Below are 72,089 nucleotides of genomic sequence, written 5' to 3' on the forward strand. Positions count from 1 at the left end.
AAAACTGTCTTTATATCCTAAAATAAAATAAAAACAGTCAGTACGTGCGTTGAATGAGGAATAATTGAGTCCTGGGAAAGGTGTATATCTTAACGCTGTTTTTAATGGTGGGAGTTGAGCATTACAAAGCAAGAGCAGACATCATCATTCAGTCATTCACAGATAAAATCCCTGATGAAACAATGCATTTTATGGCTTGGAACGGCATGCTACGTGAGCACAGGCTACTCAAAAACAAAGGTTCCCATCATTTGTTCATAGTTAAAGAAAATCAGTTCCTCTGCTGCAGACTGGGAATAAAATACAGGAAATGATACAAACGAATGGAACAAAACCAGTACGAGTGAAGAAAGAAAGTGCTTAAACTGCCATTCTAAATATCTTTTCAGTACAGTGTGTTCCCAGTACCGAGGTGGTGAAATGACTCCAGATCATGAACATGCAGCTCCAGTGTGCATCAAGCTTTCTTTAAGAAACATTCCAGGTGAAAATGCTGCTTATCCACAATAAAAAGGTTTTTAGCAAATCAGTGTTGGTTGAGTGGAGGATGTGTCGACGCTGACGAGCGTCCGTCTCCCAGAGTGATCACGATATTAAGACTCTGAGAATTCTGCAGGAATAATGCACTTAGTGTGAGAAACAGATGAAAGTCTGTTTGTTTTTACTGAACCCAGAGGTCAGATGGTCCTTGAGACCATTTTAAGAATAAAAACTGCAGCAGGCTTTATGTCGGTCTGCTTTCTCCTTGATTTCCAGGACTGAAATGATCAGAAACTACACCTGATTAAGTTCAGATCAATAGTTCTCATCGCTGCCGGAGCTGCTGGCACGATCGTAACGCTTCCTGTGAGTCTTTTTTCTTTCGAGTCAACGCAGTGTCTTCAAGTTTCAAACTTCACCTGGTTAAAAGTTCTGAGAACCAGGAAAAGGTTGAGGATGCATTAAAAAGCCGATTTGACTTTTGTGCTTCAGTGTGATTCCTTCAGTTTAAATGAAGGAATCCAATCAGTCTTTACTTTTAATGCAAACATTACCAACTGTGAAGCTTTCTGCTTTCAACATCGTGACGTCTCCATCTTGATGACGTGCTCGGTGCAAATCGTCAATGTGTTTGACGCTTAAAAGACTTTCAGGGAGAGTTGGCAGCACAGCAGAAAGATCACAGACAGCTGCTTGATCGCACCTTCAGCATCTGCTAATTCTCCTTTTTAACTCTACAGCCCAAACAGTTACACTGGGATCAAATGACGGTGAGAAAACGCAGGGCTTTCTGAGTTTTTGCAGATGTTCTGAGGATCCTGAGAAATCTTTGATCACAAAACAAGATCCTGCAAAAACTCCAGAATCTAAGAAAGTTTGTCAAATCTTATTTTGTTTTTTGTCCATTCAAATACAGTCCTTTCAAACTTTTTATGAATTTCTTCAAACTCCTGTACAACAGAAAATATAAATAAATTATGTATTTTTTGGCATTGGAATAATTTGTGGCAAATATTTTTGCATAAAACTTCCTAAAAGATCCAGAAAAACTCAAGATCACTTTGTAGTTTGTTAAGTCTTGAGGGATCCTCATAAACTTTGCAAGATTGCATAGTTTGTTTTTCAGTCTCGTCACTCTAGAAATAGAAAAAAAGTTTCTAAAAAGAAACTGCCGAGGTCTGTGAAATTTTATCATCCGTCACCTTTTGTTTATTTGGCTCTTGAATATGTGCAAAAACTGAACATTCTTAATCCTACATAATGAAACACTGATTGGTCCTAGGAGTTACATGCAAGAGAATAAAAGATGACGATGTGACCATGTGAGATGGAATAAAAGATGTCAGGATCCAGAGGAACTTCTGGAAAAACTCGCAGAGCTTTTCTCAGAAAACTTCTTTGTTTTACAGCGTTTCTTCAAAAAAAACCAAAACTTTGCTGATTCTTGTAAAATGTCTTGTCTCTGTGGCTTCATTTCAGGTCACTGGAGGAAAAATGTTTCACAGAATACTACAAACTTTGTTTGGATAATATTTCACGGTCAGATTACACATTATCTGGATTATTTCTTCAGTGTATGTTGGGGATCAATGTTCTCAGCTGACATTTCTGAATATAAAACACAAAAATAAGAACATTTATGAAGAAAACAGCTTGACAGCAACATCGTCATGCACTGGAAAGTTCAGGTGGAGAAAAATCGTATTAACACAGAAATGCGTGAAAAGCCAGCAAATGTATTGCCTTTTCCTTTGACTACGTCAGACTTGAGTGGAAAAACAACAAGAAACTGAATGTGTGAAAGACTGTAGCTCATCCAAACGGTTGTTTCATAAAAATCAGATAATGCGCATTCATCAGCATTCCACGTACTAAGTTTAAAAAACAGCTTCAGGCTTCAGTTTCATCAAATAATTTCTCACGCTAGTTTTTGGTTTTGTAAACAGTAACATTCAGGAAAAACTTCCGTCTGACGGCCCGGAGAATGTTAATGTAGAGAAGATGAGAGGAGACGAAAAGTTGAATGGAAGGCTTGTTTATGAATGGATGAAAGAGATGTGTGTGTGTGTGTGTGTGTGTGTGTGTGTGTGTGTATACACGTTTTTCCATCCTTGTGGGGATAGGAAATTCCGGCACGATGTGCCTCGTGGGGACATTTTTTGGGTCCCCATGAGGGGAAACAGCGTTTTCTTGACCATGTTGTTGTTACTGAAAAAAGTAAAAGTGCAAAAACATTTCTTTAGGGCTACGCTTTGTTTTGGTGTGGGTTAGGGTTAGGGTAAGGGTCAGGGTTAGGAGTTAGACATGAATGGGAGTCAATGGAAGGTCCCCACAAGGATAGAAAGACAAAAGTGTGTGTGTGTGTGTGTGTGTGTGTGTGTGTGTGTGTGTGTGTGTGTGTGTGTGTGTGTGTGTGTGTGTGTGTGTGTAAAAGGCCCACTACAGTCACACACTGCTACTCCTGTGTCTAAAGCTTTGCCTGTAAACATTTCAACATCCCTCCTTCCGCGACATTCGTCAGACACTCCGCAGTAACTTACTCATTAAATCAATCAATAAATAAACATAGGAAGTTATATAGAATACATTCAAGTACATCAGATCCTCCACAGCGGGATTCAAGCGGATTCTGCTCCTGCAGCTTTCGCCGTGCCCCGGTCTGTTTGTGGGCTGCAGGACGTGCGAAGCGTTGAGTCAGTTGCCACATGCACCTGGATGATCTGGGCTCCAGTCGGCTCGCAGTGCAAGCCGGAGCCAACGTGATCGATTCTGCCGCTTGAGCTCCTGCAGCCTCGGGCTCGCCGCTGACCGCCTGGATCCCCACACCGCGTTGGCGTCCGCTTCCTCAGTCATAGTGCAGTGAGGGTGCGGAACAGCTGGGTGAGGCAGAAGACGGACGCGGTGAGCGCCGTGCACTGCTTGGCCAGCAGCTTGGTGCTAAGGTCCTGGCAGCTGCGTTTGCTGCTCGCCCGCTCCGCCGCCAGGCAGAAGTCCCTAAATGAGCGGGCCACGTCGGCCAGGCCCGCCACGGCCTCCGCGTTCCTGCGGTCGCACCTATCGCACCCGGAGAACCAGAGACAGACGCCGGCCAGCTCCACCAGGGTCCGGAAGCTGTCGGCCAGCGAGCGCAGCATCTCCTGCGGGCTCTGCCCGACGCCCACCACCTTCTGGCAGCCCGACATCAGCCGCCGTGCCTCCAGCTGCAGGACTCTCTTGTTCTCTGTGAAGTGGGCGGGGCACGTGTCTCTGGGATGGCGTCCTCCGTAACCTGCCACCGACCGGTCCACACTGCTGCTTTCCAGAATGGAGAGGAGCTGGTCTACGTCCACACGCAACATCTGAAAGCCTGCGGGGGGTTCTGGGTAACGCTGCTGACCGAGCCGACCGATGGTGTCTCTGTGCGAGTCGGAGGAGTCGGACAGCGGGGAGAGGAGGGGGGACAGTTCAGAGGTAGAGCTGGAGAAGAGGATGGAGCGAGGGAAGGACGGAGAGTGGGTGGAGGAGGAGGTGGAGAGGAAGGAGGGAACCGGAGCCGAGCTCATGAGAGGAAGACCTGCGCCGGAGGGCTGGGTCACGCCGCTGCTCTGCGTGCGGCAGGAGAACTCGTACACCGTCAGCTCGTCGTCGAATCCGTCCCCCGAACTGAAGCAGTTGGCGTAAACCGGTGGGCAGCCACAGGCGTCCAGCGGCGCCTGGATCCCCTCCACCACTGACTCGCATCCGGACGCCAGCACAGAGCCGCAGCTGATTTCAGCCTTGAAAGGGGCGACGGAGACCACCTCGCCGGGGAGCTGGTTCTGGGACAGATCCTCACAGATGGTAAACACTCTGCAGCCCGAGGAAAGGGCTTTTGGTGAGTTTGAGTTCTGCTCTGGAGGCCTGCAGAGACCCATCAAGGGCCTGTCACTGCTGGTTCTTCTGGCTTTCTGGGGCTGACTGTGGAAAGGAAGTCCTGGACCGTTCAGGTTCTGTGTGGTCACCACGATGGGAGCAGGGACAGACGGACATCGACTGCTTGTTCTGTTCCCCAGAGCGTCTCCCACTACAACGTTTGGTTCTGGAGCTTCCTTAACGGGGCCAGGAGTGTCTGTCTTTAGCCCCGATGGTTCTGTCTGAAAGTGGCTCATGATGGAGGTGGGAGGAGCAGTTATCGGTCCTGGAGCGCTCTTGAGAAGTCCAGAGTACAAATTAGGTTGGTGACACTGGGCTTTGGGTTCAGTCTGGACAGGAACCTGAGGACTAGCTCCTGCCACTTCTGATGCTGAATGAAAACACTTAGCTGAGTTGACGTCCACAAAATAGTCCCCGTCCACCTCGGAGCCCGTGACCGTGGCGTCTGAATCGTCCGACTCCACAGACTCGGCGGCGGCGCCCTTCTCCAGGTCCACGGTCTGCGTCACATCGTGAACGTCGGTGACCTGGATGGTGATCTTTGAGTTCTCCTGGCTGCTGTCCTCGGACGGAGACTGTTCCACGTTCTCACCACCAGCTTGGTTGACAGTTTCCTGGGATCTGGACAGATAAAGAGGCAACTTCTGGATCTTCCCTCTGAGGGTTGAAGCAGACAATCGGCCCATGATGGTCGGGGAGCAGGTCTGGAAGAGGAAATGCGTTGGAGAAGGAGGCTCTTTGCAGAGATCCTGGACTGCAGATGTGTTCACCTTCGCTAAGCTTGGACTCGCCAAACTATCCTTCATTTCAGAGTTGGATGAGGTGGACTCTCTTTTGGGTATATCTTCATGTTGATTTGAAGCCTTTTGAAACTCAAACTCGCTTTTCAATCGAGCGCCTGAGTTAAAAGTTGGAGATGTGACGCTGGTCGCGGCTCCAAGCTTTGCCGTGATGGAATTTATAGTTTGAGAGTAATCAGAGTCGACGGAGCGAAGTCTCTGAGGTTCAGCGTTCAGCAGCAATTTGATACTCGTCTGCGAGTCACTTTTACTGACGCCGTGCTTTGCAGCTGTTTGCGTCCCGTCATTGTTTTCACTCAAACTGAAATCTAAGGAGTCAGTCACTTCATCGGCGTCATCATCGAACACATTGTCTGAATTGGTGCTGTCTGTAACGTCGTCACTGGGCGTCGCAGAAGAGCCGCTCGCCGTTTTCTCATCATTTTCACTGGTTTCCAGTGGTTGTGCTTTGTCAGTGTGATTACTCAGGTTTGTGCGATTGGCTTCACGACGTTCCTCGGAGTTTGAGGTTCTCGGGTTTCGGCCGGCTCCTTTGTCTTTCACCGAACTGCCACATTGAGATTGTGGAAGAACCGGTACCAGAGGTAGAGGAGACGAGGGTGGAGGAGGAGGTGGAGAGTACGACAACAGGCTGGATTTCTCAAGCTGGTCTTCAATTATAAATTCATCTCTATGGGTGTTTATTTCAGGGGAATTCAACCGGGACACCAAAACGCCGTTGCTCCCCTTCATATTGACTTCTGGGGTCTTTGTGCTGACGTCCGGTGATGGCGGTCTGTTCTTCTCTTCGTTCTCTTTACCTTTAGTATTCTCTGGTAAAAACATGTGAGTGGTGAACGGCCCATTCCCAGTAAGACTCACGGGTTCGTCCCTGTCTCCCTCCTCCATCTCCCCCTCTGTCACCCCTTCCTCCTTCCCATCAGCCCTCCGATCGGCGCTCTCCTTCCCGTCTGGATCCACGCGGCAGCGAACCACCGTGATGGCAGGAGACGCTGCTTTCAGCAGGTCGGTCACTGATTTGGACTCCATGGCGTCAGGCTCCATCTCCATGTCCTGCTTCTTGGTTCTGGGGGAGACCTGGGGGTCTTTGGGCTCGAGGGACCGTGGACGAGACAGCGGGTCGGGTCTGTACGAGGACAGTTTGGCCAGGATGGGTTTGGACTCCAGCTGAGTCGGTTCTCCTTCAGAGTGGGTGAGCGAGGACACGGTGGGACTGGGATTCTGTGTCTGCTTCGAAGGTTCCGGATCAGAACTGAACATCTGGCCGTCGCCGGCCTCAGCCAGGAGAGGCCGGGTCGACACGGAGCCATGCTGGGTCTTCGGGTCCGGGTCGGGATACGACACTCTGGAGGTGTAATCAGTCTCCATGTAAGACCGGCGCTTACGGGATCTTTTCCTCAGCTGCAGCAAGGTCTCGTCTTCCTCTTCTTGTGCTTTTCCGTCTTTGTTTGTGTCTGGAGCAGAGAGCTGGATGTCGCTGAGGCTCAGAGTGCTGAGGAAGTTCAGCTTCATCTCGGTGCAAACGTCTGCATGATCAAAGAAAAAAGACAAAAGAAATGAACTTCTGTCATATAGGAAACATTAAAGTCATGACAGTCAGAAAAGAGTCAATTTTGAGTGAACAGAAAAAGAAAGAAGACAAGCAGGATGTGATTTGAGTATGAAAACTTTAAACTTCTGATTTCAGTCATAATTGCAAAAAATGCAGGATAGACAAAATATGTTTTTATGATTTAAATTTTTATGAATTACATTCTCATAAACATGCCATGCATTCCAAAAATCTCTGACATCATATAAAAAGGAGGTCATGCATGAATCAAATCAGAGAAAGAAATTGGAGAATGTGGAAATAATTTTATAACCGGTCGTTGAATATAAATCGTTTTTGGAGCAATAATGCTCTTCTCAGGCTGTAAATTCCCAAGCAGAGAAACACATCAATGATAATGTAGCAGTTGATTCATACAGAGAGGAAATATCACAAATTAATGGGCTGAAAGATTTCACATTTCACTGTTATTCTAGCTTTTCTTTTTTTTTTTTTCAAATTTAGTAATCTGCAAAAACTTCCACCACCAGATGGCAGCAAATGCAGGACTTACAGTAAGCTTTAATATCCAGCAGAGTGTGTGTGTGTGTGTGTGTGTGTGTGTGTGTGTGTGTGTGTGTGTGTGTGTGTGTGTGTGTGTGTGTGAGAGTGTTCTCGTATTTCTATCCTTGTTGGGGCCAAATGTCCCCACAAGGATAGCAAAACGTGGAACGACGTGCCTTGTGGGGACCTTTTTCCGGTCCTAAGTAGGAGAAACAGTGTTTTCTTGACCATGTTGTTGTTACTGAAAAAAGTAAAAGTGCAAAAACATTTCTTTAGGGTTAGGCTTTGTTGTGGTGTGGGTTAGGGTTAGGGTAAGGGTCAGGGTTAGGGGCTAGACATGAATGGGAGTCAATGGACGGTCCCCACAAGGATAGAAATACGAGACTGTGTGTGTGTGTGTGTGTGTGTGTGTGTGTGTGTGTGTGTGTGTGTGTGTGTGTGTGTGTGTGTGTGTGTGTTGGTTATTACAGGTTTTAGATGTTATTATTGTTGATCCTCCGGAGCTGAAAAAACTGAGCAGTTTAACTAAATAAGAGGTTTTTGGTTTTCAGGTCTATTGTTCTTGTATTTCATCTTCTGATGCTGCTTTCACACCTACAGCATTTGGTCCACTTGCACTAGAGTCCCCAACTCCTGCAGGTTCGGTTCGTACGCGCTGGTGTGAAAGCGGACCAGTTGGTTTTGGTCTGGGACAGAGAACCGTACCGAGACCTCCTCGAGGAGGCGGTCTCGGTTCTGTCTCGGTTCTGTCTCGGTGCGGCTCGCTGCTGGTGTGAACGTTGACCGGCCTCGGTCCTGTCCGCTCTGTTGTGAAGAAGGCTTTTTGGTCGGCGGAGGCTTCCGTAGCAAGCCGCGTGGCGCATTACGTCACACATGCTGGCCAATCAGGGTTCACTCCCGTCACCCAAAACACAACATTGTGTGAACAGCGCCACCAAGGGGCTGGAGGATCATAGTGGATAGTTCATCTGCAAAAACAAGTGGTGTGAATGCGAACCGAACTAGTTGACAGCTGCGACATTTATGAATAATTTATGTCCGAACCGAACCACTCTAGCGGACTAGTAGGTGTGAAAGCACCCTGAGCCTGAGGGTTTACCAGGACCAGGAGCAGATTTTTTGAACAAGGAGATAGAGGCATTAATAAAAAGTTGCGTTTTCCCCTGTTTATACTGAGACGGAGCAGGAGCCAGACGCTATGTCGGCCTAAGATGCAGTGACCATCCTGGAAAGTGGCCCGGCTGTGTTTTGGGGTGTGTGTACTCCAGGCCAGGGTGTGTGTGAGTGACCTTGAGGCCCGGTTGTGTTTTAGGGTGTGTGTTTTTTTTTCCCCCAGGTCGGGGTGTGTGCGATTCACCTCGAGGCACGGCGCCCGACGTCGGGTCCTCCGGCGAGCCGAATCCGTCCCTGGCGTCAAAGAACTCCTCGTCAGAGCTGCTGTCCCCAAAGCCGGGCGGCGGCTGCAGGATGGGGACGGCCTGGTCCCCGGCCCCCTCCCCGGCCCCCTCCCCGGCCCCCTCCCCGCCCCCCTCCCCGGCCCCCTCCTCGGCCCCCCCGTCGGTGCCCTGCGGGGGGTGGGACAGGCTGCGGGCGCTGTCGGGCGTGATGTTGGAGCAGATGTTGTAGTAGCACCGAGCGTCGCTCTGGTCGAAGTTGAAGACAAATTCTAGATGGGAGCAGGGGGAGGACGGGGACGGGGACTCCTTCGACCCCGCCTCCACGCTCAGGCTTCCCGCTCTCCTTGCTGCCTGCTCCACCTCCTGCAGCATGTTCCTCCTCCTCCTCCTCCTCAGCTCGTCCTCTTCGTCCTCCTCCTCGCTGGCCTCCGGGGGACTCGGCAGGAAGTCCACCAGGCGGGACAGCTCGGCGAAGCACAGCGAGCTGTCGTCAGAACAGAGACCACTCGCACGGCTCTGGTGGGAGGAGTCTGGCGAGAGGAGGTGAGGATCTCCTCCATCCCCTGACTTCCTGCAGGAACCTCCTCCTCCTCCTCCTCCTCCTCCTCCTCCTCCTCCTCCTCCCCCCGTCAGGTGCAGCAGCGGGTGGGAGTGAGCCGGCGGCGGGGTGAGGAGGTGAGGCTGAGCGTGGCGCTCTGAGAAGGGGTGCAGCTGGAGGGACGAGTGGACGTTCAGGAGGACAGACGAGGAGGAGCAGGTCAGCAGGTCGTCTTCCTCCAAAGCATCCAGAGAGTCGCTGGACGGGCTGGTGAGGACACGGGAGTCCGTGTGACACGAGTCCGAGGCTTCTGAGGCAGACGGATTCTCCTCCACGACTCCAACATCTGATCCTCCTCCAGCCTGTCCTCCAGTCTGTCCCCCAACATGTCCTCCAACATTTCCTCCACTCTGTCCCCCTGATGCACTCTGTGTTGTCTCCCTCTGTCCCCCGTCCTGGACCTCTTCTATCCGTCCCTGGTCTTCATTTTTCCTCTCCTCCTCTGCTGCAGTTTTCTCCTTTTCGCTGCTTCCGTCTTTCTCTTCTTGGACTTTTTTCTCATCCCACGGTCTTCCGCTCATCTCTTTGCCGTCTCTCCTCCTCTGCCTGTCTTTTCTCTTCCTTCCGTCTGGGTCTGAGGACGACCGGACACGTGGACACGGCCTGTCGTCTCGGGACATCGGGCCCGACGGCGGCTCCGTGCCCGGGTCTGAGGAGTCCGAGTCGCTGCCGCAGCGCGACACATAGCCTGAGGAATCGAACCCACAACACACAAATTACCACGGGAAGAAAGAAAAGCATCAGTTATTACAGCTGATGTTTTTTAAAAAAACAATATATAATTTTTAAAGACAAAATAGAATGGTCGTACATATGTATATATATATATATGCATATACCATGCACAGATATCCATATAAATACATAATATATAACCACACATTCCATATAGTTATCCCTATAAATATGTACCATATAATAAAATAATTACAATATAACTACAGTATAACAACAATATATCAATTTACACTATATGTATAACACTCAACACCATTTTTTTTTATCACCCACAGTTACAGACTTCCTCTTCCATATACTTATTAAGAAATTGTTTTGTACCTTTTTTTAAACAGATTAATGTTGCTACTTTGTTTAATTTCTGTCTCCAGACTGTTCCACAGAGCCACCCCACAGCTTGACATGCACATACTTTTCAGTGTAGTTTGAACCTTTGGTTTTTTTATAGTTCAGGTCTCCTCTTAGACTATAACCACCCTCCCTTTCTGCAAACATCCCCTGTATATTTTTCGGCAGTAGATTATTTCTTGCTTTGTACATTACTTGTGCTGTTTTGAATTAGACCAGATCCATGAATTTCAACAAGTGTGATTTTATGAATAGTGGGTTTGTGTGGTCTCTGTATCCTGCATTGTTTATTATCCTTATTGCTCTTTTCTGTATAGTGCATATAGGCTGTAGAGTGGTTCTGTAGCTGTTTCCCCAGATCTCAACACAATAACACAGATATGGTAAAAATAAAAAGTGGGCAATATAAGGTGTGCAGTGACTTAATGTCCAGAATATGTTTAGTTTTCAACAGTATTGATGTGCATTTTGCCAGTTTTGCTCGTATGTAACTCACATGAGATTTCCAGCAGATTTTGTTGTCCAGAATCACGCCAAGAAATTTAATTTCACTTACTCTCTCTATTTTGTTATCATCTATTATGAGTTCTACATTACAATGCATTCTGTGTCTCCCAAACAGCATGATCTTTGTTTTACTTAGATTTAATGATAATTTATTTTTATCAAACCACAGTTTTAATTCATTCATTTCTGTTGTGATGGTCTCCAAAATCTGCTGCAAATTCTCACAAGAACAAAAGATATTTGTGTCATCCGCTAACAAAATAAATTTCAATAATTTTGTTACACTACATATGTCATTAATATATAGTATGAATAATTTTGGTCCTAATACTGACCCCTGCGGTACCCTACATGTAATATTAATCAGTTTTGATTTATTATTCCCTATCTGTACAAACTGTTGCCTGTTTCTTAAGTAACTTGATAGCCAACTCAACCCAACTCCCCTAATACCGTAGTTATCTAATGTCTTTATTAATATATTATGTTCAATGGTATCAAATGCTTTCTTTAAATTCACAAATAGTCCTATTGCTGCTTTTTTATTGTCCATACAGTCTGTGATTTCTTCTATTAATTTCATTAGTGCAAGAGATGTTGATCGGTCCGTTCTGAAACCATACTGACTGTCCGTAATAAGGTTGTGTTTTTCAATGAATTTATCCAGTCTTTCTGTAAATAGTTTTTCCAGTATTTTGGAGAATTGGGGGAGTAATGAAACAGGCCTGCAGTTTGTGAACTGATGTCGCTCTCTGGTTTTAAACAGTGGTATTACTTTAGCTATCTATTTTCATTTTGTCTGGGAATGTACCTGATTGAAAAGACAAGTTGCAGATGTAGGTGAGTGGTTTTGTAATTCCTTCAATAACTGACTTTACTGTGGACATGTCTATATCATTCCAGTCTTTAGAGGTTTTGTTTTTACAGTTTCCTACATTCTCTACAATTTATTTTTCATCAACTGCACCTAAAAACATTGTATTTGGATGTCTGTGCCCCATATCTTCTATATCTTCCCTTTCTGTCGTCACTGGGTTCTTTATTTTCGCTGCTAAATCTGGTCCCACATTTACAAAGAATCTGTTAAAACCATTCACCACATCCTCCATATTGTTAATGGTCTTGTTATTTTCAATATAGTACTCTGGGTAATTTATAATTTGGGAATTATTTCTCACAATGCAATAATAAAATCTATTTATTAATTGATAAACAGAACAGATTTATTTGATCTTTTATTGGTTAAAAATGTGATCCACTGTTAATGGTCACCACTACAGTGGATTAACGTTTTCACCACCATCGAGAGTGCTTTGGATTTTTATTAGAGCTGGGCAACGATTAAATTTTTTAATCGCGATTAATCGCACCCCAATCCTGGAGTTAATCGCGATTAATCACAATTAATCAAATATGATTTATAATAGCTTAAAATACCAAATCTTTACCAAGATTGCCCCCCAACACACACACACACACACACACACACACACACACACACACACACACACACACACACACACACACACACACCACCAATAACAGAGCAGATGAAAAATAGAAGTTTCTTATGAGCACTCACTTGCTCAAACTTCATCCTATCTCCAAGACAGCCTAAATTCAGTCACGCCGAATTTTGCCTCATACTTACCTTTATTAAGCCAGATTGTGTGTTGAAGGGAAATGTACTTTATTTTGCGTGTTTTCAGCACCTGAAAAACGCCCAGCTGGCCGAAACGCTGCACCGACAAAACACGCGATTTAAGTTTCACTTTCATTTTCTTCATATTTGCGCTCCTAATTTCAGTTTGTGCCTCATACCAGCATTTTCCTCGTGATTTTTCTGATAATTCGGCCGAGTTCAATATGGCAAATAATGAGGAATGGACTGTGTTTCACCGCTAAAAGTGCGTGTGTGTTTTTTTTGACACTCAGCTGGAGCGCTGTGTGACTCTCAGGCTCAGAGCACAGGACAGATTAGATTAACGGCAACATTTTTTTTCTTGCGCGATAAGAGCAGCACGTTATCGCCCTTAACGGCCCACTTATAATTTTTATTGATACAGTGATCCACTGATATTCTGCTCCACAGTTGTCAGTTAGCTATTACAGCACTTTGAACAGCACCTTGGAGTTATTGAAGTAGTGATCCACTGATAACCTTTCACCACAACAGTGGATTGGCTATTTCAGCACCATAGACAGCGCCTTTAATTTTTAATGATACAATGACCAACTGATAATATTCACAACAACAGTCGATTGGCTATTTCAGCACAATGGACAGCACCTTGGACATATTAAAACAATGACCAACTGATAATCTTCAAGAAAATGGTGGATTGGCTATTTTAGCACTATGGACAGTGCCTTGTATTTGTCATCAAACATTGACTGACTGACTTACTGAATATCCCAATTATCGTTTGGCCATTTCAGCACCATGGACGGCGCGCCTTGGACTTGTTAATACAGTCAGCCACTGATAATCACAACCACAATGGTGGATTGGCTATTTCAGCACCATGGACAGTGCCCTGGAGTTATTAAAACATTGATCCTCTTATAATCTCCCCCTACGCGGTGTATTGACTATTTCAGCACCATGGACAGCGATTTGCACTCACTAAAACAAGGACAAACTGATAATCTTCACAACACCAGCAGACTAGCTATTTCAGCACTATAGACAGTGCCTTTGATTTTTGATTATACAGTGACTAACCGATAATCTTCAGAAAATGGTGGATTCACAAATTCAGCACCATGGACAGTGTCTTTGATTTTTTAATGATACAGTGACCAACTGACATTCGTCACAACAACGGTGGATTTGCGATTTCAGGACAATGGATAGCTCCCTGGACTTATTAAAAGAATGACCCACTGATGACCTTCACAACACCAGTGGATTGGCAATTTCAGCACCATGGACAGTGCCTTTGATTTTAAAAGTTACAGTGAGCAACTGATAATCTACTCAACAACAGTGGATTTGCGTATTCAGAACCATGAACAGCACCTTTTATTTTTATTGATAAAGTGACCAACTGATAATCTCTACAATGGTGGATTCATTATTTCAGCACCATGGACAGCACCATGGACTTATTAAAACATTGATCCACTTATAATCTCTACCACAATGGTGGATTGGCTATTTCAGCACCATGGAGAGGGCCCTGGAGTTATTAAAACATTGATCCACTGATAATCTTCACCACAAAGGTGGAGTCACTATTTCAACACCATTAACAACGACTTTGATTTTTAATGTTACAGCGACCAACTGACAATCCTCACAACGGTGGATTCACGGTTTCATGATTATGGAAAGTACCTTGGACTTATTAAAACAGTGACCCACTGATACTATGCTCCAAAATCATCAATTAGCTATTTCTGCACTATGAACAGCGCCTTGCATTTGTCATCAAACATTGACTCACTGACTGACTGGTGATCACAATTATCGTTTCGCTATTTCAGCACCATGGACAACGCCTTTGATTTTAAAAGTTACAGTGAGCAACTGATAATCTACTCAACAACGGTGGATTTGCGTATTCAGAACCATGAACAGCATCTTTTTTTTTTTTTTTTTATTGATAAAGTGACCAACTGATAATCTTTACAATGGTGGATTCGTGATTTCAGCACCATGGACAGCAACTTGGACTTATTAAAACAATGACGCACAAATAATCTTCACCATAACAGTGGATTGACTATTTCAGCACCATGGACAGCGCCCTGGAGTTATTAAAACATTGATCCACTTATAATCTCCACCACAATGGTGGATTGGCTATTTCAGCACCATGGAGAGCGCCCTGGAGTTACTAAAACATTGATCAACTGATAATCTTCACCACAACGGTGGAGTGGCTATTTCAACACCTTTAACAGCGCCTTTGATTTTTAATGGTACAGCGACCAACTGTCAATCCTCACAACAATGGTGGATTCACGGTTTCATTATTATGGACAGTACCTTGGACTTATTAAAACAGTGACCCACTGATACTATGCTCCAAATCATCAATTAGCTATTTCAGCACAATGAACAGTGCCTTGTATTTGTCATCAAACATTGACTGACTGACAGGTGATCACAATTATCATTTCATTTCTTTGATTTGTTGTATGTAAAATCCCTCATGCTAGCTTGTGAACCGCTAGTGTTAGCTCGCTAGCTAGCGTTAGCATCGGTGCTAGTTTCAGCGTCTCTTTCTCCAGCTTGTTAGGGTGTTTCTATGGCAGCTGGTCTCTTGTAGATCCCGCACTGCTGCTGTAAACCAGCTTTGCCTGACACTACCTCCACCCAGTCTCCACCCAGCAGTAGCTCCAGTCAGAAAAGCTCCACAGCTCTCCGCTCGTTGTGAGCTGCCTTCGCATCCCCGAGTCAACTTAAACGCAACACCGACTGTGGCTGCGGGTTTTGTTTTTTTTAATCATCATTAACATTGCTCCACATGTATCGATTATGTATGTAGATAACTGTGCTTAGAGGGAACATTTAGTTAATATTATCTGAAGCTTTCAGGAAACATCACTCCAAAAAATATTATATATAGGTGAAAAAACGAATGAGGAGAACGCACCCTATAGACAATTTAACGATCTTTCTGATTTATGAGATCGTCCTGACGTTATAATCCTGATTAATACAGGTGTGTCTGACCTCTGTAACAACTTCAGACACACCTGTATTAATCAGCTCATCCTATCATGAAAGACAGGAAACAAGGAGTCTCCTGAAGTTCAGGAAGTGGTTGATTTGTGCATAGAGGCCAAAGCTTACAGTTAGGGATCGCGTCCTCTCTCTCTCTCTCTCTCTCTCTCTCTCTCTCTCTCTCTCTCTCTCTCTCTCTCTATCTCTCTCTCAACTGTTATGTAACTGTTCTGTAAGGTGATGTTGGGAAAATGAGTTGTGGATTTTAGGGCTGTCACGATATCAAATTTTCTCTTCACGATTATCATGGGCAAAAAATATCACGATAACGATATTATCACGATATCAGCAAAAATTTAACTAATAATGGTACAAACATTCAGATTCATCTTTAATTTTATTTTTGTTTGTTTTCTCTCTTTTCCCAGATGAATTACAGTCAGAATACCTGTCAAATGAGGTGTTGAAACAATATGAGGAAATAATATGAGGACAGTAACTGTACAACTGCATACCAAAAGTGTAGTTACACTCAACTAATTAAAATCTGATGAACTGATTAACAGAGGATCCACAACAGAGGCGTAATTTACGTAGGGTTGGTGGGTTATGAAAACCCACGGGGCCTCTTGGGGTGAAATCCTGTATCACCACCACACTGCAGAGAATTTTTGTTTGTTTGTTTGTTTAAATCCGAGGCGGAATGAGCGCAGCAGCTGCTTCTCTCCAGCCAGAGGCGCCACTACTGGCTAGGGCCCCGAGCTGAAGGGGGTCCCGAGGAACGACTGACATCAGTCAATTTCAATGACAAATTTAAGGCGCTACACTAGACGCAACGACAACATGTCGAAAATCCCCCGCATGAGGCCCTTTTTCCGAGTACTCACCGGTTAGTTGATAGAAGGGGGCCGGCGGAGAAGACGGCGGATATCAGCGACACAACTTGAAACCCCCCGGACACATTACAATGACACGTCTGGAACCTACCTAATGGGGCCCCACTACTACCCGGCTTGCATCGACGTGCAGTCAGTGTTGCTAAACACACTTTTTTCGGGTTAGGATAGAGCGTCTCGCTGTCGTTGTCGACATGTTTAGTTCACTCGTGACGCTCGCTAACTGGGAGCTAGCTAGCTAGGAGCCGTGTCGCTCCCGCTGCTCCCGCTGTGTTTATATGTGAGGCGAGGGGGAGAGGTGGGGGTGCTGCAGGAGGGAGACGAAGCAGGGCGGAAGAACAGGAGCGGATTTTGAAAATACACTTCAACATGTTTCAAGCGGGACTAGATCCTCTATACGATATTATCATGTGCGCATTTTGAACACCATACTGAAATTTCATTTTTTAATACCACGATTATCGTCAATACCGGTTTACCGCGACAGTCCTAGTGGATTTATTGTATAAATCTGTGAACCTGTGTCCACTTTAATGGAAATAAAATGATCCCTCCCCCTCTCTCTCTCTTTCCACTGTGGGAGACTAAAAAGTCATAACACCAAAACCCTGGACGAAGAGGCTGTCTCTTAGGTGGACTAGAGCCGTGATTGAGGGATCGCAGACAGAACATCAATCGCAGCTGATCCATTGAGACAGCCTGGATCCAATGGGTGCATTGAATTCTAATTGGGCATCAATCTAAACAGCTGCTCCACTGATTAATTGAGGTAATCTGGACCCAGTGGGTGTAAGCCTTTACTGAACCCCAGGTTCCTGGCATGTGGAACCGGCTCCCAGTTCTGCTCCTTTCTCTCGTTTCAATGTAATTTCATTGTTTTACATGTCATTGAGGACTGTTGCTCTTGTAGCCTATGTACCCTGTGTTTATATCTGAAATGTATGTAGATACAAGAAATTGTCTGTCCTATCTCCTCTTTCTGTCCCCTCACCCCAACCGGAATAGCAGAAAGCCGCCACCTCTGAGCCTGGTTCTGCAAAGGTTTCTTCCTGTTAAAAGGGAGTTTTTCCTTTCCACGGTCGCTTATGCTTGCTTATGTGGATCTGTTGGGTTTTCTCTGTAAAAGTGTCTAGAAACGACCATGTTGTAATTGGCACTTCATAAATAAAGCTGAATTGAATTGAATTGAATTGAAATAATCTGACATTTCTGACACCCTTTTACATCCAGTTTGACTGCCGGGTGAAATTGACCCGAACAGTATCTCTGTCATATAAACATGTAGGGGGTGGTTGCAAATATGTGAAATGACCCATTTTCATTGTATATGTTGATCACACTAATTAAGGCAAGCAGAAGAAGTTTAATCCTGAAAAAATAATTTTAAATACTTTTCCTAGATCTTCAAACTTTAAAACGGGTCAATTTGACCCAGAACATGATAGGAGGGATAATGGCTTAGACAGCTATTTTAAAAGAGCACTGAGAAACAAAAACAACAAATGAGTGATTGTCAAAGTAAAAACAAAACATAAATCAAAATAAATTCTGTAATAAGTTTTGTCAACTGAAATATAATTTTTAATAATAATCTTTATTTCTTAATTTTAATCGCACCATATATGAGACAAGAGAACATTACATAATGATGCAATTACTTATGACTAATAAATAATGTTGATAATATTATTGTTATTATTATTATTATTATTATTATTATTATTATTATTATTATTATTATTATTATTAATATTAACACAAGCATGCATAATACCCAATCTACAATTCTAAAATTCTGCGATTTCATTCAGCAGACGCTTTTGTCCAAAGCGACGTACAACACAAGCAAGAATACAGACATAAGAAAGAAACCATTAGTAAATGCTTCAATTGCTTCAAGTGCGATGATTGGTCGAGGGAGTTGCCTTCAAGTTGCAGAAGAGGAGCCACTACCCCCCCTTTCTTTCTTTTTTTTTTTTTTTTGGTCAACTTAGTCAGTGGTACATAAGTGCTGGGTTTTAGACCACCTGACCTATTCTACCCCAAAGATGGAGTCGGATTAAGTCCCTAGGTGTTCTCTGAACAATTGAGTCTTCAATTGTCTCTTGAAAGTAGAAAGGGATTTGGCAGAACGCACAGAGTTAGGAAGTTTGTTCCACCATTTGGGAACAACAGAGGTTTAGAGCCGTGGCTGGCTGGAGGTTTAGAGCCGTGCTGGGCTGGAAGCACCAGGAGTCTCTCACATGCAGAGGGAAGTGGGCATGAAGGAAAGTAGACCTGGATTAGTAATCTATTACTTTTTAAATGCTCTCTTGGTTTCTTTATGTGCTGTCCTCCTGGTTATTCTTGCTCTAGAACATTCAGATGCACTCACAGCATCATTTCTACATTGTTCACCACCTGCATCATTTCTGCACCTTCATCAGAGGAAAACCTGCAGTAACAGTATACTGTGGAACACGCAGGGACACTGCAGAGGCACATGAATGAACACGTGCACGGTCTCTGTACCTTCCTCTGCAGACACCCTGTGCTTCCTGGAGTCGTCAGTCCAGGGAAAGATGTTGAGCGCGGGGTCGACGAACACCCGGCAGTACCCGGCTATGAGGCAGGACATGTCTTTGGCAGCAGCTGACTCCAACAGTAATGTAATGGGCTGAAAAGACACGAGACGAGATCATAACTAAACACTGTCAAGAAATATGGAAATGACTCCAGACATTTATTTACTGAACAGTAGTAGTCTTTTTTTTTTTGGTACAAATTGTTTATATTTTGAAAAATATTGACTGTTTGACTGTTATTACATATACTCTGAAGCACGACAAAGAAAAACTTAAAAGTTAAACTTAAAGCGTGTGTCACCTTGATGTCCTGCAGGTAGATCTTGACCAGGCTGACCTTATCGGACTCGGGCAGCAGCTCGATGCGCGTGATGCTGCTGAACTCCGTGAGCGTGGACAGGATGCTCAGCTTGTGGTTGACCACCTGGCTCACCCCGTAGCGCGCCCCCACCAGCAGGGTCACCATGGACTCCCGGTCCTGGAGCTGCAACACACACATTCCAAGCTTCAGTCCAGCTAACCTCAGTAGAATCTAAACCCTGATCCTCAGCCTGGACGGGACCGGACCATCATGGTGGCGCCGAAGGATTTCCCGCCGAAGGACTTGAGGTCGCTGAGCTCGTCCAAGTAGTTGAGCCTGGCGTGATCCACCGACACGCCCTTCTGCTTGGGGTCATGCTGCGACTGGCTCTTCTTCATGTGGTAGCCAATGGCCTTCCTCAGATCCTTCTCACGCATGTTCCTCAGCAGAGTGGACGACACGAAGTTCTCGATGCCCCAGGTCTTCCTGCAGGGAGACATGAAGGATCTGCGTTCAGAACAGAGAGAGAACTGAGAGAGATGTGACGTGTGTGTGTGTGTGTGTGTGTGTGTGTGTGTGTGTGTGTGTGTGTGTGTGTGTGTGTGTGTGTGTGTGTGTGTGTGAGCGTGTGTGTGTGTGTCTCACGTGATCATCTTCAGGTTAGTTTTGGGTGATTGTCCGCAGCTCGCCAGCCTCTCCTGAATGTGCAGAGCAGCCAGTCGTAAAGCGGTGTTGCACCTCATCTCCACAGCGAAGCGCTCCTGCAGCACGTCGTTCACTCCCTGAAGCCGGAGAGAAAGACGGGAAAAGGACCAGATGTGTTGGTTTAATGGTAGAAACTCACATCTGTTCGGGTTTTTCAGAAGGTTGGAAACTTTAAAATCTGATTTCTTGGAGTTTACCTGCTGAATGACGAAGCAGTGAAACCCATCAGAGGAGGAAACGTTTCTGCGTCTATTCTCCAATTTGAATCGCCGCAGTGTGTCAATATCAGCAGGAACTTTTAAAGCTGTTGTAGAACTTTGACCATTTCAGACTTCAGGAAACCTTTTAAAGTGATTTGTTCCTGCTGATGCTGCAGATGAGTTCACCTCGCCACCACAAATGAGTTCCCGCCTCATTTATAAAACATTGTGTACGATCCATACTAGAAGTGGTTGTTTGCAAAAAAAAAAAAGAAGAAAACGGAGTGCGCCAAAAAATAATCTGATTTATAAAACTGTGCGTATTAACATCTGCATGCATTTTCTTTGAATAAATCACAGCCCACCTGAGGGGTTACAGGTCACCTCACCTCATGTCCCATGAATGGTCAAAGCAAAGGACCTCAGGAATATCTTTCCCTACAGATAAACCTGCTGATCAGCATCTTACACTAAATGATGGCAGGGAAGACGGCCAGTGTGTGTCGCATACGGGAGTATTAAAAGTACTGTTTACTAAAGCTGACGTACAGAGGTGCACATTCTCACGCCAAGTTTATTTTTTATAAATCACAACGTTCCTTTCAGGACCCGTTCTGTGCGTAAGCAGCGTTTCTAAATGAGACCTCGATTGGTCAATCCACCTGAAGGTAGAGGTACTCGAAGGCGGTGGGATCGTCCTGCAGCAGCATCTCCAGGCTCCTGGGCATGAAACACACTCGGAACAGACACCGGTAGTCGTGGGCTTCCTTCTTCTGGACCACCTGCAGAGACGCACACAGGACACAGTGTTCATGTGGAACAAATTCTTTCTGCAATAAGTGAGTGTGTATATGTGTGTGTGAGTGTGTGTGTGTGTGCAGATACCTGCTGTATCCTCTCCTCCTCATGCAGCAGCAGCAGTTTGCTGATGCTGTGTTGCTGCTCCAGAACCAGAGAGAAATGTTCGATCCGGCTCAGAGACAGTTTCTCCTTCAGCGTCATGACGATGTCCTGAAGAAGGAAATAATCAGAGAAAATATTACTTTTATAAAAATATTCAGCTGACTGGAAGAAGAAAAAAGTAATTTCTAAGACAAGCAGGGATGATATCCTGTGTGAGTGTGTCTACTGTACATGCTTTCCATCCATCCATCCACCCAGCTATCCAACCACCCATCCATCTATAAATGCATCCATCCATCTACACATCCATTCAACCATCTATCCTCCATCCCTCCCTCCCTCCTTCCCTGGGTTTCGGTACATTCCCTACCTTGACAGTGGTGCTGGGCTCGAACTTGAAGGCCTTGGTCTGTCCGTTCTCCAGATAAACCTTGAGCACGTTGGGTAAGAAGAGCAGCGAGTTCCCCTGTGAGCCAAACCACAGGTCAGAGGTCAAGGAAAGTGTCACATGGAAACCTGAGAGTCATAAAACCTGAAAGATTTACAGGTCATCAGATACAGGGAGGCAGAACCCTGCTGTATTTCAGGAAGTCTTCCGTCTCTTCTCAGTCTGGTCACCTTTAATAATAAATCTCCTGTTTTTTAGACTGTAACAGAAGAAAGAGAGGCTCGTCTCATCCGCCGCTGCTCTCGGAGCATTTCCTCTCATCAGATCCTCCTCTGGCCTCTTTCTGTCTTCCTCGCAGTGACTCATCTTTTCCTTCATTCCTGCTTGTTCTCTCATGATTTCAGAAAGTGTTTTTCTGTATTGACGCTGCGATGCGATGCAACATTAATGAACGCACGGTTTTCAAGTTGAAACGCAAATTTTCAGGCAGCCCCTCCCGTCTCTCCCTTTTCTCTGGGTTTTAACAGCGGCGCTCAGCCCCGTCCATCCCGTCTGACACTTATTGTCCTGTAATCACAGACATCAGGACGGCGGATGAGGCGGATATCGATCCGTGTTCTCTGGGTGATCGGTAATGGCCGATCCGGCCTCTGTGGTTTCCCTCATCCAGCTAATTTCACATCCGCTGTCAGGACGGAAACCCTGACCGGCCAGAGTCAGGCGTCCCAAACAGAAAGTGTGCACGGCGTGGAATCAAACAGACTCTTTATGAAGCAACACGGCTCCAAACAAACAGGCTAAACGAGGATTTAAACAAACTGTTGAAGCAATGGAGCACATGATGCAGACAGAAGACGACAGAAACATAAAAAAAAGAAAAACAGCTGTAAGTGCTGTTGCATAAGAATTGTTGAAAATGCTGAATTTTAATAATTGAGTAGTTTGTTTAAGTGGTGGACATGAGATTTGATGTAGACGACGGAAAGTGGATGTATTGGATGTGTATGATCTGAGCAGAGTAAGTCTGAATACCTCCGGAGACGAGTGAGAACCACAAGAACCCACTAGTTCAACCATTCATCCATTCATTTATTCAGAGCAGTCAGCGATCATCAGTTAATCAAAGTCCTTGTTGGTAAACGGATCATCTGACTGTACAGACTTCAGTGGCGTCCCAGGTTGGTAGTTTAAATGTGTTTTATGTATGTTTCTGTTGCCGAGCAGGATCTCCTGTTGTTCTGTTTTCATGGGTTTACGTAACGAACGTGTCTGGACTTCGTCACAACAGTTCTGGATGTCAGACTGGCTGCTGGCGTGAAGGAGAGGGAGGCCGCCGGCCCGGGCCCTCCCCGTGTGAGGAGGAGACGGAGGAGGGTGACTTCAGGGCTGACCTGAGAGTGACCGTTGACCTCCACCTCCTCGGCGAAGTGGACCTTGACTGGGTTGGAGCGCAGCTTGGCCCTCTTCTCTGGTGTGATGAAGGACGACTTCGGGCCCTGTGGTGAAGCAGAATCCAACACGACATCATCATGTTAACATGGATTTATTCAGCAATGAATTCAACATTTTGTAGGTGAATTATCAGTGAGCCACATTTTTCAACATTTTTCATCTGACTTTAATGATGAAGTAAAGCAGGGCGGAACGTGGGTGTAGTGGTTCGTACTGCGGCATCACGGCAAAGAGACTCTGTTCAGAGAACATGGACAATTGCTATTTGGAAAAGTGACTTTCATTTGTTTTTGAGTTACTGTAATGTTGAGCTGTGCGGCTCAGAATAATGGCTGAGTCGGTCGGTTCCATCACCTGGACGGAGGCACTTAGCAGCAATGCTAATACCTTCATGATCACTGCTGTAAATTCCAAAGCTAGCTCATCTTTTTCAAGAAACCAAATCCATGTATGAGTTTGTGACAACGTGCTAATTAGTGAGGTCCCTCATTGCAAGAGCAGAATATTTAGAATATTTAAAGCAAATATATTGTCTTTCATTAATCCATGCTCAGTGTCCAGAGTAGACACTAGTTAGCGTCAAATATTTAAAATTCTGTCTGATAAACCGATGTATGCATCATTTAAAGGTGCAGATTAATAGAAAACATGCATCCTAATCCATTTTCTTCTGAAGTGCCACAAAGCTGTTCATTATGCATCGGAGTGCAGGAAAACAAGAGACGACCGATGTTTCGCACAGCCAGACGCATCTGCTGGATTTAAGAAGCAAAAGAAGCCATTACATAATAATCCTCCTCTTATCTTCACAGGCTGACGATAATAAAATTAACCTTCCTCGGTTCAGATGTCTTCAGATGTTTTCTCACCGTCAGCCAACGCGACAGAGACGGATATTTCCCGTGAATTCCTAAAAGCCGGTTAATGATTTCTTGGAGGAGCTGCAGCCATGAATCACCCCGGGAAGGTGCCTCAATCAGCAAAGCCTGACGAGAATCACTGAGGAGCTGCCATTTATTTACTGATCCACCTCGCCACAGTGAAAACACATACGTCAAGTCAATACACACACACACACACACACACACACGCAATAAATACACAAGTATGGACTGATTGTGATGAAGTATGTGTGTGTGTGTGGAGGAGAAGCAGCCCGTGTGTGCGTGTGTGTGTGTGTGTGTGTGTGTGTGTGTGTGTGTGTGTGTGTGTGTGTGTGTGTGTGTGTCAGATTGTAACTTGTTGTCACACTCGTGATGTAGCGGTGGGACCTTGGCGGCCGCACTGTTGTTAGCAATGACCCCGACCTCACTAGTATGCTGATTAATGGGTTCGTTGACAGCAGCAGTTTGAAATCCTGGGTGTATAAACACATTACACACACACACACACACACACACACACACACACACACACACACACACACACACACACACACACACACACACACACACACACACACACACACACACACACACACACACGGAGCATGGCTGTTTCAACACTTCCTGCAACAGGGTATCCAACAGGACGACAATGCAAAGTTTCAAACTTACAGTAAAGACAAGAAGAAGACCCTCTACTGATGGTTTGGACAAACAGGAAGACGCACAGAAAATCATGTGAAATAAAACTCAATATCTATTTAAAGTGCCTCCTTCATCACAGTGGAACATGTGATTTACTTGTGTCGTTTGAGAATTTCTGTCTGAAGGAGGAAGCTGCTTCAGCTGCTTCAGTCTCGTAGCAGAGACGCTGTTGGTTTTGTGGTGAGAAGCGTTTCAGCAGCTGGCTCGTGACTCCTCGTGACTTGTCTGTGGAAACTTTTCACAGTCTTTTCTGAATTCCATCTGTCGCTCTTGATTTGACCATAGCTGGTAAATATTTTTCAAAAGTCCTAAATCTCAGCATTATTTGCAGTAATGCTCCAATATGTTGGACAATGCTGGATAAACGAGATGTGGAACACCACTTCTCCTACTCCACTGCTACCAGAAAGGCTCCAGTATGGCTCCAACTGGTGACAGCAATGAATACGGGCCCACTTATTGACCATGAAGCAGCATTAGCATCAAAACTACAAGTAAATGGTAAATGGACTGCATTTGAATGTTGATCTGAATGCATGAAGCTCATCTGCTGCTGGAAGAGGAGCCACCGCTGAACATGTGACCTGTAGAGACCGTCTCTGCAGCAGACTCACCACCATTATCCTGAGGATCGTCATGGTCAGCGTGTCCTGACACTCCCTGAAAGACAGCGAGAGAAGAAACCTCTGGTTACACTCCCCATTCCTGAAAGTGATTTTATGTTTGTTCGTTAACGTTGATCAGCCACAATATTAGAACCAGTGACGGTGAAGTTGGGAACATGAAACATGACGCCTGTTCCTGGGAAAGGGGCAGAAAGAAAAGGTTTTGTCCTGACAAGTGATGAAGCAGTGTTAGGATTTAGAATGATGGAAAACAATGTGTTATGCCATTATGTATTTCTACGAATGAATTACAGTAAGAATTCTAATTGAATTAGTTACAATTCTAACTCATTCACAGGAATCATGCTGATCTGACTTGTTTTTTTTTTTTGGATAACCAAACACTGAGAATGTGAGCTTTGAACTCGCCACTTTTCAAGCTGCTTCTGTTGGGTTTTCGTTACTCTCTTCTCACGAAGATAAAATTAGTCACAAAACTGAAAAATCTCTGTGTTAGTAATGTGAGAATGAGTGTAGTGAATTACCGCTTGTAGCAGTAACTGTATAGTAACATCTTAAATGTCTCTTTTTTAATGCTCTCCTCTTTTTCCCATCACCCGAACACGTGAGCAGCAGGTCTGAAGAACAGGGCGATGGAGGAAGGAGGTCTGGTCTGATGATCAGGATACGGCTGCAGGATGCGCCCATTACAGTAACAAGGCAATGCAGTGTGTTCCTGTGTCATTTTACATGAGGCAGCTTCCCGAGTACAGCTGCAGAACATGTTCACACACACACACAGACACACACACACACACACACTGCCATGGAGACAGAATTCACTGATTCAGCAAAGCAAAGAGCAAAAAATACCAATCCAGCCGGTCCAGGAAGAAACTCAGCAGACGAGCTAGTGGGGGTCGTCACAGTGTTAAACAGGTGGTTATAATGTTGTGGCTGATCAGTGTGTGTGTGTGTGTGTGTGTGTGTGTGTGTGTGTGTGTGTGTGTGTGTGTGTGTGTGTGTGTGTGTGTGTGCGGGTTTTCCTATGTTGTGGGGACAAAATGTCCGCACAACATTGGAAAACCAGGCACAATGTCATTTGTGGGGACAATTCTTGGGTCCCCATGAGAGGAAACAGTGTTTTCTTGGCCATGTTGTTGTTACTGAAAAAAGTAAAAGTGCAAAAACATTTCTTTAGGGCTACGCATTGTTTTGGTGTGGGTTAGGGTTAGGGTAAGGGTCAGGGTTAGGAGTTAGACATGAATGGGAGTCAATGGAAGGTCCCCACAAGAGTGGTAAACCCAACACGTGCGTGTGTGCATGTGTGTGTGTGTGTGTGTGTGTGTGTGTGTGTGTGTGTGTGTGTGTGTACCTGATTATTTCACTGGCTTGCTCCGGGGTCAGGTCATCGACAGCGACGTTATTGATCTTTACGAGCCGGTCTCCGGGGACGAGCCGGCCATCTGCAGGACCACCTGCAGACACACACAGCGTCTTGAGTGTCCACACACACACACACAGATTCTGCTTGCTTCCATCAACCATGTCACTTTTCACCATGAACAGCCGCTTTTCAGGGTGAGTATATGAAGCGTACACCTCTTTTCCTCTCTCTTTCAGCACTGAATTGACATGTAAATGCATTTCAGGTCTTTGTGTCTGGACTGAAGCCGCGCTGCTTGTTTACACGTTGCTGCTGAAGCTAACCCAGACGACTCTGAGACAAACTGCTCACCAGCGCTTAAAAAGCAGCAAAGGATAAATCAGATTTCAATCTGAAATAATGGGCTTGCTGGCAAAAAGCGCAGAACATTTTGGTTGTGATTATAAACTGACACATAAATTCATTTGACTCACGGCGACTCCAAACTCACTCAATCCTAAGCGTCACTGTTTCCTGGTCTGGCGGGTCTCTCAGGAACACGAAATCCTACTTTCAAAATATTTGAAATAAAAATCATCCATAAAGCTCGTTTAGTGTCAACAGCTGAAACCCGACAGACAAAATGCAGACACAATAAATCTTATCACCAATTACAATTAACTGATGCCATAACTCAATGAAAAGGAGTAAACCAGAACAACAACACAAAAACTTTGCATGATGAAGCAGTTTTTCTACTGATCATGAATCAATGGTTTGAATCCCTTCCCAGGGGGAACAAGTGTTGAAGCTTTTCTCTTTACCTTCAGATAGAAGCAACTTGACTTCTGATTTAATGGAGGCAGAAAAAGGCTCTCAGTAAAGTGTTTATAGATCTCAGCTCAGAAGAGGAAGAAGTTTACATGTTATCCCTGTGCATGTGAGAGTTTTTCAGTTCCATGTGATATAAAACCATCTGACGGTGTAAAGCCAATCGACATTACCCTGAATTCACACCTAAAATTCACTGGATCTGGATGGATGGAAGGATGGATGGATGGATGGATGGATGGATGGATGGATGGATGGATGGGTGGATGATAGATGGATGGGTGGGTGGATGGATGGAAGGATGGATGGATGGATGGATGGATGGATGGATGGATGGATGGGTAGATGGATGGAGGACAGATGCTGGCAACACTAAAAGGTTCGAAAAAGCTTTCCAAATGAAGGAATCATATTTCACCACCAGAATGCTGCAGTGTGTGTGTGTGTGTGTGTGTGTGTGTGTGTGTGAGCAGATGGTCCTGGCAGCAGACGGAGCGGTAATCTGCCTCTCCTCCTCGGGGATTCTCTCTCTGCCTCCAGGTGACTGACAGGCAGATGGACCCGACAGGAAACACTGGGCTGAACTCTCACTTCTGGTTTCAGTCAGACGTCAGTCCGACCTCCGACCTTCTGCTTTAGCTTGAGCACGTTTAGCACGTATAAAGCATCAATTTGAAACAAGAACAGGAGAGGTTCATGAAATATGCCTGAAAGGTTTCTAGAGAACATTCCAAAAGAATCAACAACACCAATCAAAATAACAGACGACACACACAAAAATATGAATGACAATTTTATCGACAACAACATCAACAAAAAATGCGATGGTAACTGTGACAACAACAACCGCAAAGATAAACACTTTAGTGACAACAACAAAAACAACTACTATCAACATGACAACAAAAACTATAATGACCAACAAAACCACTACTGGATAACAACAATGGTAACTACAGTGACAACAACAAGAAATGTAACTGTGATGGCAAACACTGTAGTGACAACAACAGAAATAAAAACAATGGTGACAATGACTAAAACAACTGTGACAGTAACAGCAACAACAACTGTAGCAACATGTTTCACAACAACTGTAGCAATAGCTAACAGCTGCAAACAACAACAACATAACCCCTGTACCCATAGAAGCAGCAATAATCACAACGGTCATTATAAACACAACAGTAACAACAACATGACTGAATGACAAACAGATTCAATGAGATCAAAAGTTTCATTTGTTCTCCCTCATAAAAATGTATATGCGTGTGAAAATATGAAATAAATATGAACAGATATCTTCACAGGCGGTAGATATAAATACACCTGTAGCGGAGGCAGAGTTGGGGCAAGGGGGCGGTCGCCCCAGGGCCCACAAGGTCATAGGGCCCCGTTTTCATGTGATGTGTTCACATTTACTTGTAAATAAATTATTATAATAAAATGTGCAGTGTGTGTGAGAAGGTATACCATGTGATTGTGGGCTCCAATTAGCCAATTCTTACATTACGACTGTCCATGAATGCATCAGAGCTGTAAGCCAGCGCTGATTGGCTGTGCAGCATGAACGAGTTTTTTCTTTGCACTTGATCTGAACTCTTTGGAGGGAAGTTAAACAGTATGCTAAACACTATGCTAGCCGCTAGCGGTACTCCCCAAAACCTAACATCGAAGCCACTGGTGAGTCAGTGAAACCTTCAAAAATATTATATTTATCAGCATGCTGTGGTCTTAAACACCTGCCTATTTGAATGTGCCTTGTGTTGCTCTCAACTATAAGAGACCGCCAAGTCTATTTTTTTTTCTAATATGCATGAATTCCAAAAGATATAGATAGCTGTGTCTATATCTATCTGGATAGATTGTGTAATTTTAGACCAGCTGTGTTCATGTTATATTTAAGCTGTATCAAAGATGGTACAGATGTAGCCAGTGAGTTTTTATCTGAGTTTTCAGCACCATGGACAGCGGACGCTCTGAGATTGACAGCTGTCAGGCTGCAGTTGTGTGTGTATGTGTGTGTGTGTGTGTGTGTGTGTGTGTGTGTGTGTGTGTGTGTGTGTGTGTGTGTGTGTGTATGTTCTTCAGAACAAGTTTGTGAACTGGTTTGTGACTTTATTCTGCTTTCTGAGGCATACAGGTTTGCTTGGCTCAGTAAAAGTGAGCATTAGTGTGTTGATTGATGGTAGCATGAGGGATTGTTTGAATGGTAAAATTACTATCATAAGGGCCCGTCGAGAATGCTCCGCCCCCCCCTCTGACACCCACGCTCTACCTCTGGTCAACACGTCTTCATATTATATCTAGTAAGATATTTTTTGATTCAAATAAAAATTTTGACATTTCTTTCAAATATATTGACAACTTATTAGTGAATCCCACTTCATCACTCTTCTAAACAAGACATCTTACCACTAAAACTTTCCAAGCTCTATGTTTTGTGGTATTCTGCATTAAAAACAAACTTCAATCTGTGCAAACACAACAGATGCACCTGCAACAAGACATCAATTTCATTAATTTGATGGATTAATGCGACTGATTGATTGACCCCGCCCCTCCTCTGGTGTATGCAGCCTCAGTCTGATTATTTCCACTGCAGTGAAGAACAAATAGTTATCTCTGCTGCATTGTGATTAAAGCTGATCTTACAAGCAGTCTGAAGAATAAAACATCAAATAAATGCAGAGAAGCCTCCAGACGAGCTGGGAGTGGAAATATTAATAGAAGTGTTTCTGATTGTCCCTGTCTGCTTCGACTCCACAGCATCCAGAACAACCATTTAAAATAAAACTACTTTATCTGCACACTTCAATCTGATGTCCTTCCCGTTTCCACAGCATTGTTCTGCCTCCATCATAAACGGCACTGTGAGCATTCCCTGCCTCCTCAGAAACCTGATTCACATCTTCAGCTCAGCCTCCCCACTGGTTACGTAACAGAAAGCTAAACAGGCCTTAAAGTGGAAGAGCTTCTTGAGGACAGCGAGCGGCCCGAGAGGAACTTCTGCCTGAGAGCTTTAATTACCAGCAAAATGTGAAAATCCCCTCAATCATCCTAAATTTGTTTTGCTCGCTCATTATATGCTTCACACACACTCACACACACACAGTGTGTGTTTCCTTTGTCCGTGCAGCCTTGTGTGCATGCATGCAGCATCAGCATCCAGCCTGGCCCCCCTGGAGGCTTCACTGTTGTCAGTGTGTTGCGTGCACGGGCCGGAGGCCTGCAGTGGTCTGGCACACATCCACTCTTCGCCCGCTGAGGGGAATTACTTTATGCAAAATAAGCGAGCTGCTCTGGAGACGGCAGGGAGAACCGGTCAGGATAATGCTCTTTATTTCCAGACCTGGAAACCAATTACTGAATGCACTAATTGATGGTGAGGGAGCTTCGGCCTCTGAGCCGAGATCAGTATATCGAGGTATAAACCAGCCCTGAGAGGAACGTAGACAAGACAAACATCTCTATTTTCAGACTTTATATCCACATTCTTGCTCATTTAATTTGACTTTTGCATCTGGCAGTGCAGCTGTAATGAGGGACCCTGGGCGGTCCTACTGAAGCTGCCTCAGCTGACTCCCCCTATTGAGGAGGGGGGCTGGCGTTGCACCAGCGCTCTGCAGGTTCACCAGTTCATCAGGGTTCGACGCAGTGTTAGCCCCGCCTCTAGCCTGAGCAGCAGTAGCCGAGTGTTCAGGGAGGAGGCAGAGCAGAACAAAACCTGCAGATAACGGCAGGTGAGAAGTGGGATCTGAGTCCGAGCTGCTGGAGAAACAGGCATCGCCGGCTCACCTGAACCTGCCGAGTCAGCGAGAAACACAAAGTCCCCGATAATAAGCAAATACTGCACTCCGACGACTCCTCCTGCAGCTCCTCCTGCAGCCACTCTGCTGTTTACAATGACAAATGCTGCATCGCTTCTAAAGCCTCAGATCAGCACATAAACACAGCCAGGTTTACTGTCAGAATATCCTCATTTAAAGTACTCATCATAAAGACTCCCTCATCCCACAGCATCCCCTCCACCCTACAGCAACTCCTCTGGCTCCCAGTCAAGCAGTGGAATATCTAAAAACTCCTCCTGGACACCTTACAGTCCATCCAACCACAGCCGAGTCCCTCGAACCTTAAGACCAATCATGTATTCTGGTGAAGACAGAAAGCAGTGAAATTCAGGGTTTGGACCAGCGACCCTCTGAGGCAGGTGGTAAAGGTTGGTACTAAAATATAAATTGTGAAAAGTCCTCAGAGTTCTCACCTGGGGTGACCTCCTGCACCACGATGGGGGTCTGGGAGGAGAGCGTGAGGCCGTGGGATTGGACACCTGGGTCCCGCTGGATCTGCACGTTGAAGCGGAAGGGGTAGTTCCTCTGGTCGGAGCCGCTGGACTCGGCGGCCTTGCCGTCGGCAGCGACCCGGTCTCTGCGGGGCGGCAGTCAGAACTCAGGTCTTAGAAACAAGAGCAGAAGGGTTCTCACAGCGGCAGGGAGCACGGTGGGACGCTTACCTGCTCAGGGAGTGAGACCTGCTGCCTAAATCTCGAGAGCGTCTCAGCCATCGTCCCACCACCTGCTCCACCCGGCTGGTCCTGCGGGACGGGGAGCGGCTCCGGTCCTGCGCCTCCATTTACCTGGAAGACATCAGTCACCGTGACAGCTCCACACGGTTTTATTGAATTCACCCAGTGGAACACTTCCAGGGACACTCTGACAAATCTGAATCTTTGATTACCAATCACGAAGAAAAACAAATGTGTAACTGTACTGATCATCCAGGTCTCGTCACAAACGCAGCGCAGTACAGATATTGGAAGCATGTGAGCATGTCTGAAAGCTAACAAGCACATAATCACTGCACTAGAGATTCACAACCGTGTCTGGATATTAACCTGTGCTACTGCTAGCACTGTTAGCCAAATTCAGGCTCGTTGGACATAATCCACCAGGAGACGATTCTGCAGCTCATCACGACATAGTTTAATTTCATCATGAGTAAAAAAAAGCCTTGTGTTGTGTCCACTGCTCTTAGAATATATATAAAAGAAAAAAAAAATCAAGGTTTTCTTTACAATTTTCAGAATTTGCAAGTCAATTTGGAGGGATTGGAGCTTCTCGTGGCCCACGAGTCTTATATTTGACCCCAGTGCTATAAATCAAGTGTTGAGCGACTCGAGCAGCTCATTAAGATCTGAATCCAGCCATGACGTCACTCCAGCCCTCCTGCACCATAATCGCCTCTTAGCCGGAATTATCATCCCGGTCGCTCTCATGTTGCCTTCCAGCCTCAAACATCAATATCAATAGTTCATCGCTGGCACTAATGGCGGGGTTTCGATGGGTCCCCTGCTGTTCCCATGTTGTCCTAAAAGGCTGCAGACGGAGACGTAATTGACTCGGGTCACCTCTGCTGTCTGCAGGCTTTCTGCCGCTAATGCACGAGTCTCAACGAGGTTTGAACACAAACGCACAAGACGCCGCCGACTGCAGTGTGGGTCGGGGATGATCGAGCTGTTGTTCTCTGGAAAATTAGATTTGAAAGTGCTTCTAAACTGCAGATTTAGATGAATGAGGCGTTTTCTCCACCAACATGTCCAACTTCGTGTGACCTCGTATCATTTAGTGTTTGTGTGAGCTCCATCTCATCACTCTGGGATTCTCAGAGATGATTTCCATCAGTGTCACCTATAGAATAATGTAATTCTAAATACAATTCCAAAAACTAGGTTGTATTTTCAAGTAGTTTTTCCAAAAGATAACTTAAGTGTGATGAACACTATGTAATCTGACTATTTTTAACATGCTAATCTATTGCTGAGAACATCCACAATGTGAATTTTAACTCCAACACTTTAATCATTGTCTGTCGATTGGAAAGAAAAGTAAATTATTTCTGAATCAATATTTCAATTTTACATAATAATTGATGTATTCAGGTGAATATTCTTCTCTGGGAAATCACGTTTCTTAAACTCTCCTACCAACAGTAACGATATTTATCTTTTTTATTTCTAGCAACAGCATTATTGTTCAACATGTAATTCCAGAGTAACTGAAAACATTCTTTCAGCACTTGTTGCATCTGTTTGGGTTTTTCCTCATGGCGTTGTAGTGGTTAAAGCCCTCGCCTTACAGAGAGGAAACTTCCAGTTCGATTCCTGGTCCAGAGTTTGCATGTTCTCAGTGAGCTTGGCGTTAAACCTGAACTCACAGAAAATACTTCTCCAAAAGGATGGATAGCAGATGTTGAGCTATGCAGAAAGTAAAACCCTGAAGATCCTCTGTGATCTCAGAGTTTCCAGGTGATCTGGAATCGAAAGCACATTTTTCATCAGTCCGTCTGTGAACCACAAACAAACACACACATCAAGAAAAGCTCAGGAAATCCACTTCCTGGACGAACATCCGTGTGTTTCCATCATTCAACGCTGGGGCCAAGCTGATTTACTGAGCCGGGTCGGATCAAATCCACTCTGCTCCTGGATATTCTGCAAGCACAGCAGACGAGGTGAAGACGGGAATGTCAGCTGATTTCTGTTGAAGGTGTAATATGAGATGCTGCAGGAGGCTTCAGCCTGTATTTCCCTCTCACATCCATCACCTGGTGTTTCCCTGCATCACAGTTCAGAATCACTCAAAGTGCATCAATGCAGACTCTTCTGAGCCCTGTTTATTGATTCACGGTCATTTTAAAAAAGTGATTTTAAGCCTTATTTTGTATTGTAGATGTTGCACTATAATGTACAGAGGAGATTTACGCCTGTGAAAGTGCTGGACTGCAGAGACAGGGGCCAATAAAAGCAGATCCTTCATTACTGGTCCACAGGATGACTCCTAAGACAGACAGTCTTCTTCTTTGGCCTTTTTCCCATTCAGAGTTTCCACAGCGGATCATCTTTCAGTCCGCTCTGTCTCCTGATCCTTCCTGTTTCCTCTCTACCTGGCTGTAGCTGGAGTTCTTATCTCACCTCCGCCCCGGTCCCAGTCTTCTCTACCTGGACTCTGTGTCCCACCAGACCTCCGAGCCTGATCCGACCCTCTAACGGACTCACGTATTCAGGCTGTTGGAGGAAACTGTGGGAAACACACACACGCACACAGAAAGGCCGGCTGGGATTCGAACCCTTCACCTTCTAACGGTGACAGAAACAAGAAAGAAAAACACACAAACACACACACAAAGTTGATTCAAAACACTGGGGATAATATAAAAGCTTTGACACCATCATGAAGCTATAACTCTGTTCTGCAGCCAACATTTGGAAAAGTTCCCATCTTTGTCCTTTTTCCAGGAGCTGCAGCAGTAGATCTATCGCAATTTAATCACAGAAATAGAAACAGAAGCAGGGCTTGTTTCAGACACAGGGAGCGGGAAGAGGAGAGTGCTGCATTTCACAAAAACATGCATGAAAAACACCAAGTTATTTTTCATAAAACTTAAAACAGCTTAATCAGACTAATGCTGCAGCTTTAGCCACAGCACAGTCATCTGGAAGGTTTCTGTCCAATCATTCACCACGGTGTGTCTCTTCTATTATATTATTTTGTCTGTAGAAAGATTCTGATCAGTGTTGTTTCAGTCAAATTGTGAGCAAATCCACCAAACCGAAAAGCTCCAGAAAACTGGAGAAAACACAGATTAGCCCGGGAGGAAAAATCACAAAACTACAGCAGAAAAAGACTCAAACAAAACCTGGACTCGAACCAGGGACTGTCAGCATGTGAGGTGATTCACCCACTCACTCACTCACTCATTCATTCACTCACTCGCTCACTCACTCACTCACTCACTCACTCACTCACTCACTCACTCACTCACTCACTCACTTATGCATTGAACCATTCAGTCACTCACTCACTCATGCACTCACTCACTCACTCACTCGTGCAAGCATTCCCTCGTTCACTCACTCTCTCACTCACTCACTCATGCACTCACTCACTCACTCACTCGTGCAAGCATTCCCTTGTTCACTCACTCTCTCACTCACGCACTCATGCACTCTTTCACTCACTCAATCACTCACTGACTCACTCACTCAGTCATGCATTGAACCATTCAGTCAGACACTCACTCACTCACTCACTCGTGCAAGCATTCACTCATTCACTCACTCTCTCTCTCACACATGCACTCATGCACTCTTTCACTCACTCAATCAATGACTCGCCCAATCACTCACTCACTATGTCACTGACTCACTCACTCACTCACTCAAGCTCTCACTCGCTCATGCAATCTTTCACTCACTGATTCACTGACTCACACACTCACTCACTCACTCACTCACTCATGTATTTTCATGGCTCAGGGACAACATGCAAACTCCCCTGTGACGCTCCCCCTGCAGGACGCAGGAAGCGTGAACCCCTGAAGGCCTGAATCTTCTCCATGGCTGCTCTGAGTCGAGGCAGCGCTGCTCGCTTCCACCAGAGAATCTGTTTTATATCAGATCAGATGTGACGGCTGGAGGAGACAAAAGATCCTGAACTGGTCTAACACACACGCACGCACGCACGCATGCACGCACGCACACACACACACACACACATTAATGGGGGCTGCAGCACTTATCCCCTCCTGCACACACTCGGGTTCTCTGCTGCACATTTATTCATTAGCTCTTGTCATCTGTTCTGCCTCTTGTCCGCGGTTTCTCTCTCCTAACACACACTTCTCAGTAATGTGTTGCGGAGCGAGGAGGGGCTGATGGGAGTTCAGAGCCTCCCCGTCTTACCTCCTGCCCCTCTGCATCCTCGGCCATGTTGCTCTCATGCTCCAGTGAACGGAAGCACAAATAAATGAAACTTATACTGCGGCGACCTGAAGCATGAGACGAGAGCTGAACTTCATGAATGGACCCGGATCCTTTTTCTTGTTTCTTTTGACTGATGCAACTTTTTTGATGAAAATTTTATCCTGGAAAATAAGTCGTTTCCAATCTACCCCCAATATCGCATCAGCAAACTTCATCAACTTGTTTAAGTTTTGATAAATTTTCATCGCACAAAGCAAAACAATACTTATCATCATTATTTAAAAGTTATTTTTCTGTGATTTTTGACCCAAGATCTCTGGTCTGAGTGTGAAGTGATTTGGATTAAGTTTGTTGTCGACTTGAAGTATAAACTCTCTGAACAACAGTCCAGCCGAACTGCCTTTTCTGTCTGTTGAAACGGGCATTACTACACACACACACACACACACACACACACACACACACACACACACACACACACACACACACACACACACACAGAGTCGGTAAATAAGATTATGTTGTGTGTCTGCAGGCTGACAGGGGAGATTGTGCGTCACTCCTGCTGAGCCAGATTAGACTGAGCTTCATCTGAACCTTACAGGTCTGTTCAGGGGAACTGTCTGGCTAACTAACACTCACTCACACACACACACACACACACACACACACACACACACACACACACAGGTTCACGCTCTCTTTATCTCACACTTCCATTATCCCGTCATCATCTTTTCCTCCAGATCTGTTTGATATTAGCATTTGTAGAGCTGAAAACACACAGACCCTACACACACACACACACACACACACACACACACACACACACACACACACTCACACACCTGCTCTCCGCCCTGCGGATCACGGCTCCATGGCGCCGCCCGTCACAGTCCCGCTCGGCCGGCTGCTGGTCCATCATCCCGGCGAAGAGGAGCAGAGGGCGGCGTCTTCATCCCCTGAGGACACACACACACCACGGGGGGATTGAGAGTGTGGAGGAGCCGCCGGGCGCCGCAGCTGGATGTACAGTAATGTCTGGCTTTATTAGGATTCCACTTCTAATGCATTAGACATGATTGGGCTGTGGGGAGAGTGAAACATGGAGGAAAGCTTTTCTCTTTAGTCACATGGAGTCAGGAACAGGAGGAGAAGTGAAGGGAAGAGACAGTGTCTCCCATGTGAGAGTTTGACGGACAGCAGAGAGAGAGAGAGAGAGAGAGAGAGACAGAGAGGTGGAAGATGACAGAAAGGAAAAGAGAGGAGCAGGACGGAGGAGAAGACAGCAGGATGGGCCGGCCCGCCTGCCGTTGCTCCTGTGCTGTTTGTGGAGTCCCACTTACCCCCGCTCTGCTCCAAACACCATTCATATTTCATGAGGCCTCACAAAGCCCTGGGAAAAGAGATGCTGGGAACTGTGCTGTCCCCCTCGCCTCACTCCTCCACTCCGCCGCCACTCAAACCCTCACCGCTCCTCTCTTCCTCAATCCTCACTCTCCTTTCTCTGTGATATCTGGTTATTTTTAGACTGATTGTCTCCTGCAGCTTTGTCTCAGCTCATCCTGAGTATGACGGAGTGTGAAGCTCAGAGAGCTGAAGTATGGGCGGCGAGCGGCGGGCGGCGAGCGGCGAGCGGCGAGCGGCGAGCGGCGGGCGGCGGGCGGCGAGGCTTCGGTTCACAGAAGCTGCAGCTGCTTCAGCTTTCTTTACGGAAACTGAGGCGGAATCAGCTGTGCTCTGTGTGGCGGCAGGAAACAGCCTGCACGTGTTCACGACGCGTACACACACACACACACACACACACACACACACACACACACACACACACACACTGACATTCAAAAACAAATTAGGCACTCTGTTCTCTTTGCGACTCTCTTTGTGAGTATGTGCACTGACGTATTTGATTTTATGAGTGTATTTATGTTTTTGTTATGTGAGCGAGCGCCTGCCGTGTGTGTGTGTGTGTGTGTGTGTGTGTGTGTGTGTGTGTGTGTGTGTCAGTGTGTGTATGTGTGCGTGCGCGTGCCAGTCAGAGTGCTGCGTGCATCAATAATGTATCCAGATAATGCAGCCACTTCACTCTACCAACAACTAACAGGCGTACAACACACACACACACACACACACACACACACACACACACACACACACACACACACACACACACACACTCACACACACACACTCACACACAGAATATGAGGCTGCAAAGAATGGAAATATGAGAAAGGGAAATGAGCACTACAATGGCGGATGAAGAGAATAATGAAGGGATGAGGGAAAGAAGGAAGTCGCCACACATGAGACGTTTCAGTCAAACTGCAGCGTCTCTACTCCGCTGGACTGCTTTACAGCTGAGATCAGAGGGGCCAAACACATTTCAGTTCAGGGGCCACATTCAGCCCAGGCTCTTGAGAGGTAGGGGCCGGTGAAATAGAGCCAGAATTAAATTTAAACTTTGAAGACTTTTTTTTTATTCTGGTGCAGATTATATATGATGAAAAATATAACAAAATAAAAAAACACATTTATATCAAGCGTTGCATAGTATGTATCCTTAAGAAATGAATATGACAAACATCCCATCCACTGCAAACTGTTTTGATCGGGAAACTGCAAAAAGGCTTCCAATAAAAAAAAGCTTCATTACAGCTGTATTTATGTAAAAAATTTTGGTCACGCTTTACTTGAAGCACCCGATATAACACATTATAAGTAGTTATAAACACTCATAAATTATCACATTGCTTTATAACCCACTATACAGTATAGGATTAGGGTTAGGTCCTGATGTTATAAAGCATTGTGATCATTTATGAGTGTTTATAACTACAGTGATACAGTGCTATAATGCATGGGGCGACAGTAGCTCAGTTGGTAGAGCAGGTCGTCTTATAACCGGAATGTTGGCGGTTCGATCCCCCGCTCCTCCAGGCATAAAACTGTCGTTGTGTCCTTGGGCAAGACACTTAACCCACGTTGCCTAGTATGAAAGTTGTGAGAGTGAATGGTTGGTGGTGGTCGGAGGGGCCGATGGCGCAGATTGGCAGCCTCGCTTCCGTCAGTCTGCCCCAGGGCAGCTGTGGCTACAGTAGTAGCTTACCACCACCCAGTATGGAGAGAATGAATAATGCAATGTAAAGCGTCTTTGAGTGTCCTGAAAAGCGCTATATAAAACCAATGCATTATTATTATTATTATTATTACTTATAATGTGTTATACATGGGTGCTTCAAGTAAAGTGTTACCTAAATTTTAAATGGAGTTTACTTGTAAAGCGCTACTCCACTGATTCAACAAAATCTAAAGTGCCAATTCACCCATTCACACACACATTCATACATCGATGGAGGCTCTCAGATCATCCCATTAATACATGATTGGCTGCAGTTACTACATTTTGAAAGGATTGTGTTGAGTTGGATTCGCAGGCCGAGGAGGAAACCAGACTGAACCTGACAGACCCAAATGTGTTGTGAGGGTCTGTTGGGAACGTCTGGTACCCGGTGATGGACACCGGAAGTAAGGGCTGTCGTCAAGCTGAAGAAGGAGTCTTATCCAGTCTTGTTGGTTCATAGGACTCCTGAAGCAGCTGACAGTTACTGGCAGGCATAGGCGGCGTCAGAGTGGGGCTTGGTTGGGCTAAAGCCCCACCAAGAATTGTCTTAGCCCTACCATAAGTCAATTAAGAAAAAATAAAAGTTTTAAATCCAACAGCGCCACTGCGGCGCATGTAACGGCATTCAGACAGGCATCTGCGATGACAGCTGAGCTGTCACTCATCCGGGTCATGGGATAAATGGGGTCCTGCTACGTAGAACGTCACTCATGTGAGTGCGCTTTAGCTAACCTGGCTGTAATTTGTGTTGGCGGGTCATACTCACTCGTGATTAAGTAGGGATGGAAATTGTTAAGAATTTAGAGATTCCAATTCCATTATCGATACTGATTATCGATACGATTCCTTATCAATTCTCTTATCGATTCTCACTGAGTGAGAAATGAAACAATACAAATGGGGTGTTTGCATTAACTCTTTAATATCTTCATCCTGAACAGAAGAAAAAATATCCATGTCATGAAAACTTTGCAAGTGTTGCAAGTAGCCCCAGTTTCATATTTTCGTGTAAAATACAGACAAACGAGCTTCCTTCCTGACGCCAGGTTGGAAAGCTCAAAACCAAATTATGCTGGGCTCACACTGGATGCCTGTGCTGTCCAGTCCAGCTCGCAGCACTGTCACTCACAGGCCTCGTGTGTCTGCTGTCAGCTGACGGAGGTAGACAGATCTGCCCCAAATATAATGTTAAAACTGTCCAACATTAGAAAACAATCCAAACCTCCATCTCTGTAGAAAATGCATGTTAAAACCATAAAAACTGGATTTGCAAAAAAAAAAAACCAAAACAAAAAAAACACGTCACAAGCACATAACCATTCCATCAACCCACCTCGGGTTCAAAAGAAGCTTGACTGTGCAGAAACCCGCCCAATCTGGCAACACAGCCGCTCCGGTCATAGAACTATGTTTTGCGCAATTTTGGTGTCGTTTGACTTTCCTACAGTGAGTAAGTACAACATTGTTCATTCTTCTAATGCATATAATGATTAGATTGCGTTGTTATATATTCTATCTGAAGAAATTAATAAAAAATGATGTGAAGGCAAATACAAGATACATATTTTATTTTGAAATCACAGATTCTGAAACACGTATCTACTTTCTATCTGGCACCCGACTAGTTTCTGTTTAGATTGAAGTGGCAGGGCTCTGGAGTGAGAAAACATAGGATCCTTGCTGAAAGTTTCTGGTCTGCAGCTCTGTAGCGGCGCCAGAGCGGACCGCAGCTGCGCCGTGGCTGCTGTGAGTCCATGCGCTCTGCGCATGGTATGTCGTCACGCACACAGCGGAACCGATAAGCGGAATCGTTAAGGAGACAGCCAAACAATTCCTTGGAATCAAGGCATGAGGAACCAGTTCTACAAAAGAACCGGTTCCCGATTCCCATCCCTATGATTATGTTAATGGTAGTAAGCTGGTCAAAACATGGACAGATTTGTTTTTAAACGTCGCCGGACGGAACAACAGATGGCGGTGGCGGGTTTGTTGGATAAAACTACAAAGACTTTGGATGTCCAGCGCATCATCGACAACTTTGCCTCCAGTCACAAAAACCGGAGGATTGTACTTCTGTGAAAATCAGCCTGGTGAGTTTAATACTGTATATTATTTTCCTGACTGCTGCGTGTGGTTTGCCTCCTTGATGCGCCCTTTCTGCCTGCATTCTTAATTTGTTGGAGCTGTGATAAGATTCTTGGCCGTTCTATGGAATGCAGTATGTGGTTTTATAGGTCAACGAGAAAATATGTGGTGTTGAATCAGGTGATCTGTGTGTGTTAAAGTTGACCTTATGAACCCTCTGATTGTTATTGCATGGTCTCATCACCTCTTATCTATGCTGTATTCTCACTCCGAACCACCTGTTGTACTATTAACGCAAAGCGTCTCTCTGTACCTATTTCTAGCTATGGTGTGAGGATGTTGTTTTATTAAATAAACATTCACATTTAAGTTCTGGCATTTTTTGGAGCCCTGCCACAATATGGGTCAGCCCCACCTTAGCTGAACCAGAAAAAATACTGTGGCGCGGCTACTGCCGGAAGCCCGAGCGAACTGCAGTCCGAGTGGTTGTGGAGGCAAAAACTCGGTTCGGGGAGGAGTTTGGGGAGGCCATGGAGGAGGACTCCCAGTCACCCTCAAAGAAATTCTGGCAAACCATCTGGCGCCTCAGGAAGGGAAAGCAGGTCTCCACTAACACTGTTTACAGTGGAGGTGGGGAGCTGCTGACCTCAACTGGGGATATTATTGGATGGTGGAAGGAATACTTCAAGGATCTCCTCAGTCCCGTTGCAAGTCTTCCATGGAGGAAGCAGAGGCTGAGGTCTCAGAGGTGGACTCGTCCATCACCCAAGCTGAAGTCACCATGGTGGTTGGTAAACTCCTCGGTGGCAAGGCACCGGGGGTGGACGAGATTCACCCTGAGTATCTTAAGTCTCTGGATGTGCAGGGACAGTCTTGGTTCACATGTATCTGTAACACTGTGTGGCAGTCAGGGACAGTGCCTCTGGATTGGCAGACCTGGGTGGTGGTTCCCCTTTTTTAAATGGGGGACCGGAGGATGTGCTCAACTATAGGGGGATCACACTCCTGAACCACCCTGAAAAAGTCAATTCCAGGGTACTGGAGAGGAGGATTCGAATGATAGTCGAACCTCGGAAGAAACAATGCGGTTTTCGTCCTGGTCACGGAACACTGGACCAGCTCTATACCATCCATAGGGTGCTCAAGGGTTCATGGGAGTTCACCCAACCAGTTCACATGTGTTTTGTGGATTTTTGGAAGGCGTTCAACTGCATCCTTCGTGGTGTCTTGTGGGGGGTGCTTTGGGATACGGAGTCCGAAGCCCCTTGTTAAGGGCCGTCCAGTCTTTTTATGACCAAAGTACTAGAAGTCTGATCCACATTGCCGACAGTAAGACGGACCTGTTCCTGGTGCATGTTGGACTCCAGCAGGGCTGCCCTTTGTGACCGGTTCTGTTTATAATCTTTATGGACAGAATTTCTAGATGCAGCCAGATGCCGGAGGGGGTCCGGTTTGGGAACCACAGGATTTCATATTTGCTTTTTTGGCAGATGGTGTCCTGTTGGCTTCATCGAACCCGGACCTACATCATGCACTGGGGCAGTTTGCAGTCGACTGTGAAGCGATGTGGATGAGGATCAGCACCTCCAAATCTGAGGCCATGGTCCTCAACCGGAAGAAGGTAGTCTGCCTTCTCCAGGTCAGTGGAGAGACCCTGGGCCAAGTTGAGGAGTTCAAGTATCTTGGGATTTTGTTAACAAGTGGAGGAAGAATGGAGTGTGAGATTGACATGGGGATCGGTGCAGCGGCTGCAGCGATGCAGTCCTTGAGTCGAGGCATCTCACCCACGACCCGGTCCCTTATAAATGGTTGAAGATGGATGGATGGATTTTATTACACTTTAAGGCAGCCACCTGTGCACCCGCAACTTGCACAGGCAATTTATTTGAAAATCACGGGCAAATAAATGTTGCGCAGGTTGCCCAACCCGTGCTAACTATCTATATGGCCGTGTCCTACCTTGTCAAGGTCTAAATTATTATCTATGCTTGTGCTAGCTGAGCACCACAGCACTGTTGGTGCAGTGATTTCCTGAGTGGCTCCACTCGCGATCGAAATAGGCAGTCAATTGCATTTTGTGAGTAAATACACTCACATGGTTGCTCAAAACTTTACCACTTGGCTCCGATCATATGTGGAGCCCGCAATCCCGGCAGAGAGTGACACATCGCCCGTGCATGCCGCACTGGCGGAGCGCAAGACGCAGGAGGTGGTCCCCGCCCCGCAGGTTTGATGAACCACCACTGTCCAAAATCAAGTAAACTCTCCCAAACTGGCAACCTGTGCAGCGGTCTCTGAAGGGGAGAAGGGGTAGAATGTTATGAGAATGTTGTTTATTAAATTTTGTCTGAAAGAGCCAATAATCAAACTGCTATCACATGATTCACCAATGATTTCTTCTTCTGTTAAAGGTGCTGTAGGCAGGATTCCGCATCTCTGTCATCTTGCTTAGGGTTACCTAAGCAAGATGGTGATTTGACCCATCTAAGATGGCGATTTGAAACCCAGCACAGCCAATCCTGTCCTGTTTTCTCTGACATCACGCCCTTATGCAAGTTAAGCCCCTCCCACAAGAACGTGCGACGGACGCCCCTCGACCAATCACGGTTAGAGCCTCATGGGCTCTTCTGATTGGTCAAAGATACCTGGAGCTGTTGAGATTCCTTTTCAGCTCAGAACAGAGACAGATGGAGACACTGCACCCTCGTGGTAGTGCAATTATACTACACTCCTAAAGGATTATCAATGGATACTCTAATATTTAATCCAAAGAAAACACAGAAAAATTTGCATTGACTAGCAAAATCCTGCCTACAGCACCTTTAAGTTATTAGTCAATGTTGACACACAGGGACGTCACGCTTTTGAAGCGGAATGGCTAAACCCCCAGGAGGTGTAAAGGATGTGAGCAAACTCAGTGCACAAGCCCAAAATGTGAGAAATGGCTGACAAAGACAAGATTATTCAATATTATTTCAATTAGTTATTTTTTGTTGTTGTTTTTTTTAATACAGTACAACAGAAAACTTAGGTTTGCATAGTAACCAGCAGCATGTTTACAGCAGCAGTTCTCCAACTGGGATCCCCAGACCCCCATAGCTGTTGCTCGGCAGCCTCAGACACACCATCAAAAGTCATTGCACCGTAAGCATTTTTTTTGCACCCCCACTTTTCTAATTTCTGCCTAAGTATCTGTTACACAACTGAGAAGTTAAGACATTATTGGCTTTGTTACCTTTTCCCGTATTTCTCGTCATTAAAATCCGCTTCACGTTGGGATTGTAGTTCATCTCAACACCGTTGAGTTGAAGATTTAAAGCAGCATCTGTCGATGCTTTTGCACCAACTGGATTTAAGATTCATTACATTGAAAGAAAAACTTTCTTTGCTTCATCTTGTTAGCAGCCCTGTTCAACCAGTCTCTGTAAAAAATGAGCTCAAGGCCGTGCGAACCCTCACTGCTGTTTTTTAATTATAGCGTCTGATTAAAACGTCTTCACAGGACGGAGGAGGAGAGGGGGGGTCGCACTATGGAGGAATTACATGAGGTCAGGAACACTAATAAGAATACAGGGTAGAAAGGTACGATTGTTCTCACACAATGAAGTTAACTGAAAGGAGGAAAATTAAAAACCCCACAGAGGTCTGAGGAAGCATTAGCAGGAAGTGCATGAAGGCAGCACGGTGAAAGAAAGAGAACAATAATGAAGAAGGTAAACCGATACTGCGGCTTGGCTCGCTGAATATTTTACTCATATCTCTGCAGCACATCAAAATACTGAACGGCGAACATCTGGCGTCCTTTTGCTCACTTTATGTTTCACTTTCCTTGCTATCAGTGCAGCAATGCACACAATTAGCACACACACTCATGTGTGTATGTTGTGCGACACAGAGATGGTGATTCCAGACCTGGATATAAAACATGAATAGAAACAGTATCTGTTGTGTTTTCAGGTCAGCGCTGCTCCACACAATGCCGCCGTCAGGAGACACAGGAGGAGCTCCTTCTTCTTCTACTCTTTATAAAGGTAACCTGACACCGACGGAGAGGTTAAACTGGGGCTGGCTGAAGAAGAGTGGAAGACACACCTGTGGCTGCTGGTGGATCTGGAGGATTCCAAACTCTCATTTCATCGGTTCAAATCTTTTTCACACAGATATGGGAGCTGTGCCAATATCTGCTTCCTGGTGCAGGAGGGGGAGGGGCTTAAGTGTTTAAGCCCCTCTCTCATTTTAATGCCTCATGATAAGCACATGAGGGCTGGGACGATATGTGATATGCTTCTTTCCTGAGGTGAGTATTTCACGATTTTTTGGGATGACGATTTAAACTGGGATTCTTCGATCAGATGATTTTTTTTTTTTTTTTTTTTTGCACATCACATCTGAGTCTAATCTTTATAATATTAAACTTTCTTTCGGTAAGCTTTTACTGTGTATAAAAGAAGCAAAAATAAAAGGATAAAAACATGTAGTTTTCTTAAAACCCTGTCATTTCATCCCCATGTCTTCTTAAAATACAGTTTACTGCTAAAGTTGTTTGGGTGAAAAAAAAATCCCAAAACAAAAAAAAAATCCCGATACGTATGTGACTGGATTTTTTGTCCACCCCTAAAGCACGTGGTTGTTTTGTTTGCACTTGAGAAAATTTTCACATTTACAAAGAAGTGATCTGAGAACAGTGTATTTTTCATGTTTCTGGAATGAGGCTTTACGGAAAGGTGTGTTTTTCCCCTTCTCGTCATTTTCAGAGTTGTGTTTTCAGTGACTCTGAACACGAAAACGCTCCAAGAGTTCCATGTTTTCATTTGAAACTCCGCCGTATGAAGAGGCCCTGATCGTCAAAGTTCTCATGAAAATGTTTTTCTTTCTCTTCTCTATATCTCCTGGTGTGTGATTGTTTCTGCTCTCCTCTGTTAAAGCATCTGGAGATGTTTGTGTTGTAACTGGCACTTCATGTTTACCCTGAGATGGGCTGAAGCTTCTCTTCCTGCTGGGTGGTGTCAAGTGTCTGATTCATGCTGCACTCCAGGGCCTTCACTCTTCCTCCACCCGATAGAGCCATTATGGAGTGATTCATGTGTTTCGGTCAATCCGGGTGAGCACTAAGCTTCTCTGACATGAACTATGTTCACCAAAGCTCTGAATAAGGCTGAATTAACCACATATGTTCAGAAAGGACCAGATTTCCTTTGTGTTTCCTTCAGGACCTTTTTGTCTCGCGCAGCTTTGTGAAACTCTCAAGTGTCAAGCCCATTTTCTTTCTGTGTCCATGATGGAAACGTTTTTATTTCCAAAAAACAATTACAACTGAATATGACTCCAATTTCAAAATGAAGTCCATTTTAATGATGTAAAATCCAGTGAAATGTCCCTGAAACTTCTCCTGTAGCTGTTGCATTGTGGGTGCTTTTCCAAAGCCCCCTGACAGCACGGCTTTGAGGCTGGTTTGAAACCAGGTAGCGAGCTCTGAGATCCCAGCTCGACTCTCAGTGATTAGTTCTGTCTACTTTAAAGAAATTCAATTTAAAACAAACAAAAAAATGTTTCCTTTAAAATGTTCCCAATTAGGTGGTTTGGTGGGCCGGTTTAGAGCCTCACGAGGGCCGATTTTGGCCCACGAGCCTTATGTTTGACTCGACTGGTGCCATGTCTTGTAGACACTAATCAATATTTGACTCATGCTTTTGGACTGTAGCAGGAACTCATGCACGCACATGGAGAACATGCAAACTGCAATGACAGCGAACACAAGCTGAGCTGAAACCTTCTGTCCGTGAGGCGACAATGCAAACCACTGCACCCCCGTGTCACAGCATCACCGAGCGAACACAAACCCACAACGTGCCATCATTTACAAATAATCAGTCAGACCACCGATCAGCACCAATCCAGCTGGGATGAGCGCCGGAGGAACCAGACAGGTTCGCTCTTCCTCCTCCTCTTCCTCCTCCTCTTCCTCAACAAGTCTCAGAAGGAGTCCAGGAGGTTCCGGCTGTTATTTACAGCCCCAAACGGAGTGAGGGCCTCAGGGGTTGATCCATATTTCACCGGGATTTAAAATGACTCCAGAGTCTGAGGGAACTCAGCTGGCGTCGGTTCAGAGCAAACATTTATCTGTCAACGCCGCTCAGCCGATAAGCAACACACACTGAATGGCTTTTCACTGAAACAGGAAAATCAGATCCCGTTTTCACCTGAATAACGTGTGTGTGTGTGTGTGTGTGTGTGTGTGTGTGTGTGTTCTACATGAGATGACCTGCCTCTCACTCCACTGCTCTCCAGCGCGGATTCATCCGATCAGATCTGCAGCTTCTCTTCGGAGCAGATCAGACTCGTCGGGGTGAACATATGAGGAGAGACTCGGACTGCTCTGATCGACATTCACACACACATTCTGCAGAAGAGGAGCTCTTCACTTTCAGCTTGTCTCTCTACTCAAACAGAGTGACTCCATTAAAAATGAAGCCGCTGTTGCTTTTTGCTGAAAGCTGTTTAGAGGTTGATTGTTTGATGGTTCTCCATGATCGCTCACATGTTAGAGCTGCAAGTCTTACTCCAGGAAATCCATGAACAGATTACAAAAAATACTTGAGGCAATTTCTTTTTTTTGCGTTTTAGCAGTTTAATCGTTTAAGGATTGTGTTCTAGATGGACTGTAAACAGTGACACACTGTTAAAAACGTTTGCACTATGGCCGAGAGCGGAGAGGACAGGAGGGAGCGTCTGCTGAAGGCAAAACATGCAGACCTGCCAACATCGACAAAACACACCAGCAGCACTTGTGCCATGTGGCTTTGTTCGCTTGTTTGTTTTTTTGTTTCTTTTTTTAATAATAATTAAAAAACAAATCATTTTTAAAACAGTAGGAGTGTGTGTGAGTGTGTGCAGCGGGGGGATTACTCTCCTGTGCTCACACAAGATGGTTAATCGAAGCTAAAACATTTTTTTCTGATCTAAACTGTATAATCTTTAACAAAAAAGAAATTTGGTGGTTTAAAAAACTGACTCGCATTTGTCACAGACTGTTACTTTATCTCCTGCTCCATAAAGAAAAAAAAAAAACAAAAAGCCCACATTAAAGAGCTGAATGATGAAAAAACTCCCAACAGCAGCCTGAGGTTAATGTGTCTTTAATCACCAGCTGGTTACACAAACTGTCTGTAAGACACCAATGTGTGAATTTCAGACAGTAAATTAAAACAAAATAATCTCAAATTGTATTTCCCCTTTACATACTGCTATCAATGCCGTCCCATTTCAGTTTCACTGACACTCCCAGTGTCACCGAATTTCACTACAGAACTGGACGTCCCGTTCTCAGTATGAGTCAGACCATGAAGGCAGGGCCTCACTATCCTTCCCACAGGGAGAATTGGCTTGTGGCGGCCAAGCGTTCATAGCGACGGCGCTTTTGATCCTTCGATGTCGGTTCTTCGCATCATTGTGAAGCAGAATTCACCAAGCGATGGGTTGTTCTCCACTAATAGGGAACGTGAGCTGGTTCAGACCGCGGTGATCAGGTTAGTTTTACCCTGCTGATGATGTGTAGTTGCAATAGTAACTGCCTCGTGAATCAGGTCACATTTTAAAATCATCTGGTGGGAATGATGTCATCGTTAGCAGAACAAAACTGGCCTGCAGGTCTGATAACTCTGGAAATCATAATAATCACGACCATTCAGAGAACAGAGAGAGAGAGAGAGAGAGAGAGAGAGAGACCAAAAAAAGTTGCACAGACTCGCGTCAAGTGCTTCAACACGTAGGAAATCACACACCAAGAGATGTGATGGGATCTCCGATTAGTCATCACACACTCATTCATCTGGCTTCGACTTCACTCATTGCAACATAATGCAACACACACACACACACACACACACACACACACACACACACACACACACACACGCATCTGTTTACCTATTTCAGCCCTCGTCACCTGGCCTGAGTAGAGGAACAGAGATGGACAGCTCCATCCATCGGGCTAACGCTGTTCTCGGCGTGATTGGTTCAAGCTGTTAAGCCACGCCCACTGCTGGTAAGCCACGCCCACTGCTGCACATTGTAGACATGAGTACTTCAAGTGCACAACTGAAATTGGGCGTCAGCGGCTTTTTGCATCGTGTGGGATCATATTTACCTTAGAAAAACCAGAATGTCGTGCCGCGTGGGTATTATCCGATTTATCATTAAAATATTCAGCAGAATATTCGATTTCTAATAGAATCTCTACAGATGTTATTCTAATGTTTTTGTGTTGTTTTTGTAATTGTTCTATTCCCATCATCCTAGGGGCCTGGTTGGGGTCTTCTGGCAACCTGGTTTTGACCCGTGGGCCTCAAGTTTGACACCTCTGTTCAAGGGAAGCAGTTTCTGCTTTAATGATTGACTCTCTGCTCTCAGTTTCTTCAGTTTTCATGCTGAAATTCTCCGATGAATTAAACAAAGTCCAAACTGGAAGCAGCGTTTTCCCCATTTCCATGGAGACGGAATCGCAGCGTCTTCTAAAAGTTTAGTTTTCAGTGGCTCCGAGCATCGTTGTCGTGTAAACAGACACTTGAAACACAACGAAGGTTTTGTGTTTTCACTCATGGAAATGAGGCTTTAAAATGCATGAAAATACAGAGATTTTCTTTAAGAATTCAGGGTATTTCTGAGGAGCTGACGGGTCTGCAGTCCATCACACTGCAAACATAGAGACTGTTATCAATTAGCCCCGAACAACAAACAACAAGAGGAAACTGCAAAAACAACCCAAGCAGCATAAGAACAACATACGAACTCCCAGAGAGGAGTCCTAAAATGCTCTTCATGTAGACATCAGAAAACACTGATCTTCAACACTGATCTTCATGCAGCAGTTCTCAAACTGTGGCACTGGATCAGAGTGTTATTGATGAAAATCCAGCGCCGCGGGGCTCAGGAAGCCTCCGCACACTCCAGCCCCGTCCCAACATGTGTGGACACGAGCGCCAGCGTTTCCGGGACGTGCGGCGCGCAGCGTACAAAGAGGTTAACAGACACACCCGGGTTTCACTCAGTATTAAACTTGACAAATACGAAGCATCAAAAATGTAGCCTAGCCTAAAAATAACATCATAAATTAGTAAAGCCTGGGAGGCCCTTCACAACGCAGCCGGCCTCATATTCTTCTTCTTCTTCTGTTCTCTTTCAGCGTCGAGCGCCGGCCATGGGCTTTGTGTCGGCGGCAGGTTCACACGGCTTCATCCCAACGCAGCGCCGTCCTCAGACGGCGGTGCAGAAACAGCGTTTCCCCACAAGCATGATGCAGCACAACATGTGGAGCCACATCCCACTGCAAGGCTGCATGTAGTAGTGTGTGTGTGTGTGTGTGTGTGTGTGTGTGCGGCTGCGCTCAGATTGGTTGTTTGTGTGTGCAGCCGTGCATGTTCCCGGTCGCAGTGATGCATTAGTAAAACACATTTTCATATCACACAGACTTGGTACTATTAGGACCGTTCATCAATTGTTTAGTAGCAGTTTGAATATAGAAAAGGACTGAGTCACTCGCTCCAAGAGCAGCGAGGGAAGCCTGCGGAGGGCGATCCCGCCGCTTCACACACACGTGTGCACGGCTTCAGGACGGGACATAAACCGGAGGAGTTGGAATACAAAGGGGTTGAATGTTTCAGTCACAAATAATGAAACAAGTAAGAACTAATAAAACCCAAACCCTTCGTAAATATTCCTGCAGATGCAGGAGAACTGAGCTGTCAGTCAGACTTTAATCAGGTTTAGCATGTAGCATCACTGGTGTGTGGACCTGAAACTTCAGCCAGAGAAATCTCACACAGGCACAGAGGAACATGCAAACTCCACACGGAAAGCACAAACCGCTGCTCCGCCCATTAAAACACCCCAGAGGACAGGTGGATGTTATATCTCCACGCCATGATCAGAACAGCTGATGGGGGTGGGGGGCGGGGGCATCCATTAGCCTGTGTTTTCTCCATCTGGAGGTTCATCAACCTCTGTATCCAACATGGAGCCTCTCAGCCTGACCCGGCGTCGGACGCTTCACAGTCCCTTCTCCAGTCTGAGAGGAACAAACCTCCTCTTTGGTCCAGATAAGTTTGGAGGTGTTTTTCATCCATCCATCCAACCATCAATCCATCCATCAGTCCATCCAGCCATACCACTTTGTCCTGTGCCCCAGCTGGAGCCAATCCCAGTTAACTATAAATGACAAGTCAAGATTTGACCGTTTTTTTAAGCACTGTTAAACTTGTATGACAGATAACTCACACTTTGCACAATATTTGTTCCAGAAGAACAAATATTGCACCTTATCCAGGAGATTATTTTCAAAGAGAGCTGTTTTATCTTCACCTCTCTGTACAGAAAATGACATATTTATTTAATTCATGACATTTTTCAGTTATTTTTCCTCCTTCAAAACCACCAGACGAGCCTGGCATTTGTTTTGTAATAGAAATATTGTGGTGTCATGTAGAATAAACTGCATTAACTTCCAGTAAATCCACTGTATTTAGGAGTCAGAACGTGCTGCCCCCCTCCTCCTCCCGCTGCTCCTCCTCCCTTCACAGTGATGGAGGTGTATCCGGACAGGTAACTTCATGAATGGGCGGCGGGCGCAGCCTCCCTCAGCTGCAGGGGGCTTTCAGAGGGCTCTCTGAGGATTTTAATTATACATGCTGAGTTGACTTTTTTAGAACATAATAGTTAATTCTGAACCTTTTCCTCTCGAAACTAAAAAAACAGTGATGTGATGATAACTGTTTATAAAAGAGGGATTTTTCTTAATTCTTTCAGGAATAAACTGAGCGTCTTGTCGAGTCAGTGCGTCGTTTTTCTCCGCCTGTTCGCAGCGATGCACAGAAGGAAAACAGACCCAATTTCTCCCGACAGAAATCTATTTTTGGCTCCTGAGTGTCTGCTTGTTATTCCGTCTGGTTGGCCGTATTACAGAGAGGTGTAAAGCCCTTACCGAGCCGCGGGTTCCTGCGCTGTAATCCGCTCCTGAGCGCGCAGGGCGGGCCGCCCCGACGTCCTGGACGAGGAGCAACTTCAAGAAGCAGAAAGGAGGAAAAACGGCCGCACCTTCCCCGGAGCGCACGCGGATCACTTAATCCATGTCACCCGCTGGTTCAGAGCACCGGTCCGGACCCGGATCCGGAGAGGAGAAGCCCGAAAGGTGCGTCTGGGGAGGGTCCCGGTGCAGGTGAGCGCGCGGCGCACGCGGCTTAAAGCGGCGGTAATCTTCTCACTCCGTCCATCCCTCTCTCTCCCTCACACACACACACACACACGCACGCACGCACGCACAGAGACGCGCCGCGCGCACAGACGGAGACAAGCACGCATAAAGTTTTTATAGTGATGAAAACCTCCTTCTTGATTCAGTTTAAAGAGGAAACGCGCGCCGCCGTTTGCGCATCCGCTACTCTTTTAAGCACGTGAGTTTTTTTTTTTTTTGTTTTTTCTTTTCTTTGTTGTTTTTTTTTTTTTTTCCTGAAGCTGGACCTGACATCTGACCAACATCAAATATGATCGCAAACAACTGAACTGCAGTGTGTTTGAACCCTGCCGTGGTTTCCTAAATAAACTCTCATCTAAAACTGGCATCTGTCGCCCTCTAGTGGCCACATGTCTTTAATGCAGCTGGCTTTTTCTGGCGACACAGTGCACTCTGGTTCCAGTCTGGGCTCTGTCTCTACATACGACGTTTCCATGTTCCACCTGTGGATGAATGGGTTGTCGACACACCCAAAAACACATGATGCGAATGAGACAGCCCAGAGTGTGAGAGTGTGTGGTTTGATGTTGATGGATGATGGATGTACAGGTGGCTGGATCTAGAATTGGATGGATGGTTAATGGATGGATGGATGATGGATGGGTGGATGGATGCTTTTGTCAGGACTTTTTTTTTTCAAATGTTTATTCTATCATTTTGCGTCATGTATTCTACATTCACTCAGTGTAAATGACATTTTCCTGGACTGCAGCAGAACTGATGGTATGTATTTACAGTGTGTGGACTGCATGGGCCAAATGCTGCGCTGAGCCTTCTCTTCTCACACTGACACAATCCCTTGTTCACTTCCATTTTTTCATTTATGTGGAGTTTGCATCTTCCCCCTGTGTGTAGGTTTTCTTCAGCTCTTCTTTTTCCTCACAGTCTCAAGAACAAGTCGAATGTGAATGTGTCTCAAGGAAGGAATTTGGATATCATAAAGAGGGCATCTTCACTCAATCACTCAGTCAATCAATAAGCACCAAAAATGGTTAATTTGTAACCATGCTGACTCACTAGTGCCCCCTAAAGTACAACAGTAGAATTACTTACATGTTTCTGCACCTTTAAAGGGATACTTCAACATTTTGGCAAATTGGCCCATTTAGCACAATTCCTTAGTCATTTCAAACAGCATACTTACTTTTTTTGTGAGGGCGAGCTGTTGGTTATTCAGAGGTGAGTCGAGGAGGTTTTCGGGACGGACACAATGGAAGTGAATGGTATTTTTGTTCCCTCTCATCAAACTCATGAAATACACAATCCAACAACCCTAAAACACTTTGGTGGACACGTTATAATCCGCACATTCACTACGCTGTGGAACACCAACAAATAATATTGTAGCTTTACGACACTGAAGCAAATACTGGGAACTACTTTTTCTTTTGAAATCACTACGCCCAGACGCCATGTTTAGTAAGTAGTTCCGTCTTAGCAATCGTCGCAAAAACAACTCAACCTCATAAGTTTGCATTAATATTTCACAGCGTAGTACATTACGACTGTTCATGAATGCATCAGAGCTGTAAGCCAGCGCTGATTGGCTGTGCGGCATGAAGGAGTTTTTTCTTTTGCACTTGATCTGAACTCTTTGGAGGGAAGTTAAACAGTATGCTAAACACTATGCTAGCCACTAGCGGTACTACCCAAAGCGTAACATCGGAGCCACTGGTGAGTCAGTGAAACCTTCAAAAATATTATCTTTATCAGAATGCTGTGGTCTTAAACACCTGCCTATTTGAATGCGCCTTGTGTTGCTCTCAACTATAAGAGACCGCTGAGTCTATTTTTTTCTAATATACGTGAATTCCAAAAGATATAGATAGCTGTGTCTATATCTATCTGAATAGATTGTGTAATTTTAGACCAGCTGTGTTCATTTTATATTTAAGCTGTATCAAAGATGGTACAGATTTAGCCAGTGACTTTTTATCTGAGTTTTCAACGCGCTGAGATTGATACCTGTCAGGCTGCATTTGTGTGTGTGTTTGTGTGTGTGCGTGTGTGTGTGTGTGTGTGTGTGTGTGTGTGTGTGTGTGTGTGTGTGTGTGTGTGTGTGTGTGCATGCGTGCGTATGTGGATTTGTTCTTCAGAACAAGTTTGTGAACTGGTTTGTGACTTTATTCTGCTTTCTGAGGCATACAGGTTTGCTTGGCTCAATAAAAGTGAGCATTAGTGTGTTGTTTGATGGTAGCATGAGGGATTGTTTGAATGGTAAAATTACATAAGGGCCCGTCGAGAATGCTCCGCCCCCTCTGTACTGAGACCCACGCTCCGCCTCTGGATGAAACTGTGGCTACTTGCAAAGTTTTCATGACATGGATATTTTTTTCTTCTGTTCAGGATGAAGATATTAAACAGTTAATACAAACACCCCATTTGTATTGTTTCATTTCTCACTCAATGAGAACCGATAAGAGAATTGATAAGGAATCGTATCGATAAGCAGTATCGATAATGGAATCGTAATTGCTAAATTCTTAACAATTCTCATCCCTACAAACAGGATATCATTTCCATGTATTATCATAAATCCTGAATTGAGAATTGTACGATTTCTATATATATATATTCCATTTCCATATGAAAAGGTTTTTCTGACTTTTTCTTGCCAGTTGTCAGCAGTTTGATCATGAAGAGTCAATAATTAATTTTTTATCACCACTGAAGAACAACAATGTTCTTGTTCCTTTAACATTCATGAATGAGGAGTTACATCAGGAAACGGTTTAATTCAGATTCTGTTTCTGTGCTGATGACACCCAAACCTGTTTTTCTTCTTATCTGGGCTCTATAAATTTGGGGTATTTTACATTTTACATCATATTGATATTATGATGTAAAATATGATTTGTGAAAACATTGAATCAAATTGTGTGATGTTCATGTCTTTAAAAGTAAAGTTATATTAGTACACATGTGTATGACTATACTGTGTTTGATCTTTCACTGTTTGCATATTGATCCTGAACATTAATGAGTTTTTGTTTTTTTTTAATCAGGGTAGCCTTGCTTCAGATCCTTAACAGTGTGAGTTTGTAAGTTACAGGAATTTGAGCCAATTTATATTATTGTTATGACTCACAGTACCATGTTTCACCCAGATGTAATGCCAAGACTGTCCAGCAGGTGGCAGTAATAAAAATCATTGCTGTGTTTCTGTCAAATCCAAACTAAGAAGAAGACACCTCATGAAAGCAAATCATGTTCTAGAGGACAGCGTGGCGTCAGGTGCACGTCGCTTCCTTGACGAACAAACGGCGTCTTCTTGCAAAAGGGTTGATAAAACAGTGGAGACCACAGAGGCTGCTGACGCTACACCACTTTAGGCTCTGATTAATATCATGTGACCACTGCCGGCTCGTTACGCTGGATGGTGTAATGTCATGACAGTACATGGAAGGTCTACCAGTGCCTGCTTTGGCGAGATACTGTACGAAGCTCTGGGCTGGAAGCTGCACAAAGCTACTTCCAGCTGAACTGATACTAAATGCTGTTCGATTCCTCATCATCTTCTAGTTTTGATGGTTTTGTGTAACTACTAGTGCTGGCCTAGTCCGTGGATGAACCAGATCCTGCTATTACACAGCCCGGTGTGGTAGGCCAGAAACATATGTCAGGGAGATCCCAGCCCACTGTCTTGTTTTACATGCATGCTTCTTTTTTTATCATTTATTTATTGAAGTTTTATGAAGTGTTGTTTGAGACCGGTTTTATATTTTGCATGGCGTGAACTGGGTGGACGATACATGCTGTGGACTGGAGATAATTGACTGGACACACCCCCCCTTCCCCAAAAGTCCCGCTTGGATAATTCAGCCACGTGTGCAGCTTAAAGGGAGGTTTGGACAGGCGTGGAGGGGAGAGACAACAGAGGACGCACGGGGCAGTGCGGACGCGGAGGAGGGAAGGAGGAACGCCCGAGACAGCAGCCGCGGTGCCGAGGAACAGAGGCTGGCCACGGAGGAGCTGCAGTGGAACGGAGCAGCCCGTGAGGGATCCAAGAAGAGACGCCAGGAGAGATACTGTCAACGCTCGGTGAAAGATAAGTTCAAGAAACGTGAACGCTGAGAGCGCCGTGTGCGTGTGGTTCACCCCCGACTCTGTAGGAAAGATCTGAGGGTGCTCTCCTCTCCTCTCTCCCCCAGCAGCTCCACGCTCCGTCCAGGGAGACACGCCGACCCGGAAGTGGCCGCAGATTGGAAGCCGACGGCGGAGGAATCACGGAACAGGAACAGTCCCACGTGACCCCCTGAGGCCGTCTGAGTAGACAGGTTTGTTTTACTTTTTTTTTTTTTAAGTTAGATTTTTTACTCTTCCTCCTTTATAGACTTGTCTTTTTTTATTCTTCCCCGTTTAAAGACTTTTAGCTCTTTCATTTTATTTTGATTATGGTTCTATTTTCATTAGAGAATAAAATTCTCTGAAACAATGCTGTAGTTCTCCTTCATCAGTGGACTAACTTTCAGCTGGTGCTCCTCAGGAATACAGACCTGTGTATTCCCCTACACATACACCCCACTTCCACGCCATTTTCCACCTTCTGTCCCTAACGCACACACACACACACACGCACACACACACACCCTGGAACTCTTTCTCTTCTTAATTTTCTTCCTTGGACAATTTTCTTTAGGACTGAAGGACATTTTCATCAACTGGACAATTCCTCACACACACACAGACAAGGAATTTGGGCAATTGAGTGAAAATCACTCCACAAGGGAAACGTTTTGAGTTTGTTGATGAACGGTTGGTTGATGAAATGTTGAACATGATTTTGGTGACTACCACAGGGAATTTCTGTTAAAAAAAATATATATATATTTTGTCATATTGTATTTTGTTTATAATACTGTTCAAATGCTGGCAATTCATATTGTCAAACCGTGATATCAGTCTCATTCATTTCCCATCTCCTGTTACAAGTCGAGCCCACTGCTCCAGATATTGCCTCCGCCAGGATGTTACGTTGTCAGGTCCGTCTGTTTTGTTGGTTGGTTGGTCTGTTAGCAACATTACGGAAATGTAATGGACGGATTGCAATGAAACTTTGTGGAAAGGTGGGTCTTGGGCTAACTTACAATCCATTAAATTTTGGTTATGATCCCGATCACTGTCTGGATCGAGGAATTTTTTTAAAGGATTCTTTATCATTGAGAGATAGGGCGATCTTTCACGTAGTTGTGCAGGTCCGCCATCAGGGGGGGACAAACGCCTGGTTCACACGGGACGCGCCGCGCGCGGAAGTGCCAAGCACCCAGTTTCAGATCAGCACCCCTGTTAACCTAGCTGAGGTGCCGTGGACCGCGGCCGCTCTGCTCCTCTCTATTTTCTCCGCGCGCCGCTCCGTGCACCGCCAGTTGTAAAGCTGGACAGAGCAGATCGCACAAGACAGGAAGTCAGGAACGGAAAATACAAGAGAACCCGGTCAATTTTCAAATTAAAATGAAGTAAAATAACAAATTATGTTGCTTTTCGGTTTTCCTTTTCAGATAAACACACACACACACAGGGAGAGAGGGCGACAGAGGCGCTCCGCTCCGATCACACCCTTGATCACAATATTGTTTTATTATATATGGCGTTCTTATTATTGTTGGTGACTGATTTCAGCTGTGGTGGAGGTCTGCGCTCTCTGAGTGCCAAATTCTAGTTTTAAATAATCCCATTTCATATATTTGAGTGACCATAATTTAAATTGAGAGTAAAGGAGGGCTACAAGTGGCGAGCCAGCCAGGAGTTATTGTGAAATTGAATGAGACTCAAGCATTACAAGAAAAATAAACTCCAAACATTTAAAACAATTAAATCCCAAAATAAATTCCAGTAACAATAGAGATTGTATTTCAAGATTCAGTTAAAATTCCAAATTCAGTAATCATAAAAGCACTTTCCAACAGTGATCTTGATGAAGAAGCAGCAAGTTACCTTGCAAAACACGGTTCAATTAACCACTGTCTTCACATCAACAACCTAAACTCAGAGTTTCACCGGCAAGTAAAAGTTGAGTTCAACCACACCAGTGCTCTGGAAACCCTGAAGCCCTTTTTCCCAGTCAGTATCCAAAGCACAACACAACCTGAAATCACTTTTCAAATCAAACGTCGAGCAGAAGTGCATGCAGTAAATGCACAAAATGTCACCAGGGCATACATGAAGACACTCACTGAAAGAGCTGCTTCAAGAACAACTAGCGAAGCTCACTGTATCACCTGAATCCATTCAGACTCCAGCTTCTGAAACTGTCAGTGCCACTGCCAAAAGCTCAGATGGACAGGTTGATAACTCCCCTGATTCACAACCTGCTGATTCTTCTCAGTCAAATGATTCCACCGCAAACTGTAGCCAAAACCTGATCGATCTCAACCTTCAGATGCAACCCAATTACACACTCAATCTTAATCCACCAAGTGTGCAATGATCAAAAATGAAACAGATCATGACATTGTCATCCCCTCAGGCAGTGTGCTGGCTGATGTTAATGCCATTACCAGAGTTCTTCACAAAGAACAAACAGTCAAAGAGCCAAGCCCCTCCAACAATTCAAAGACCCCTCGCAGACCTTGGAGATAACTTACCTGCAGAATGGAAGGATCGTGTCACGAAAATGCTCGACTCAGTGCCCGAAGTGTTTTCGCAGCATGACAGATAAAGTGCAGCACCAAATAAAACTCAACGAGACTCCATTCAAATCAAGACCCAGACCAACACACCCCTATGATGTGGAAGCTGTGAGAAAGCATCTCCGATAACTTCTGGATGTGGGAGTAATAAGAGCATCAGAGTCCCCATTCGCTTCCCCGATCGTAGTAGTCAGAAAGAAAGATGGTCCTGTTCACTTGTGTATCGATTACAGGAAGCTCAACCTCCAGACCATCAAGGATGCATACACACTCCCAAATCTTGAGGAAGCATTTTCAGCATTAGTGGGGTCAAAGTGGTTCTCAGTTTTGGATCTCAAATCAGAATACTACCAAACTGAAATGGCAGAGTCAAACAAACAGAAAACAGCCTTCGTGTGTCCACTGGGACTTCGGGAGTTCAATAGGATGCCTCAAGGGATCACTGATGCACCTTCCACGTTTCAGAGGCTCATGGAGAGATGTATGGGCCCAGTGAATCTCAAGGAAGTTCTTATCTTCATTGATAATCTCATTATTTTCTCATCCTCTCTTGAAGAACATGAACAGCGTCTCCAGAGAGTCCTGTTACGATTAAAAGAATTCGGTATAAAATTGGCACTTGAAAAATGCAAATTTTTCCAAAAATCTGTCAAATATCTTGGCCACATAGTATCAGGGAATGGTGTTTAAACAGATGCGGAAAAGATCAAAGCTCTAACACCATGGCCGACCCCCACCAACCTTAAGGAGTTAGGGTTACTCCAACATCATCAGGCCCTTAAATGAGCTGACTGCCGGTTACCCGCCACTCAGAAAAAGCAAGAAAAAGCCCACAAAACAACATAGCTCTGCTTAGCACAATCCAGAAAACTCATTTGGCCAGAGGTGGACTGAAATATGTCAAGAAGCATTCGAACAAATAATCCATAAACTCACCTCAGCACCAGTGTTGGGTTTTGCGGACCCAAAACTTCCCTATATTCTCCATACTGATGCTGATACCATTGTTCTCAGTGCAGCTCTGTACCAACTCCAAGGAGGGCAGTTGAGGGCCATTGCGTTCACTAGCAGAGGACATTGAAAGAGTGAAATGAAATATCCCACTCACAGGCTGTAATTCTTAGCCCTCAAGTGGGCTGTTACTGAAAAGTTCTCAGATTATCTTTATGGCACGAATTTTACAATTGTAACGGACAGTAACTCGTTGACATACCTCCTAACATCTGCAAAGCTGGACGCAACAAGTTATCGGTGGCTTTCGGCCTTGACCTTTTCTTTCCAACTTCAGTATCGGGCCGGAAAACAAAACGCAGACACAGTTTCAAGAGAAGTCATACGTGCCATCTGTGACAGACACGCAGTTACAATTGCACATCCAGATCCAAAATCAACATCCTGTCCAGGCAAAGCTTTGGTGGAGTCTATACCTCTATGCTGCTGCTGTTCCTGACAGTTTTGAGGCTGGGTAGATGGTTTCTTTGTCACAGAAGGTGAGCTCAGACAGAAACAGAGGCTCGACCCGGCTCTTAAAGCTGTTATCACTCAGATAGAGACCAGTCAGACTTCACCTCCCAGTCTTCGAGCTGAGCTACTTGAGCTACCCTTGTTACTGCGTGAGTTTGGCTGATTCAAACTTCAAAATGGAGTCCTCTATCGCAGAAGACAAACTGGTTCAGACATCTCCTTTCAGCTTGTGCTTCCTGAGGAGCTGCGACCCATTGACCTTCACCACCTCCACAGTGACAGGGAACACCTAGGACAGGGGTGGGCATTGCTGGTCCTGGAGGGCCGCAGCCCTGCATGTTTTCCATGTCTCCCTGCTTCAACACAGCTGATTGCAATGAGGTTCATTATCTGACTTCCTGCTGGACTTGGCCATGAATCTTGATTCGATTCAGGTGTGTTGAGGGAGACATAGAAAACATGCAGGGCTACGGCCCTCCAGGACCAGGAATGCCCACCCCTGACCTAGGAATTGAACGGACTATTGATTTAGTCCAGACCAGGTTTTATTGGCCAAAGATGTGTACATCTGTTGAGAAAATGATCAATACGTGTGAACGCTGAGTCCTCCGAAAGAGTAAACCACAGAAAACGGTAAGAAGGAAAGCACGGAAGGAGAAAAAAGAGACTTCTGAAATATTTTATCAAGACCACAATACAGGAGGTTCATATAGGGACAAACACACACAAGCACACACACACACACACACACACACACACACACACTCTCCCACGCCATAACTTGTGGGAACATACCATTGACTCCCATTCATATCTAACCCCTAACCCTAACCCTAATCGTAACCTTAACCAAACCCTAACCCTTACCAAAACAATGGCTAACCCTAAAGAAACGTTTTTGCACTTTTACTTTTTTCAGAAACAACAACATGGCTAAGAAAAACACTGTTTAATCTTGTGGGTACTGAAATTAGTTCCCCACAAGTGACTTTTTTTTTCGGTTTTCCTACAGTTGTGTTGTGCACAAAATTGTTGTACACAAATTACGGCTTGGGAGGACACACACACACACACACACACACACACACACACACACACACACACACACACACACACACACACACACAAAGAACAATAAAGTCATATCAGGATGCAACATTACCTGGGCGAATGATGGGACTGACAGAGGTCTGCACCAGAACCACACTGGGTCTACACTGCACAGTACGGTAGCATGGACACCCACAAGGGCTTTAAAATGTCTTTGGCAACTTTCATAGAGCAATGCTGTCAAAAAAACTGTACAAAAAAAACAAAAACTTGAGTTTCATTGATGATTGTTCCTCTTGTAGCCTATGTGCCCTGTGTTTATGTATGAATTGTATGTAGATACAAGAAACTGTCTGTCCTATCTCCTTCTCTTTCTGTCCCCTCACCCCAACCGGAACAGCAGAAAGCCGCCACCTCTGAGCCTGGTTCTGCAAAGGTTTCTTCCTGTTAAAAGGGAGTTTTTCCTTTCCACAGTAGCTTATGCTTGCTAATGTGGATCTTTTGGGTTTTCTCTGTAAAAGTGTCTAGAAACGACCATGTTGTAATTGGCACTTCATAAATAAAGCTGAATTGAATTGAATTGAACTCATCTGGCCACAAGATGTCAGTGTCTTCCAGCAGCTCAGACTCAGTTTTTGGCACTCTGTCTTCCTCTGTTTCACTTTTCACTCCACTTCTGTAGGCCTCACATGCAGCACTAATGCCCCCCCACCCCACATCACCCCCCCAGTAATAATAATAATATGTTAACCACACAGTCCACTTCCAGTCACCACTCAATCCCCCCTCATCCTCTCCAGGAAGCCCGCCCGTCCACACACGTCCACTCTAATCTGACGGAGATTATGAGAGGAAACCCTGGCGTTGATTCCCGTCCGAACCCCCCTCCCCCCACCCCCCCCACCCCCGCCACCCCTCTGCGGTGGGTTTGATGTGCGTCCTTGTCCGTCAGCTGGCGGACAGAACTATTTTGGGCGTGTGCGGGGGGATTTCTCAGCCCTGCTGAATGTACTGAGTCAGAGCAGAGAGGATGTAGTGAGAGCAAACAGAGTCTTGATGTGAAATTAGGGAAATTACAGCAAGTGGAGGGGAGGGATTAGAGGAAAACAACACATGTGGAGCAACATCACATGAAACTGGAAGCGAGCGTCAGAGGTTATTGAGCGGGGGCTCAGGATGAGTAAGAAAACATGTTTTTCTTTCTCATTTTTTCGATTAAACACTGTAAAGCACAAAGCCGCTCCTGCTCCTGACCGCAAGCCGCAAAGTTTCAAAGCAAAGTCCAACAAAGTGTGGCGCGGACTGCCGAGCCGAGCGTGTTCACGTTCTCATCGCTTCCTCTGCCTCTTCCTCTCTATAAGGAGATGAAAAGATCTTTCATGTTGTTTCCTCTTGTTGCATTATTTATTGCTGTGTGGCGCTTTATTAGCTGGTTTCATCTCAGATTTCGCAGGCTGTTTTTGGGGAAGCCTTTGAAATGTGTTTCTGACTCCAAACAATCCTTTTCCCGCTTTCTCTCAATTGCTCCAGTCGCCTCCTCTCTCATGCTGGAGAAAAAAGAAAAAAAAAAGATTTTCAAAGTGAATTGAGCTGCCGTCTGAAGCCAGAACCCATTCAATCCTGTCCTAAGGAAGGAAATGTTGTTCTGTCTGACATGAAAGCAGAACAGAGGTTCCTCTTTGTCATTAGCCTTATTAGCATCATTAGCGCAGTATGGATGAACTTCAAATGATTGGCTCCCAGTTATTTGTGTTGCCATAGAAGCAACATGAGGACTTATTTAATGTGCTGTGTGGTAGGAAGCGGTTCCGTGCTCTGCGTTGAGGTTTCGGTGTTCGCTGCCGCCACTAGATGGTGGAGCGACTCCAGACTGAGGAGCATGATGGGAAGAGGAGTGAGTGGAGCATTAAAGATCCTCCAGCCACATAATAACACCGTGAGACTGTTTAGTTTAACATCAACACAGCTCACACTCTTCTAAACCTCAATCTGTAACCTCACACTTCCTCATCTGGAAAATTTACACAGTACTTCACTGGTAATATCAAATATAAAGAACATACAGTATATGAAAGTAAAGCTGCTTTTCACTTTGCAAAATAACATTAAAAAAAAAAACCTACTGTCTTAGTTAAAACAGCTTTCAGAATCAGTGCAATGCTGCACTTCTCCTGATTTAATGGAAGAAATGAGTCTCACATATGATTTAATGAGCTGCACAGTTTAAACTACAGGCAGTATCTCCATTTTTCAGCATGTGTAGGACAGTCACAAGGTCCTTTTCTGATAATAACACATATTTTCAGTTATTTATTATCTATATCCATTAGCATATGATTTTATTAATACAAATATTCATCATCTGATCCATGTATCCTCCTTCTGATTAACACATTAAATGTTTTTTTCCTTCTGCACACATAAAAATAGTGGAAAATTGATTAGATTAACGTTAACAATGCTCACACATCTTTACACTGTGATTGTAATTGGTAATATGCACCTTTCTGCACATTTTGAAATTAAGCTTACACATTTCACAGAATACATGATGAGATATAAAAAACCCATTAGAGATATGCTGCTTGTGTGAGGTTAGATTACAACAAGTGAGATTCTGTTTCAGATTTCATACAGTAACTAAAACAATGCTGTGTTTTTGCACTTTATTATGGCATATTTTGCCTCTGATTCATGGTTTAAATTTAGAAAAGACAGAAATCGGCAAGAAAAAACAAGAATATTTTATTTAATGTCACAATTTGAACTATAGAGTCAGTGTGTGAGATCGAGGGTCCTTTTGTATTCATAAGAAAAAAATATGTTTTTTCTGATACAATATGGTCAGGGTGGGATGGAGGGAAGGGAGATGCATTCATCACTTTCCCTCTATTTCACTGAAGTATTGTGTTTAATTGTCGTGCTCTTCAGCATAATTCATTCTGTATAAATACAGGATCATGTCGTGACTCGAAAACAGGCAGATTTCACCAGTGAGAGGCTGATCCTGTCATGACTGTTGGAGTTCATGTTGTTCGTGGCCTGAGGTGATTCCGCTGCTTCAGATTTGGCCTTGTTGGTTTGATGTAATGTTGAAATTTGATGTTTTAGTGCCTGAAATGTGGGATTATAATGAGAAGCAGCTGGCCGGTTCGTGTGTTTAGCCCAAAAGAATCATTAATCACTGTTTCATGTTTTGTAAGAGTGAGAGTTGAAAGGTTATACAACCCATTTCTCCATTGTCTGATTCACTCGAACAGTCGAAATGTGCTTCTGCTCTTCCCTGAACGGCAACAAGGATGAACAAAGAAGAAGAAAGGAGGTATCACAATTTATGCTACTTTAACTTCGCACAAACCAAATTGGTTTAATCTGTGTTAAAGTTTCAAATATTTTTCAGTCCTTCTATCATCCATATTGTCTCCTTCTCTTCCTATATGACTTTATGAGTAGATTAACCAGATTATCCATTCTGCACTGCCCCCTACTGGATGGGACAAACATCAGGACGCGTGTCAATGTTGGCAGTTGAGATCCAGAGCAGCAAAACTTCTGCTCATCCCCAAAGTTCCACTGGTTTGGAGATGAAAGCGGGAGTTTGTGAAGTGAAAACATACACGGGAATGAAGCATTTCATTAGAAATCCAGATGAAAGGCGCCTCAGATGAAGATGTTGCTCAAACCAAACGTGTGGTCGGAGCGTCTGATGCATAAATGGATGAAACTGTTTTCTCTCATCAGGACGCGAGTGTCGACAGAGCTACTGTACATTACAGTGAGGACGGTTAAAAGCTGAGAGAGCCAGCATGCCGCTGAATCAAAGTGGCCTTCCCATCAGGTGGGAGGAGAGATGAAGGCTGGAGCCAGTGGATGTTGGATGGATGGTAGGTGGGGGTGGGGGGGATGGGGGTAGAAACCTATGTAAACTTAATGGTTCTTCTTTTTCCCCCCTCCTTTTGCCTTCATCCCCTCCTCCATGTGTTTTCTTGCATCTTTATCAGTTGGCTCTGGCCCCTCTGCAGATGCTGGTGGATAAAGCCCAGCAGGCCCGGTACCCACACCTCCACCATGGCCCGGTTCTCCCGCCGGGCCTTCATCTCCTCCCCGATCGGCTGCAGACGTGAGGCGCTGCCATTCTCCTCACAGCTGTGCCTCAGATACACTGAGGCTTAGAGGAGACACGGTGGGAAAATGACCGGCGTCTGTCACGAGTTACTCGACTGAAATGAATCAAGCAGTTGAAGAGGCAACATGAAGAGGGATTAAAGATCAGCGTGATCATGCAAATGTGACAGTGATCATGAAATATGACCCCTGACATAGTTTTAATGTCCATTTGTTGGTGTTATTGGTCATTTTTGTAATGAAACATTGCCATTGGGAGAACACAAACCAGGACCAGGACCAGAAGAATCTGGACTGGGACCTGGACCAGCAAGATGCTTACTGGGAGTCATGACACCTTGGAGGAAAATACTGTTCTTATTGTCTCTACTGAGCATGTGCAGAACTGTCTCCTACAGCTGTGGTGTGCAGGAACAGTCGTCGCGTTTCTCCTGGAGACGCACCACAATGAACATTTTGACCCATACCCGTCTCCAGTATTAATATTATGGCTATAGTTGATATCTGATATTTACTAATACTGATATTGGTATAAAAACAAGTTTCTATGATGATTTGTAGAAACTGAAAACCATGTAAACATTGAAGATGAAAAAGTGTGAATAGAAAATGCTTGAAGTGTTAATCCACCAGCAGTCAGCTTGACTTCTTCCTCTCAGTATTTTCCAGTATTTTGACTGACAGTGGCGCCCTCTGGTGGACTGAATGTCAAACTGTGAAATGGACTCATTGAGTCATAAACGCAGTGTTGTTTACATCCTTTTTTTTTAAACCACTTGTATTTTCAATTGCTGACAGTCCGAGCTCGTGCACGTCTCTACTGCTGTGTGTTGTGTTGTGACGAGGTGGAACAACACAGCTGAAAAACACTGCTGCAGGTGAAGAGAAGTCCAGATCCAGCGTGAAACATCTGGAGGGTGAGGAAGCAAGGCGTGCTCCTGGACCGAGTCAAGCTTCACGATAACTAATGAGGCCACACTCGGCAGCTGATCCCAGCGGTGGAGGCCACTTGTACCCGGCATCAAACACACAGCAGCACTTTGATTCTCTGAGGGAGTCTTCCTCAAGACTCCTATTGTGAACCCAAGTCATAATAAACACACGTAAACAGCTCCGTCTTTCATGTCGGCCTTATAAAGGAGGAATAAATAAGTCCGGTCCAGTCCAGCGGGGCTGTTTGTGGGGAGGAAGCAGCTGGCGATGGCACCGGGCCCTGGTATTGTTTGCCAGCAGCTCCCTGGTCGGACCGCCGTGCCTTGCTGGCGTCTGGTGGAGGGGCGGGCGGGACAGCTGGGGTGGGACGTCGGCACGTCGGACGCCGCGGATCACTCCGGAGTCCCGTCCGCAGTGCGTCGACGCGCCGTCACGCCTTGAAGAGTGTCGTGTGTGTGTTAGCGATTAAACTCCTCCAAGAACCCAGAGTGACTCAGTTAGTCGATAATTTCCCCATAAAAACACTTCAAACATCATTCCATGTTGACTGAGGATGGAAATTGAACTTGGCTGCAAGGTTCACTCTGGAAGAAACCCTGGTGAAAACTCGACTGTCATCTGTAACCTTTTGTACCAGACGCACCAGAGGATTTCTGCCTCTCAACATCCCACACCATTGTACTTTTCCTTCTCCCTTTCTCTGCCCTGAGTTGGTGTTTTCTTGCTAATTCGGTCTCTCCCTTAGATGTGGTTCAAGCTATTTACAAATCCAACTTTTTGGAATGAGTGTCCAACTCCCTTTCGTCTGGGATTAGATAGCGAGGCAGCGGGACGAGGGACGGGGAGGGAGCGAGAGACGGATCACAGCGCTGCCGAGGACAAACATCAAAGCATTATGGGGGTAAAAAACACAAAAACTCCCGCAAGTCATAAAAGTGCGTGTTGTTGTGCTTGTTGTCGGCCGCAAAGTGAGATCAGTGGCGCTTCAAAGGACATGTGATTAGTCACAAAGTCACAAGATACCGGCAGGAAACAGCGTGGCCAAAGAGCTGCGTCGAGTCTTTACAGAGAGAGAGAGAGAGAGAGAGAGAGACAGAGGGAGAGAGAGAGAGGCCGGGGCTTCCAGCTGGCAGCAGGTACTGAGACGACCGAGTGTCCAGGATACCAACGTCAACCACGGCGACGGCGGCGGCGACGCAGCGGGAAAGAGAGAGATGTTTAAAGTTAAAGCGCTCCGATGTTCAGAGGTGCTCATTAGGAAGCGAGAGCAGCTTCTCGAGCTCCGATCTGTCAGACTGATGTTTAAATCAATCAGGATGAACCATATTACCAGGTCTAAATCCAGACATTTACTGCAGCTGAACCGAACAGAACACATGGAAACTGAAAACAGGTAAACAAATGAAAGGAGTCCATCCTGAAGACGGACGGCGTGATTTTAGCAGTCTGATGAGTTCAAGAGCCGTTCAGTGTGAATTAGTCCTAAATAGACATAATAAACACAGTAATCATTATCATTAATTGGTTCATTTGTGAAACAACATTTTGCTGAAGGGTATTTCAAGGCTGCTGAAGTCGGTCTTGTACTGAAACCTGTCAAAGTGATCCAAATCCAAATCCCAAATCCAAATCCCACATCCATAGTTTATTCATTTAAATGTTGCTTAAAATAAGTTTACCGACCTCCAATACTGTGTATTATTTGTTATTTTCTGGCTCATAGTTGGATGAATATTTGAATATTTGGCACATTTTCAGGTGCACAGTGCACATGTTTACATACACATTTACTTACTTTATATCCACTATGCATTCGGTTTTCGTCAGTTTTTCATGTTGACCATGTAAGAGGCCTTGTTCGTGGTGTTCTTGTGAATATTCTTGTTGTTTTGCATTAGTCCAGTGTGAGTTGGCCCCACGATGAGGCTGCTGATGTGGCTGTGTGTGTGTTCATGCTATCCAGGCTGAGGCGTGCCAACACATGCTGGCCTGATGTTTCAGAGCATGTCTGTCTTTAATGCACATTGTTCCACCTCGTTCTCTCCCACAGAACAGAGAACAGAAAGAAAGAAAGAGAGGAGGCTTCATTTTATTTCCCATCTGGTCCAGATCCTGCAGGCATGCAGATTGTTTCAGAAAACCAGACGTGATTGTGTAAAAAATAAACTGTTTCTTCAGCGTGAAACCGCCTGAGGTGGAGCCAAACGAGCTACCTGAGCGTTACCTGAAGTCTGCGTCGGTTTCTGAACCGCGATCGATCGGTGGACGGTTCGGGGAGGATTTCGCTGAGCGCGCCCCGCATGGGTGGCCCCCGCGAAAACCACCAGCTGTTTTATTATCCCTGCAAAACGAGCGAAACTCCAAAATGCACAGAAGATAAAATTAGAGGAGATGTTGGAGAAACAAAGGGGAGCAAGTGCCACGGCAGCCGTCAACAGGAAGTGCCGGCTAATGGCTCCCAAGCCGCGCTTTGGAAGGACACATGTCGTGACAATTAACCAGGGGCGCGAGGAAGTGGGCCGCTGGCAACACAATGCCCCGGGCGGCCTGATATATGCCTGTCTGATAAACACTCTGGTCGGAGGGAAAAGCGAGTGTCAGCCGGATGCGCGTTTGAAGTCCGCTCGTATTGTTTTTAGAGCAGATAAAAGAGACAGGTGCCTTTGTTGTTGGAGGAATGTGAGAAAAGAAGCTGCCGTTTTGTGTCATTATATCCTCTTTCATATTGGTTCCCATTGAAAGAGGCACGTACAGTATTTACAGGAAAAGGCTGAGCTCCATTACCTGCCAGTTTTAAGTTACCTGCGGTAATGGAGGTTAAAAAGACTAATGGCCTTTGATGAAATGGAGCAACACTTAAGCCCCAGAAAGCCACGGCCTTTGATCACTTAACCCGATCTTCTTATATTTAATAGCAAGACTCAAGGAACAAGCATGGGAACAGACTGCAGCCCCTTTGATGGTCTGCTCCACTTCATGTGTTCAGCAATCAGAGAATCCAATATCACTGGATGTCTTAAATATGGCTCGAACATCAGGGCAGATGTTCGCTCATCCACCATCACTTCTATAGTCACACATGAACCTGTGCTCAGGGAGAACATGCAAACGCCACATTCACACTCCGCTCCACCAACAGTTAGTCAGAATCCAACAAAGGCTGTCATCCCACAATCAAATATAATATATGTAAATGCCTGAATAAAGTTTTCAGGCGTTTACATGGTCATTTCAGAACAGAATTAGGCTTAATTCGGACTTATAGAGCAATAAAAAGTCCCATGTAAACACACGGAATATGAATTATTGAACAGAACCTTGTCTCTTCCACTGAAAATGTGTGAAATCTGGTTGAGGACAGCAGTTCTCTTCTCCGTGTTTAGATTTCACAACCGTCTGATGTGGAGGCATATTGTGCAACGCGCTGACTTTTCCCTGCTGGTATAAAATCTATCATTAAATCATTTGGCTTGATGGCTGAACGCTGGCGTGTGTGTTCAGAGCGCTGCCGGAGCTGCCAGATGGCCGGTCTGGGTCTGGGTCTGGCTGCCCGGCCCGGCCCGGCCCGGCTCGGCTCGGCTCACTAATGCACGTTACATCTGATTCGCTGACACTGACCTACATGGCCGCGGGAGGAATGAAGGAGAAATCAACCTTTTTCGTCTTCGTCCAAAACACAGAGAGAAAGAAAAAAAAAAATCCATCTGCGGCCAAGTTTAACGACGACGACGGTCGTCTGTTTAAAGTGGCCTTTGATGTGCGCCAGCCTTTCTGACTCCAGCCATTAAATCTGACGCTCAGTACAACTTGGCATGTTAATGTCTTCTCCTCTTCCTCGGCTGAGTTTGATAAACTTCCATCAAAGCCCGATCCATTGCACTTATGGTTCCAGGACCTCTGCGGCTCGCCGTGGCTGTAATCCGCTCCTGCAGGAGGACGGCCTCGCTCGCCTCGACTCCACTGCTGCTAAACGGACTCCTCAGCGTCACGAGCCGCTGTTCTGGGAGGATGAAAACGGTTCGCCTTGAGCTACGAGAGGCAGACTTGAGTCAGAGAGGCTGAAACGGGCTTTGCTTTCCTTCTCACGACTTTGTTTCTTCTTCCTCTTTTGCTTTTCACCACAGAAGCGACTTCTGAGGCGGCGTTCTGCACAGCCAGCGCTCTTATTCCACACACCGCCTGTCACACATGGACCAAAGCTTCAGCCCACATACAGCAGCTTCCACAAGCCAAACGCTGCTCTCATCTCATCAGCGCTGCAGTCGCAAAGTTTTCAGGCCTCTCAGCTCCACACGGTCATTTCTTGTTTCAGTCTCCTCTTAAAAGGATTTTGTTTTTCATTTCTAACAATTAAATGCAGGTTTTGAGTCGGTGTTAAAAAAAAACAAAAATCAACAAGTAATTTTACCAGTTTCCATAAAATATGAGCTGTGGTGGATTTAAGAGAGGAACTCACCTGTAGTCAGTATATGGATTTGGTAACTTTTGCATTGCGAATGTTGAGTTTTGTTGTTTTACCATGACATTCACGTCTCTTACCTGATTTAGACGTTTAAATCTTTAGATCCTGGGTGTTAAACACATTTTAATTTGAAGGCCACAAACAGCTCAATCAATCCCATCCTGAGAAAAATCTGTCTTTTATTTGGAATATTTACTATTTTCTTGGTTTGGTCGGACTGGAGCCTCTTGCCGGACGGTTTAGGCCCACGGGCCTTATGTTTGACACCCCTTCTTTATTCACATGAGTGCTTTGATCAACTATAACTCTAATAATTACTTTGTGAAAAAGTAGATTTTTTTTCAGTAATAAATATCACTGGGTCCTTAAAAGATTTAAAAATTAGGATGATGATAAAAAATAATCAAAGATTAATTTTAAAAAATGATTACATTTTACACACGACTCTAATAAGGCTGTAGCAGATTGATCTGTGTGTTGGTCTCACAGTGAATGGATCATTTGATTGGTTTTGGTTCCACCTAGGAGGAAGATTTGAAAAACGCTGCGACTGCGTCTTTGTGGAAACAGAAGAAAACAGTAAAGTCAGAAAGCCAGTCAGGGAAAACATGCAAACTGTACGAACCTGAGGACCTCGAGACGTGCCGTCTCCGTCAGCACCAACGACAGGACGACACAGTGCGACCTCTTCCTCACTGAAACTTGTCCTGCTGTGTTCTGAAACCGGGCGCTCTGGAGCAACAGGAGGAGTTTCAGGCAGGTCTGAAATCCCCCCGAGGTTCATGTTTGGACCCAAACAGCTCGGAGTTGTTCAGACTCTCTCCTCCACGGTTTGAGCGGAGC

The 72,089-nt window shown here is 45.1% G+C and overlaps 1 protein-coding gene and 1 long non-coding RNA gene across 2 annotated transcripts; one reads left to right on the forward strand and one right to left on the reverse strand.

Annotated features, from left to right (window-relative positions):
- Nucleotides 1–3,329: 3,329 nt before the first annotated feature.
- On the reverse strand, nt 3,330–37,042 carry frmpd1a (FERM and PDZ domain containing 1a). The gene is made up of 16 exons (XM_030093444.1): nt 36,939–37,042; nt 31,843–31,965; nt 31,594–31,757; nt 26,508–26,610; nt 25,142–25,187; nt 22,878–22,982; nt 21,469–21,564; nt 21,081–21,206; nt 20,858–20,977; nt 19,936–20,072; nt 19,557–19,776; nt 19,291–19,473; nt 18,937–19,081; nt 8,624–9,949; nt 6,033–6,697; nt 3,330–5,171 (listed from the first exon to the last, which is right to left on the reverse strand). The coding sequence occupies exons 2-16, from the start codon at nt 31,959–31,961 to the stop codon at nt 3,330–3,332; spliced, it is 5,397 nt and encodes a 1,798-aa protein (XP_029949304.1). The 5' UTR covers nt 31,962–31,965; nt 36,939–37,042.
- Nucleotides 37,043–41,158: 4,116 nt separating this feature from the next.
- Nucleotides 41,159–48,338, forward strand: LOC115390554 (uncharacterized). Its single transcript, XR_003931690.1, has 4 exons — nt 41,159–41,304; nt 45,257–45,330; nt 45,460–45,596; nt 46,225–48,338. It is a non-coding gene; the product is annotated as an uncharacterized LOC115390554 (long non-coding RNA).
- The last annotated feature ends 23,751 nt before the right edge of the window (nt 48,339–72,089 follow it).

The sequence above is a fragment of the Salarias fasciatus genome, chromosome 6 (genome assembly GCF_902148845.1).
Source record: "Salarias fasciatus chromosome 6, fSalaFa1.1, whole genome shotgun sequence".
NCBI lineage: Eukaryota > Metazoa > Chordata > Actinopteri > Blenniiformes > Blenniidae > Salarias > Salarias fasciatus.

Coding starts and splice junctions, on each gene's coding strand:
- frmpd1a (XM_030093444.1), bottom strand. CDS start 31,961: ATGGAGGCGCAGGACCGGAGCCGCTCCCCGTCCCGCAGGACCAGCCGG. Junction 9,950..18,936: donor CAGGGTGTCTGCAGAGGAAG/GTACAGAGACCG, acceptor TCGATTCCTCAG/GCTATGTGTCGCGCTGCGGC. Junction 6,698..8,623: donor GTCGGGCGCCGTGCCTCGAG/GTGAATCGCACA, acceptor TTGATCATGCAG/ACGTTTGCACCGAGATGAAG.